A 60,670-nucleotide genomic window follows, 5' to 3' on the forward strand; every position below is an offset into this window, starting at 1 on the left:
TGTAAGGTAGTGAATATATAACAAGTCGAACTTTTTATGCCCTCCCTCATTTTTCTCACACTTTTACTTGACCCCAATACCCCTCACAAGTTGGAATGTGAATATCCTACATGTTGTCTTGTGAGTATTGCTATTGCATTGGTTTACCCTTTGTCCTTTGTCTCGCATTTTGTTGTTCCTCTTCCCTTGCCAACTTAAGATAAATGTGTATATAATACACAGGATACTGAAATCAAATACAGCAGGGAATAAAGCATGGGGGAAAACACAAAAGAAGAAATAAATCACATAGTACAGTAACAACAACAACCACAAAAAAAACCTCTGTTTCCATGTCTAGGAGTTCATTTTGCTCTGCAACCTCTTATATTGTTATATATACATAGCTATTGAGCCATTCTCCTCATCCACTAGGACTATCTTAGACATTACCTAATTAGTACACATGAGGAAAACCATGGAATCTGTTTCTTTGTGTCTTGCTTATTTTTCTTAGTAGGATTTTTCCAAGTCTTTCCATTTCCTTATGAATTGGAAGCATAAAATTCCACCGTGTGTGTTTAATGGATTCGTTCATCTTCTGAGTGGCATATTGGTTTAAATTATGATTGCATGTAAGTATCATAAGGGTCATTCAAAAATGACAGATGCCACTTCGCCAGATATACTAACATCACGATTTCTAAGTAAGATAGTTTTTTATGGTGGTACAAGTGTTGAGATACCTGGATAAGTCTAATGTATTTCTTGCACTGAGTTAGGCAGGAAGACATCATATAGGATAAAACTGGTATTGACAAAACAAAATATTCCCTTGAGAAAGATTTAGGAGGCTTCCAGAAATATGAAGAAATTCAGATAATTTTGAAGAATTTAGAAATGCAAGCTCAAGTATGTCTCTTTAAATAAAAATTATGTAAGTGGAAATTCAAAAGAAGAGGAAGAGAAGAAATAACTGACAGCAGATCATTGTTCCATGTTAGAGTATAAAAAGACATAATCTATAATTTCCCAGTTAAAAAGAGACCAATATACTACTTCTCACTTAATTTAGGTACATGCAAAATATTTACTTGGCTTTTTCCTACTTTAATGCTCCAAAATAAATGAAAACTTATAAGAAAAGTTATGTAATGGCCATTATTCAACCAGAACACTAACTGTGATGAGCCCTCTTTTTCGCACTTTGAACTTGGAAAATAGTCCCTAAGTTGATGATGTTGTGGGTGAGTAGTCAGAGTTAGGGGCTTCTACTTGTAGAATTATCCCAAAATAGTTTAAAGCAGTTTTTCCCCCAAGATATCCAACTTCATTGTCTGAAGCTGTACTTTGAACACACCCTCAAACATGAGTATGTAATTTGAAATTATACTTCAGCATTTCCTTGACACATTCTACTTTGTGCCTTTGTCTTTTTTGCACATTCCTTTTGAGTTCATAGTTGCTCTATTTCCATTTCATCTTTATAAACTTCTAACAACTTTGTTCAACTACCACTTGTTTGCACACACCCAGTGTATGTATCAAGATACTTTGTCTATGTTAAACAATAGGGTAGTACTCACTCTCTGAGGAGAAATATTCCACAGTATAACCCTATGTCCATATTACAGGGTGTAGATTTTAAAGCATCTTGAGACAAACAGTGATATTAGAAGTGAAAGCCTCCCTAGGGACATTTGCTTGGAGCTCATTAGTTTTCCCTGGAGAAATATAAATATCCACAAAATTTGGAGCTAATTAGTAAGAAACCAAATTAACACTAGATATTAGAAGTTGTGTTAATTCCAGTCACCATTGTATTATCGTTATATCAGAATTCTTCCCTATTTAACAATGTGTATGAGAAAATGAAAGATTTGGATTAAATGGTGAGGGAAATGTCTGAACTCTTCCATTCAATAAAAGCTTGATGTTTATTATGTAGCACTTCTTCAATATAAGAATTTGTGGCATATTGATTGACAGGGTTATTTAAGCATGGAGATATCCCTAACAAGAATTAGATTTCAATAGAGTATATGACAGTTATGGTTTGTTAATGTCTATTGAGGCATTTTCTGTTCTAAACAAGAATCAATTCAAGGAGTCTTCAGTCACATCAGTAAAGCTGTATGTTTAACCTAATACTTGGTGTTACTTGTCTGACAATTGTGATGATTAGGCTGCTAAGATATCCAAACAAATCTAAAGATATTTCAATAAAATCACAAGCTGATGAGGATACAAGAGTCACTCATTGGAACTGTAGGACAAATTACACTTGTCTGTGCTGTAGTTCAATTTCTAATCTCCTGTCTAAACAGTCTTGAAAAATATTCACAAAATACTTCTAAGGAAAGTTCATGAGTTATATCTGTATAATTCTTCTAAGGTCAGGATAAAATCATTTGTTCCCAGCATTTAAAATCAACAGGATCTGTTGAATTCATAGATCAATAATTTTTTTTTTTTTTTTTGTCGGTAATGGGGCTTGAACTCTGGGCCTGGGCGCTGTCCCTCAGCTCTTCAGCTCAAGGCGAGCGCTCTACCACTTGAGCTACAGCACCACTTACGGTTTTCTGGTGGTTTATTGGAGATAGGAGTCTCACGGTATCTCCTGCTCGGGCTGGCTTTGAAAAGCAATCCTCAGATCTCAGCCTCCTGAGTAGCTAGGATTACAGGCGTGAGCCACCAGCGTCCGGCTATGGATCCATAATTTTATAGCTTCACATTTATATCACAAAATTTTATCAATATGACTTTCACCAAAACACTGTTCTTTTTTTTAATTTAATTTAATTTTATTTGTGAACATACTGTACAGAGGAGTTAAAATTAGATGGGCAGGATAATGCATTCATTTATTACCAAACATTGCACCCTCCTACTTTGTTTACCCTTCACATCCCTTCCCAGCCTCCCCCCTCCCCCCAATCCCAATCCTTCTCCTTCCCCCACCTTCCCCCCTTCCGTCCCCCCCCCCCGCCGCACCGACGTTGTAAAGCTCATTTTGGACATGACAACTTGTACTTCTCATTGTTGCAACAGGTCCACCTGTATCCTTAAACAACTGGTTTTTCCCCATCTCCTCCACAAGTTATACTGACATCAAATATAGTGAAAGCACGGGTTATAATGTGGGGGAAGGACATACAAAGCAACAAAGAGATAATCTTATAAATGCGTTAGAAACACATGCATGAAAGAAAAAAACATTAAAATACACATCTAAGGGTTCATTTTCCTGACATCACACTATCTGAACTTTTCCACTTGACTCATACATATACTAGATATTACAAATCAGGGAAACCATGGGACCTATGTTTCTTTGGGCCTGGCTTACTTCACTTAATATAATTTTTTCCAAATTTTTTCCATTTCCTAACAAATGGTGCAATGTCATTCTTTCTGATGGAGGCATAGAATTCCATTGTGTATATATACCACATTTTCTTGATCCATTCATCTACTGAGAGGCATCTGCCTTGGTTCCATATCTTAGCTATGGTAAATAATGCTGCAATAAACATGGTTGTGCTGGTAGCTTTAGTGTGGTCTTGTTTGTAAACATTTGGGTAAATGCCAAAAAGCGGGATTGCTGAGTCATAGGGGAGTTCTATGTGAAGTCTTTTGAGGAACTTCCATACTGCTTTCCAAAGTGGTTGAACAAGTTTACATTCCCACCAACAATGAAGTAAGGTTCTTTTCTGTCCACATCCCCTCCAGCATCTGTTGTTGTTAGAGTTCTTGATTTTTGCCGTTCTAACTGGAGTGAGGTGATATCTCAATGTTGTTTTGATTTTCATTTCTTTTATGACTAGGGATGTTGAACATTTCTTCATGTGTCTATTGGCCATCCTTCTTTCTGCTTCAGAGAAGTTTCTCTTTAAGTCTTTCGCCCACTTACTTATTGTGCAGTTATTTCTTTGACGATTTGTTGTTTGGAGGTTTAATTTTTTGAGTTCCAAGTATATTTTAGATATGAGAACCTTATCCGTTGTATGGCTAGTAAAGATCTTCTCCCAATCCGTGGGCTTTCTATTGATCTTGCTAGCTATGTCATTTGCCCTGCAGAAGCTCTGAACTTTATGGAATCCCATTTGTCCAACCTTTCTTTGATTTGTTGTGTTTCCGGATCTCTATTGAGAAAATTTTTGCCTGAGCCAAGGAGACCTAGTGTTTCTCTTATTCCATCCTGTAATGTTTTCAGAGTGTCTGCTTTGAGTTCAAGGTCTTTGATCCATTTGGAGTTGATTCTGTTGCAGGGTGATATATAAGGATCTAGCTTAAGTTTTCTACATGTAGTTAACCAATTTTGCCACCACCATTTACTGAAGAGGTTGTCTTTCTTCCATTCTATTGTTTTAGCTCCCTTATCGAAGATTAGATGGCTATAGGTCTGTAGATTCATTTCTGGGTTTTCAATTCTATTCCATTGGTCCTGAGGTCTGTTCTTATGCCAATACCAAGCTGTTTTGATTACTATGGCTTTATAATAGAATTTGAAATTTGGTATTGATATTCCTCCAGCAGTATTCTTTCCATTGAGGAGCGTTTTTTGCTATTCAGGGTCTTTTATTGTTCCATATGAATTTTTGGATTGCCTCTTCTATTTCATTGAAGAATGAGGTTGGAATTTTCATAGGTATTGCGTTGAATTTGTAGATAGCCTTGGGAAATATTGATATTTTCACAATGTTAATCTTTCCAATTCAGGAGCATGGGAGGTTTTGCCATTTTTTAAGTTCTATGTTGATTTTCTTTTTTAAGATTTTAAAGTTTTCATCATAGAGGTCCTTCACTTCTTTAGTTATGTTAATTCCAAGGTATTTTATTTTTTTGGGGCTATTACAAATGGAGTTGCTTTCCTAATTTCAGCCACACTTTTCTCATTGTTGGCATACAGAAAAGCCATTGATTTTGGGGGGTTAATTTTATAACCTGCTACTTTGCCAAAGCTTTGTATTAGCTTGAGTAATTTGGGAGTGGAGTCTATGGGATTCTTTAAATACAAGATCATGTCATCTGCAAAAAGGGAGGTTTTTATTTCTTCTTTCCCTATTTGGATCCACTTTATGTCTGCATCTTGTCTTATTGCTGTAGCTAGGCATTCTAAAACTAGATTGAAGAGAAGTGGAGAGAGTGGGAATCCTTGTCTTGTTCCCGAGTTTAGAGGAAATGGCTTCAGTTTTTCACCATTGAGTATAATGCTGGCTGTAGGTTTGTCATATACAGCCTTTATTGTATTGAGGAATGTTCCATGGATTCCTAATTTTTCTAAAACCTTCATCATAAAGGGGTGTTGGATCTTGTCGAATGCTTTTTCTGCATCTATTGAGATAACCATGTGGTTCTTATTCTTTCTCCTGTTGATGTGATGAATAATATTAATTGATTTGCGAATATTGAACCAGCTTTGCATCCCAGAAATAAATCCTTTTTGATCATGATGTATGATTTTTTGGATGAATTGTTGAAGTCGATTGGCCAAAATTTTGTTGAGAAGTTTTGCATCAATGTTCATCCATGAAATGGGTCTATAGTTCTCTTTCTTTGATGAGTCCCTGCCTGGTTTTGGGATGAGAGTTATGATGGCTTCATAGAATGTGTTCGGTAGTGAGCTTTCTCTTTCAATTTCATTGAAGAGTTGGAGGAGAATTGGTGTGGGCTCTGATTTGAAGGCCTTGTAAAATTCTGCTGTAAAACCATCTGGTCCTGGACTTTTCTTAGCTGGGAGGTCTCTTATTGCTGTTTCTATTTCAATGCTTGATATGGGCCTGTTAAGCTGGTTTAACTCATCTTGGTTTAGTTTTGGCATGTCAATATTTTCTAGGAAAAGGTCCATTTCTGTCAAGTTCTCAAACTTATTAGCATAAAATTTTGAGAAGTATTCCCTTATAATGTTCTGAATCTTGGTTGTTTCCGTGGTGATGTTTCCATTCTCATCTCTGAATTTATTAACTTGGGTGTGTTCTCTTCTTTTTCTGATAAGATTTGCTAAGGGTCTGTCAATTTTGTTAAGTTTTTCGAAAAACTAACTTTTTGTTTTGTTGATTCTTTCTATAGTTTTTTTGGATTCTAATTCATTTAATTCTGATTTAATTTTGATTATTTCTTTCCGTCTACTTGATTGGGGTTTATCTTGCTGCTCTTTTTCAAGGAGGTTTAGATGTGTCATTAAAATGCTAATTTCAGAGCTATAAACTTGCCTCTGAGTACTGCCTTTGCTGGGTCCCAGAGGAGCTGGTAATTTGTGTGTTCATTTTTGTTGAACAGCATGAACATTTGAATTTCCTTTCTAATCTCTTCCATGACCCACTCATGATTCAGCAGTGTGTTGTTCAGCCTCCATGTGATACCGGATTTTCTTTGGTGGCTTTTGGTGTTGAGTTCTAATTTTATTCCCTTGTGGTCAGAGAGAATGCAAGGTATAACTTCAATGTTTCTGAATTTAGACAAGTTTGCTTTGTGTTCTAAAATGTGGTCTATTTTCGAAAATGTTCCATGAGCTGCTGAGAAAAACTTATATTCTGATGCTGCTGGTTGAAATGTTCGGTAGATGTCTGTTAAGTCTAGTTGATCTATGCAGCTGTTTAGATCTTCGGTTTCTCTGTTGAGTTTTTGCCGAGTTGATCTATCTAGTGGGGAGAGTGGTGTGTTAAAATCCCCAACAATTAATGTCTTTGGATTTACATGGGATTTGAGGGAAAGTTGTGTTTCTTTGATAAATTTGGGTGCTCCATTGTTAGGCGAATAGATATTTAGAATTGTAATATCCTCCTGAGGGAGAGATCCTTTAATTAATATGTAGCGCCCTTCTTTATCTGTTCTCACGAATTTTAATTTGACGTCTATTTTATCTGATATTAGGATTGCAACTCCTGCCTGTTTATGGGGGCTGTTTGCTTGATAGATTTTGTTCCAGCCTTTAACATTGAAAATGTGTTTGTTTTTATGGGCAAGATGTGACTTCTGCAGCCAGCAGATAGAAGGGTCTTGTTTTTTAATCCAACTAGACAGTCTATGTTGCTTAATTGGAGAGTTCAGTCCATGAACGTTAAGATATAGGATTGAGAGGTATTTGGGAGTTCCTGCCATGTTATCCACCTTCTTGGGGGCTGTAAAATCTGCGTTCTTCCTATGGTTCTTGAGTTCTCAGTTTGGGTGCAGTTGCTTGGCCTTTATTGCGGTCTTGTTGGTTTTCTATGTGTAGGACATCTTTAAGAAACTTTTGTAGGGCTGGTTTGGTGGAGATGTATTGTTTCAATTTTTCTTTGCTATGGAAGGGTTTTATTTGGCCTTCAGTTTTGAAGGTGAGTTTAGCTGGCTACAGTATTCTTGGTTGATTCTTGTTTGTTTTTATGGCATGGCATACATCATTGCAGGCTCTTCTTGCTTTGATTGTCTCTGCTGAGAAATCTGAGGTGATTCTAATTGGTTTCCCTTTATAGGTGATTACCCTTTTCTCCTTGACAGTTTTAAGGATCTTTTCCTTGGTCTGAGTTGATTCTCTGTGGATTATAATGTGTTGGTGGGATGTCCTATTCTTGTCTGGTCTATTTGGGGTTCTAAAAGCTTCTTGTATCTGAATAGGCCTACCTTTTTATGTTTGGGAAGTTCTCTGCTAGGATCCTGTTAAACAAATTTCCTAGACCATTAACTTCTGTTTCTAGGTGCTCCTCTACACCCATTATCCTTAGATTAAGCCTTCTGATGGTGTCTTCCAGGTGTTGGATACATCTATCATATTTCTTGGACTTGTCTTGGATGGTTGTATGTTCTTTCTCTATAATATCTAGGCTGTCTTCAATCCCTGAGATTCGATCTTCTGCATGGTGTAGCCTGCTGTCAAGACTCTGTACTTTGTTTTTTATCTCTTTTCCTTCTAATTGGTCAGCTTTGATGGCTTCAAGTTCTTTGTTGAAGCTCTGTTTTAGGTCTTGTATGAATTTCTTTACTTACTTAATTTGGTGTTCAGTGTTTGTTCTGAAATCACTTAGTTGATTGGTTATGGTTTCTTTGGACTCCCATTCCTTCTGTTGCATTCCATTCAGCATTCCCTTTGTGGTCTCCCTGACTTCCTTCAGCTCTTTGTTAATGGATTCCATGAATGTCTTTAGTGATCTTTGTGTATTCACTACCTGGTCTCTCCATTCCTGAATTACTCTTCGCTTAGCTACCTCCAGTTCATGGGATTCCTGTATTTCTCTCTCCTCCCATTCGTGGGATTCCTGCAGTTCTCTTTGAGTGTTCTCATCCTGCTCACGCCACTCCTCCCTTTCTCTTTGAGTATTTTCAAGTTGTTCACGCAAATCCTGTATCAGTTTTTGAGTAGCTTCCTCACGCTTATGATATTCCTGTATAAACTTTTCGGATGCCTCCTCTCTCTCCCTATCATGCTCATACAGAGTCCTTTGTAAGCTGTCAAACTTCTCATTTATCATGTTTGCCACCAGTGTTTGTAGAGCTATTTGGGAACTCTCCTCTGGATTGTTCATTATCTGATCTGACACCTCATTATCAAGATTGGGAATTGAGATACCCGGATTTGCCATTTTTCTAGTGTTTTTTCGGCTTACTCTGCGCATTTGAGATGCAAATAGCACCAGTTTTGTGCTAGAACACTATCTTAAGGCAACCATCAATCAAAGTTTGCATTTCTATAGTCAATAGTCTACAGATACAATCTAGTTCAACAGATAAATCTATTCAACATCAAACAACTGTATGTTAATCGGCTTTGAACTGCAGAGAAGAATTTAGAAAACCAGAAGTTTTTAGGGTTAAGGAGAGATGTGGGTAAAAAATAGGAATAGGTTGGTGTGGGGAGGCACAGGGAGAGTTAACTATGTCCTAATCTCAATTCAGGAAATAGGTTGGGTAGGATGCAAGTAGAGAGAGTGAGAAAAAGAAGAAACGTAAAGGGAAATGAAAAGAGACCAGAAAAAAAAAATAGAAACGTAAAAATTAATATAGTTATGGAGTTTGAAAGACCATCTATTTAGAGAGTATTGTGAATATATTCAGAAAATAGGAGGGCGATAGAGGAGATGTGAAAAACTTTAAAAAAATGATTAAAGAGGTAGTACTGCTATTAAGGAATTTGGATTAAGTGTGTACACAGTGGGGGATAGGGTCTACTAGTTAACTATGGGTTTATCTGAGGATGTGCAGGACAAGAGTTAAGTCACATACAGAAGAACAAAAGAAAGGAAAAGGTGAGAAGGATAAGAAAGGGAGAAAAAAAGATCAGAAGTTCAGTAGAGCTAGACAAAAAACAAAAAGATAATTAAGAAAGAAAGAAAAAGAGAAAGAAGACAAGAAAAGAAAGGAAAACGCTCATTCACATATTCCTAAAATAAAAATTATAAGAGGGAAAAAAAAGTTACTGGAAAACAATTCTTTTTTCAAAAAAGGCGAAAATTAAAAATTAATAAAAGTTTTAGAAAAGTAAAAAAAAAATATTATATATATTAAGTACCAAAAAAGAAAAAAGAAAAGAAGAAGAAAAAAAAAAAAAGTTCTTTGATTTTTTGTTTTTTTTGGGAGGGGTGGGAAGAATCCTGTATCTCCCTTTTTGTCTGTAACCAGCCTCTTGTTGGAGTCTCTGGTAAGGTTGAGGTACTGTGGCTTCATTGGTTTCTTAAGTCAGTTTGTTCGAACAGGCAGAAAAATGCTCTGCTTTACCCAAGATTTTGAGATCCCTCTCCCAGGATAGTTTAATGGGAGGGTGATCTGCTTTGAGAATCACAAAAGAGGGGTGATGAGGCTAGGTTCTGTTAGAGTTGAGGCCTTTCAACAAACAGTAGCTTTTCCCAGAGGCTATTTTGTGAAAAACTCACAGAGCCCAGCCTGTAGCCATTCTCAGGTTTTCTGTTTTTCAATTGATTGTGGAGGCTGCTAGAAGGAGGGGAAGCCTCTGGCTCTGGTTACACAGTGAGGAAAGCCACTCCAATGGCTGGTGCCTGAGCTGGGTGACTTTTCCAGGGATGGAGCTGAGTCTGGCAGGTCCCTTTGCCGTTAAGTTCTTGTGACCTGCTAAATGACTCGTTTTATTCCAAGGCCTGAGCTGGAGCTAGCACCTCCTCCGAGCTTTTTCAGTATGCAAGATGGAGATCACCGGTGCTGGGGGGGGAGGGGTGGCCTTCCCTCCTCTGCTCCCTGAGAAGGAGTGAGGACGTCGGGCTTGTACTCACGCTGAGTCTTGGATCCTGGCTTGTCTCTGGTCTGTAAACTGCAGGATGAAGGTGTCCGCTCCTTGTCCGTTCTTGCTGGTGTTGAGTAGAATCCTCTCGCCCGCTGCGTCTGGCTCCTTTGTCTCGGACTCTCTGTGTGAGTGCTCAGGTATGGCCGCGGCTGTGGTCGCCGCTGCGACCCTGCTGCCGCCATGGCGGTGGCTGGCAGGCACTCGGATGTGTCTCCTTGTCTTGGCTTCCCCTCTCTTGTCTAACTCTCTGTCCTGTGGTGGCACACTTGGTGTGATTCTCTGGCTTAGAACTGTTCACTGGAACTCTAAGACTGCTTTCTATGAGAGAGCTTGTTCAGATTCCAGCTTCTCCTCCGCCATCTTCCCGGAACTCCCAAAACACTGTTCTTATTGAACTTGTCTATGTCCTTTTACATTTCAAATCCAAATAGCATATTTCCTTCAATGTATTCCCATAAAAACTTTCCTTCCTTTACTTCTGTAAATCTGTGTTTATTACTTGTTTGTTTCCTTATTTATCTCTTTCTTCCAATCTTGTCCCCACGGGTGCTCACATTGGTCACACTTGTGTCAGAATTTTCCTTTTCCTCCTCCCTTTAATAATGTCCCTGATTTTATTATTCTTTTGCATATTCAAGGTCGTGGATATTTAGATGATGTCTAAACAGATCTATATGTGCATCTCTTTAACATAAACCTTAGAACTGAGAATTTTTTCCTCTAAGTCCATATTTTCCACCTGTAGTCCTTTTCACCAAGAATTTAACTAACAGTTGCCAGCCAGAGATGTGGATGCATTTTCGATTTCTTCTTACCTTTCTTCTTAGCTTTCTTCTTACCTTTCTTACCCTCCCCTTAGATAAGATGAATGATTAAGATTTTCTCAGGTTCTTTCACTAATACAATTTCTATGTACTCTTTTTATGCCCATAACACCAGCCTGTTTCAAGTATTCATCACTGGTAACCTGATCCTAAAAAAACCGTTTACAAAGTATGCTTTTTTCCCCATAGTCTTTTCATATTTGTCCTCTCCTTCACCAAATTACTCTCTTTGTAAGCACACAGAGTGAAGAGCTCAGACAAAAATTCTAGTATCATTATTTACTCACTACGTTGACTGTTGGCCTTACATTTCTCTTCTATAAATGGATGTAATCTACCAGAAATATTGAAGAATATTTGTTGACTTCTAGATCAAGGAAAAAAAGTGAAGAGTCCTTACATTTTCCACTTTAGCTTACAAATAAGGAAGGAGTCAAATTCCGTTTGTTGGTATAAAGTTACAAGTTGTTTCTTGCAGAAATAAACATAAATTTTAACTCCTAGCTCTATGATCTGTGTCTTTTTATGGTAACTACAGATATGTAAGTGGTATTATGTAAATTGTGTCATTGGTTATTGAATACTAAGTGGTATTATGTAAATTGTGTAAATTGTGTCATTGGTTATTGAATACTAACTATAAGAGAATGTTATTTGAATTAATCACACTGAGTTTAAAACTATATCTTAGTCCATCAAAATGTGCAAGTAAACGATTTTATTTATAAGAACACAATACCACCAAGAAAAGTGAGTATACATTAGAGAGACTGTAGGAATAACATTAGGGTTTTTACTGTCTCTACCTATTAATGTAATTTTATTTCTTGGTATTGAAACTCTCCTCTTGTTATTATTGTATGTAATCTAATTCAGTTTATAACTATGTATTCAATGTGGGAAATATAGCTTCAAAGAAGTGTAAAGTTTTTTTCCTTTTCAATCACCTTATCATTGTCAGGCTACACTGTGGTCATCATCATCATCTTCATCAAAATTATTATTAGCATCATAAGTGCTAATTAATGAAAGTCTTATATGTGCCTATTATTTTGCTATTATTTGTCTTTTGATTAATATTTTTAATGTTAACACTGTGCATGCATCCATATTAAAATTTTGAACAAATAAAATAAAAAACTAAACCATATCAGGTAGCTTGACTATGTGCTTATAACAAATTATGGAATAGATTTTTGAAACATTGCTAATTCCTAATCAGTATGGATTAACTTCCTCTTTCTCCCTCACTACACACAAATACTTAAGAGTTTGGACAGAACTTTTTCAAGTAATATACTGTAAATGTTACTACAATGTCATATGTATATCCAAAATTCCCTTGAATGTAAAAGCTCTAATATCTATTGAAATATTAGTTATTTTATTTTATGAGACTTTTAGAAAAATAGACTGTATATCTTTGAAATATAAAAGGTCAAAAAGAGTAGCAAAAATTTTTAGAGGGAATCTGTCTTCAGAAATATATCTATATATATATATTAATGTTATGTGTAGAATGACATATATTTTAGAGATTGTCATCAGAAATATATACATATATCTAAATTTATCTGTAGAATGATGTACACTATAGAGAAACAAAAATCTTAAAACATAATTAAAATAAAAAAAATACATCAAACCAAGTGTCAGTGACTCACTCTGATAATTCGACCTATTCCGGGTAATGAGATCTTAGAAGTGTGTTTGAAAGTGGCCCAGACAGAAAAGTACTTGTTAGATTCTTATCTCCAATTAACCACTAAAAACATGAATTAGCTCTGTGCCTCAAGTTGTAGATTGCTGTCCTTGAGCATAAAAATGATTAGGGATAATGCCCAGGCCTTTCAAACAACAACAACAACAACAACAAAATATATCACTTTAATTTCACAAAAGCATCTTTTAACTGCTGTGAACATTTCATAGAAACATGTATACATGAAAATATTAAGTAAAAGTATAGAATATTTACGTTTATGTTAAAGACATGACTATTTAGACTGTTTAAGATATTTATGAATAATTAATAATTAGGAAATAAGAATAATGATGGGTAGGTAATATATTGGGACTGGTTTGTTATTCTATTTTACGATAGTAATAGAATGATATTTATAATGATTATATAAAATTACTCTTGCTTCATATTTGAATTCTAATAAATGATAAATATTTTAAATGTTTCCAATGGAAAGTAATATCAATTCTTATGTATTTTCAAAGCAATTGAGAAAATTATTCCAAGCTGGTTTGCTCTAAGACTTTATTTTTTCTTGTTCTAGTTTTCATAGGTTCATAGAAATTAAAATTCCATAAATTCAATGGATGTTGGCATTCAGGAACATCTTCATAGATACTAATATCGGAGTCTCTTAAGTGGAATTGTTTTAATTCATTTGTTACTTTCAAAAATAAATCAAGATGATAGTCTATTTTGTTTCTTTTCACTGATATTGTCTCTTATCTTGAGAATACTTTTTCCCAAGCAAAATAGAGAAAAACAATTGGATTGACCAAGTAACATATGGCTTTCATAAGATACAGATGCATAGATTTGTGTCTTCTGTCATTTGCCAAAAGTTTCTTCCAAAAAGGTTAACAATTATTTATAAGTGTTGCTTAATTCCTAGGTATTCCAGTTATCACAAACACTTTTTGATTGAGTTATCTCTGAATAAACTCAAAATAAACAGACAAAAATCCTCAAAATGAACAGAAATCATATTATTCTTTTAAATGTTTGCATTTTACAAAGTTTTTAAGCAAAAACAGAAAATATCTTTTTAGGTATTCTGCATTTTGTGTGAAGTATTTAACAATAGTTTTTTTTGATGACGTGTAATTCACTTGAAATATATTATCTCCTTTTATTGTATGCATTTTAGTGCTTTGGAAGTGAATTGTACAATCATAGGTTTTCCAAGCCTATGATTTTCACAAATTTGCTTTTCTTCAAATAGAAATGCTGTAAATTTGAGAACAGACATTAAAGTAGATATAAAATTCATTTATAGGAATTTGTCCAGCATACATCCTCTATAGTGAGCCTTTTCAAAATTTGATTTTGGGGATTGTTTCCAGGGTCTCACACAAAGTATTCAAGTGCACTCTCAGTGAACTACATTCCCTGTCCAAACAAGTTTTTTACTTCTCTTTAATACATACATAGAGGTGTAATGGATAGAACCTATTCAATTCTCTTTGACCTTTTGAAAACTTGCTTTCTTTAATGATTGAAGTATTATACAAATTGATTTTCTATGTGGAGTATATCAATTTCTCCACAAGTGCATTACTATATTTTGTGTCATCTTTTTATATTATGGTCCTACTAGTGAGTTTTCTCTTTATTTAATTTTGGATACGAAAGAGGCACTTATTTCATATGCTCCTACTGTTTACACATGTTCTTTAAAGAAATATCCTATTTGGGAAAAAGTTATAAAGAATTAGAAGATATAAAAATACTTAGACTCAGAATCATTGTAGCATTAACATTGTAGCATTAACAAATATGTGTCCTCTATCTGTTAGATATGTTTTCACTTCTGATATATGGTCCTTTGAATTATGAAAGATTATAAGTTGATATTATCCAGTTTATTCTTGCTTTTCTTTACCCACTAATGCTTTCCACGTCATAATTTAGAAACCTTTACTGATCCAATGCTGTGAATTTTTATGTTTATGTTTTAAATGATTTTACCTCTCACATTTAGTTTGATAATCATTTTTTATTTAAAATTTTTAAATTTTTGTATAAGGATTGAAGTAGTAGTCTAAGAACTTTTTTAAATCTAGGGAGGCAATAGTGCCACTACACCCATTTAAGATTCTATTTTTATTTCATAAAGTCATGGCATCCTTTTCAAAATCTATTTGCCATAAAGCTGAGATTTTTTTTTATTGTGAAAATACCATATGGAGGGTTTACAATTACACAACAGTATTAACCAAAGTATGCTATTTGCAAAGGAGTATTTAAAAGGTGTAATTTCTTTTAAAATTCAACTTTTAATCCAACAAAATGAATACTAGGAATCTATCACTTGGAATATGTGAGCGGAAGTCAAAGAGAAGGAATAAAGAGAGTTATGGAGGAAGAGAGAGAAGGCATAATATTCAATGCAGATAGTATGAAACTAGAAAACATGAAAGTGGGGTGAGGTTTGGAAGGGTATAGGAAAGTTATGTAAAGATCCATTGTACTTATAAACTGATTTGTGGAATGGAAATTCTTTTGAACAACTATTTAATGAAAATATAATTAAAAACAATGGAGATATCTGATCTTAAACTTCATTCTCTTAAACCATAAATCTATGTAATAGTTTCCTCCTCAGAATTTTTTTTTGCAGGTATTTTCTTCATAATGTTAGAAAATTGACCAAAGCCTGGCGCTGGTGGCTTACGCCTGTAATCCTAGCTACTCAGGAGGCTGAGATCTGAAGATCGCGGTTCAAAGCCAGCCGGGCAGGAGAGACCGTGAGACTCGATCTCCAATAAACCATCAGAAAACTGGAAGTGGCAGTGTAGCTCAAGTGGTAGAGTGCTCACCTTGAGCTGAAGAGCTGTGGGACAGCGCCCAGGCCCACAGTTCAAGCCTCACGGCTGACAAAAAAGAAAAAAAAAAGAAAAAAAAAAAGGAAATTGACCAATGCAATGAATATCAATATATCATATTGCATATTGTAAATAGACACAATATAAAAATCACAGTAAAAATGTTAGAATTCATGACATGATAAAAACAGGTATAAAATATCAAATGCTGAATAATAGTTTTTCCAAGTACTTTACCTAAGGTATCTAACTTAATCCTCACAATAATCCCATAAAGTGTAACTACTTCCATTTTTAATTCTCAGATGATGTTATTGAAGTCCTCAGAATTGGAATTACTAGTACAGCATTGCACACATGGTAAGTGTTAGGCTGAGGCCAATCTCCCACTGTATCAAATAACCTCATTTTATTTTATGACTAAAATACCAGCACTTAAGACTACTAATTCTAAGAAAATTTCCCAGAATTATTGTGTGCACTCTAATAATATTTGACTTTATCTTTGTTAGAAAATAGGTAGCTGTAATAGGAAAACTCCAAGTTCTTAATCAATTTATACATCCATGGTGAAAGGAACTGCTAAAGTATAACATATTTTATTTTTAGCACAAAATAGTGGAAATCATATTCTATCCCTTCACTCAACACTGCACTGCCTGGGGACCCCATCTCTGTTTAACACAGTCATACCGAAAGAGTGTCCTGCCCAGTTCCTGATGGAAACAGACTGCAGGTGTTATGGACCAATCATTTCCACATTGTAGCTCACCTAGGTTGTTTACCAATAGAAGTATTTTCATTGCTTTTTATACCCAACATTCTGAGAGAAATGTATTACTTTAAAATGTTATTAAAGCAAGACTGATATAAAAATCACATTTGACCCCAGATAAATATTTTACCTTTCATATACCCAAAATGCAGTCTGAACAATCATTAATCTTAGGAACAAGAGGTTAAAAATCATAGATACCAAGACCTAAGCATGAATTAAAGACTCCACCTTGTCAATACAATTGGTTTAAAAAGTTATCAATACTACTGCATTTTAAAATTTTTCTTATGATATGAAGATTCAATTATAAACTATTAACACTTGAAAATAACTCATTTTCTTGGGAGTAGGACACAAAGCACAAGATTAATCCTAATCATTTTAAAGGACCTTTATTTATACTACAAATTCACTCCCATAACTACAATGATACGAAAAATAACTGAAGTACAGAAACACAAAGGAATTAATTTAACTGCATCATCTACATTCAAAGGACTATGTTAATAGAAAACAAAGTTAAACTAATAATTATCTTACCAAATTCACTTACATTCTTTTATTCTATTTCATTTAGTTTCAGAGAAACTGGATTTTCATAAGATGATGCATAAAAAAACCTATATACCCACTTACATTTTCAGATCTTAAAAATATTTATTTCAGAAATGTCTTTAGCTCTATTGTCAATGAACTGAAATAATACTAAAATATTCAAAGGGTTTTCAGAAATTGCAAGACTCGCTCTTGGATGTTATTTATATTGGAAAAGATATTAGAAAAGCCTTATTTGTTAAGTTTCGATAGTTTCTCCCACAAAAGAGCCTTAGCCCTTTGCATGTACAAAACAACTTCAGATAGATTCACTATCTGTAGATGACACATGCTTTTTGTTTGTTTGTTTTTGAAAGGAGAATCTAACAAGCATATCAACAATACTGATTTTCAGTCAATATGATGACATTTTCAAACTTGATAAATATTGGGTTGATTACCTCTTAGTGTGAATATATATGATCTTACAAAGAAAGTTATTTTCAACAGAAAACCAGAAAAAGTTTATTCACTTTGTGTTTCATGGGAATAACCAGAGAGCAATACCTATTTGGTCCAGTTCGTCAAACTCACTCCATGAGCATATGTGAAAACTATAACAAATTTAAGAGGTCAAATACATATTTTGTACCGACAGTCATCTTACAGCACTAATTTACACCTAAATATGTGTGAATCTTCTCACCTAACATGTAATAAGAGCTGAAAACAGTCTCTTTTATCTAACTTAATATTGTAAATCCTTTGATTCTGATATTATTTGACAAATAAAATGTACAAAAGGGTGGTCGAACTGAAATGACATGACAGAATATTGATAAATAAATACATTGCAACAAAGTTACCTTTTTCAGCCTCACCTTGTCAACATTGGCAAGCAACATTGCAACAGCGCATGCACACATATACACATACACACATATGCACACATGTACACACACCTATACATGCATGCTAAATTCAGGGTTTATTGTACAAAAAAGTTCAAATAAAAAATTAATGATTAGTACAAATGATAATTTGCCTTACTACACAATAATACACAATACAGTCACCTCGGATGTTATATTTTACCTGCCTATCCACATGTGACCACATAATTTATATTTAATTACTTACTTACTTAATTAATTCAATCATTTGTTTGGTGCTAATACTAAGGCTTAAATTCAGGGCCTGTTTCTGTCGCAGAATTTGTACTTTTTTGTTTTAGTTTTCTCAAGGATATCATTTTACTGCTTGTACCACAGCTCCAGCTCTAGCTTTTCTTGGTTTCTTTCAAGTCAGAATATAATGGACTTTTTTTTTGTTTGGTCTGGTTTCAAACCACAATCCTCATAGAAGCAAAATGTACAGTGATGATACTGTCCTGTCAGAAATTCAAGTGAGTAATGTAAATTTCTTCTTAAGAACATACACAAAAAATAGTATAAGAGAACTCACAATTGGACATATGAGCTTTAAGAGCTGTCTAATAGATCAATTATGTATTGGTACCAACCATTAGAAAAAAAATGTATTATGTAGTACTAAAATAGAAGTCCTTTACATGACTACTTAAATTCTTTGTTTTTTTAAAGACACTTGTTTTCATCTAAAAAAGTAGGTGTGTCTATTGTCTTCATGTGGCCGCCCAGTTTTCCCAACACCAGTGGTTGAAGAGGCTGTGTTTCTTCCATTGTCTGTCTTTGGTTCCTTTGTCAAATATCAGCTGACTGTAGGCATGTGGATTTATTTCTGGATCTTCTATTCTATCCTATTGGTCTTCGGGTCTGTTTTTGTGCCAGTACCATGCTGTCTTTGTTATGATGGCTCTATAATAGAGTTTGAAGTGCAACATGGATATTCCTCCCTTGTTGTCTTTATTCACTAGAATTGTTTTGGCTATTCTAGGTCTTTTGTGGCTCCATATAAATTTTTGGGATGTTTTCTGTATTTCAGAAATGTACATCATTGGGATTTTAATAGGAATTGCATTGAATTTGTATATTAATTTGGGCAGTATTGCCATTTTCACTATATTGTCTGCCTATCCAAGAGCATGGGAGGTCTTTCCATTTCCTATTGTCTTCTGTAATTTTTTTCTTTAACTTTTTATAGCTTTCTCTTTTTTTGGGGGGGGGGTCCACTCATGGGGCCTGAACTCGGCCTGGGCGTTGTCCCTCAGCTCTTCAGCTTAAGGCTAACGCTCTACCACTTGAGCCACAGCACCAACTACAGCTTTTTTCTTTTTGCTTATATGGTGCTGAGGAATCGAACCCAGGGCCTCATGCATGCAAGGCAAGCACTCTAACCCTGAGCCACCTTCACCGCCCACTATAGTTTTCATTAAATAGTTCTTTTACATCTTTGGTTAGGTTAATTCCTAAATATTTTATTTTGGGGGAGGTTGTTGTGAATGGGGTTGCTTCCTTTATTTCCCTCTCTGCTTGTACATTGTCAGTGTACAGGAAGGCAACTAATTTTATTGGATTGATTTTTCTATCCTGCTACTTTGCTGAAGTGATTTTTGATTTGTAAGAGTTTGGGGATGGAGTTTTTGGGATCGTGAAGGTATAGTATCATGTCATCTAAAAAAAGGGATAGTTTAATTTCTTCTTTCCCTATGCGGACCCTTTTAATGTCTTTTTCTTGCCTTATTGACCTGGCTAAGGACTTCAGGGCTATATTGAACAGAAGTAGAGCCAGTGGGCATCTTTGTCTGTTCCGGATTTTAAGAGAATTCGTTATAGTTTTTCCCCATTAAGTATAGTATTAGTTATTGGTCTGTCGTAAATGGCTTTTAATGTTTTAAGAAATGTTCCTTCTATTCCTATTGTCTCTAGAGCTTTTAGCATGAATGAATGTTGAATTTTATCAAAAACCTTTTCTGCATCTATGGAGATAATCAAGTGATTCTTGACCTTGGCTCTGTTGATGTGTTGGATTATATTTATTGATTTATGTATGTTAAACCATCCCTGCATCTCTGGGATGAAGCCTACTTGGTTTTAGTGTATGTATTTTTATGTGTTTCTGGATTCTGTTAGCTAGAATTTTGTTAACGATCTTTGCATCTGTGTTCATCAAGGAAATTGGCCTGCAATTCTTTTTTGGTTGGGTCTTTGCCTGGTTTGGGGATGAGTGTAGTATTGGGATCATAGAATGAGTTTGGGATAACTCCCTTTCTCTGAAGCGCTTGAGGATTATAGGTATTAGTTCTTCTTTAAATGTCTTATAGAATTCTGTTGTGAATCCATCTGGCCCTGGACTTTTTTTTTGTTGGAAGACTTCTGATTGTTTCCAGTATCTCGTTGTAGGATATCGGCTTATTTAATTGATTTACTTCTACTTTGCTCAATTTGGGAAACTTGTATTTCTCTGAAAATGCATCCATTTCTGCCAGGTTTCCTTTCTTTAGAGAGTAAAGCTTTTGAAAGTAGTCCGTTAAAATTGTTTGCTCATCTTGGGTACATGTTGTGATTTATCCCGTGGCATCCTTCATTCTGTTAATATGGGTTTCCTCTCTTCTTTTTTAATTAATCTTGCCAAATGTCTATCAATTTTATTTATTTTTTCAACCAGCTTTTTGTTTGGTTAATTTTGGCTATGAATCTCCAATTCTCTATTTCAATAATCTCGGCACTTAGTTTGGTTTTCTGGCTCTGTCTAGAAACTTTAGGTTCCATTTTTTCATGTTTTTCTAGCTGTTTTAATTGCAACATGAGATTTTTTTCTTCGTCTGTGTCTATTTTCTTGATGTGGGCACTGAGGGTACTAAATTTCCCCTCAGGACTGCTTTTGCTGTGTCCCACAAGTTTCTTTGCGAGTTATTTTCATTTTCATTGAGTTGTAGGAATTTTTAAATTTCTTTTTTAATCTCTTCCATTACCCATGCATTGCTTAGAAGTGTGCTGTTCAATTTCCATGTATTAGAGTAATTTCTGCAGTATGCTTTGTTATTGAGAACTATCTTGATTCCACTGTGTTCAGATAGGATACAAGGGATTATGTCAATCTCCTTGAATTTTGCTTAAGTTCCTTCCATGAACTATGATATGGTCTATTTTGGAGATAGTACCATGAGCTGCTGAGAAGAATGTGTACTGTGTTGTTTTTAGGGTGAAATACTTGGTAAATGTCAGTTCTGCTTGAAGTATGGCCTCACTTAATTCAGTAGTTTCTTTTCCAGTCCTCTGGTCGGTAGACTTGTCCTTTGGTGAGAGTGGGGGTGTTAAAGTCTCCTAGTATTATCCTATTGGACTATTTTATTCCGTAAGTTTTCGAGTATTTGCTTAACATATTTGGGTGCACCAATGTTTGGGGAATGTAAGTAGATGATGGTAATATCCTCTTTATATGTTGTTTCCTGTATTAATATGTAGTGTCAATCCTTGTCTTTTTGTATTAATTTTAATGACAAGTTTATTTTGTCAGATATCACAATTGCTACACCTGCTTTCTTACTAGGGATATTTGATTGTTAGATCCTTTTCCAACCCTTCACTCTGAGTTTGTTTGCATGTATGGCTTAGAGGTGGGTCTCCTGAAGGCAACTGATGGATGGGTCATGTTTTAGGATCCAATCTGCAGTTCTTTTTCTTTTGATTGGTGAATTAAGCCCGTTAATCTTAAGAGATAGTATAGAGAGATGCATTATGGTCACTGTTTTTCTTCTTTCCTTTCCTCATGTGCTTGCTTAGATAGACTTCAATTAATGCCTGTCTGGGTGCAGGTCCCTGTTCCTGGTTGCTATTCTCAGGTTGTGTTCCACCTCTTAGTAGTCTTCGTAATGCTGGCTTAATGTTTATGTATTAATTTAGTTTTTCCTCGCTATTAAAAATTTTCAGTTCTCCATCGAAAATGAATGCTACCTTTGCCAAGTATATCAGACTGGGTTGACAGTTATTGGCTCTCAGGCAAATATCTTACTTTCCCAGGCCTTTCTTGCATTCAGTGTTTGTGTGGAGAGATCTGTAGTGATTCTAATATTTTTCCTGTTGTAGTATAGCTCCTTCTTCATTTTTGCTGCATGCAAGATTGTTTCCTTGTCATTCAGATCTCTCATTTATACTATAAGGTTTCTAGAAGTGTTTCTCCTGGGATCCTGCTTGTTAGGTGTTCTATATGCTTCTGTTATGTAAGTAAGATGTTCTTTTTTGAGATGGGGAAATTTTTCACTGATTATCTTGTGGAATAGGTGTTGCATTCCCTTGCTTTGATATTCCTCACCTTCGCATATGAAGGTTAAATTTCTTGGCACTATCTGCTTGCTCTTGAATTTCCCTTTGGCATAATTTAAGTGATTTTCCCATATCTGTCATTTTTTGGTCCAGTTGATGTATTCTGTCTTCTGTATCTGACATTCTACTTTCCATATTATTCACTCTATTAACTGTGGCTTCCATTGTGGTTCTCATGGAGGAAATCGACTCATTTATGGATTCGATGTTGGTTTTCAAAATACTAACCTTACTTCTTAATGAATTGTGTACTGCCTCTATTTTGTCACTTATCTCAGGGCTTACTGAGGTCTGTGCTGCCTCTATTTTTGCATGCATCTCCTGTTTGATGTCCAGCATCTCTTTCGATATTTCGATCCTGTGTTCCTTCAATTTCTGGTCTATTTCTCGCTTTATTTCTTGAGTAATTGCCTCCAGCACCTCTTGGATGTAGTGTTTGTCTTCCATTCCGGCTTTGCTCCCACTGGGAATCTCCCCTGGGTGGCTGCTGGCTTTTAGAGATACCTTGCTATCCTAGGTGTTGATAAACCTTGTAATTTTTCTCTGTGATTTTCTCATGGGGATTCAGGGATTATTGCAGACTAATCTGAAATTTTGTTTTGGTCAATAGATGTCTGTCTTTGCTTGGTTACTGTTTCTGTGCAGGTAGAGAGAATCTGTACCTGATCTCAGTTGTTGGGGGCCAACCTCTAGCTGCTGGTCTGACCCACACAGAGTTATCGGCTCTCTGCTGTAGATCACTGGCAGTTCCCGCCTTTAGAAGGGTTGAGCAGCCTAGACTGCTCCTGTTTGTTCCTACAGGTGCTCTTGGCGAGTTCGAATGTGCTGGATGTACTCTCCCAGATGTTGGAGTCTGTTATGGGCTCCTGATGTTTTGTTTTATTTTACTTTTTTGGCTAGTTTGGGCTTCAACTCTGGGCTTGGGTGCTGTACCTGAGCTCTTCAGCTGAAGGCTGGCACCCTACCATTTGTCCCACAGCAACAGACCTGGTTCTTTCTGCTTATGTGTTGCTGAGGAATCAGATCCAGGGCCTCCTGCACCTAAGAAAGCACTGTACTGCTTAGCCACCTTACCAGCCTGAGCTCCTGACTCTTATCAGGTGCTGGCAGCCTGTGTTGTCCAATTCCTAGCCTAGAATATATGCGTCGGGTTCTTGTGGGGTTTGGGTTTCTCTTGTCCTGAACTCCCCGGATCTTTTGGTGTCACAGGCATGATTCCGAGGGGGTGCAGTTCCCTGTTTTTCTCCCCTCTGCTGAGGCGTATGCTCAGCTTCTGATTTCAGTTGGAAGACGTTGGTTATGTTGCTCAGGCACCATGTCCCCAGGCCTGGTCCCGGCCCCCAGCCTGGGGCACACCGGTTGGACCTGTGCTGCTGTGTATCCCACCTAGATTATGCAGCCTGGAGTACACAGTTCAAATTTCTTCCACCATTGGGTGTCTAGACACAGGGGCGCTGTTCATGGCTTGGGCGTTTAATCTCCCTTCCAGGGTCTCTCTTGTTCTAGCCTGGCCAGCTTAGTGTGCTCCATGGGCTGGTGGAGCTCTTGAACATTTTCTAGTTTTAGTGGGTCCTGTGGTGCAGGTTTTGGGGTAGGGGGACTGGCGATTTCCACCAGCTCTGGTCTCCCTTGAGGAATATACTCTCCCCTGCAGGGTACTCACCCTGTAGCTAGTTGTTGTTTTTGTGTTGTGTTGTGTTGCTGGTTGCCCTTGCAGTCAGAGTTCAATTGAGGTGGTTGTGGGCTGGCCTGAGAGGTGGTGGCTCTGTGTGTTTCTCTTCTGTCACTGCCTCCATTGATGCTATTCCGGTCCACTCCACGGGATGGGCCTCTGGCCTCCACCGGAGGGGTGGGGGAGGTGCCTCTGTGCAGGTTCTGGGCTCTGGGGTTTGTCTCTGCACTCTCCAGATCAGCACCAGTTCCTTTCAGTTCTTCTGCTCTGGTGTTCTGTGGGCATCTAGTGTATCTCTGGGGTTCCTGCAATGGGGCCAAATGGCTTTGGCGGAATGGAGCCTTTCTGCTCAGAGAGTGAGGGATGGGGTGGGATCTTTGTGTAAGCTCCCTGCTTGGAGGTTTCTTCATTCGTCACAATCAGCGGGTCTGACACTGGTACCTCAGGGGGCTTTGGTGCGGGTGATCTGCAGAGAGCCCTCTGTGTCTCTGGGACACAGGCAGCTCCCACCGGGCTGGGCTGGCCATGACTTGGCACACTGCTGTGTGGCCAATAGACATTGGGGAAGGGGTCTTCACACCTCTCTGTTGTGAAATTCTTCTTTTTAACTTTATTTTTTTGTTTTTTCTGTGCTTCCTGTTTTTCTCTGGATGTTGGTCTTTTTGTTGTTGTTGGTCTCTTGGGGAGATTAAACATTGGAACTCCAACTCTCTTTTTGGTTGGGGTGAGCTGTGGCATTCCTCTACTTCCCCGTCGCCATCTTGGTCCCCCTCGAGTTTTTGCTTTTTTTAAATCAGAAATAATTTTAATTTATCTGTTGAAATGAGTACTAAAACAACTAAAGATATTTCTGGTGTTTATATGAAAAATTATACTTTAAAATATTCTGTATTCTGTTTGTATAATGCCCATAATCTATTTTATTCTTTCCTAGATATAAGACTTTGAATACTACATTGTTTTATAATATATAGGTTCATTAATAAATGGATCCTTTTAGATTGCATTCCATACAGAAACAGTTTAAGATTCCTTTTTTACTAGGTCCTTATAGTATATTACTTTGGAATAAAATGGCAATGTTGTCTAATTTTAAAAATTTTATAAAGATTATGTTATGTAAAGGGTTTTCTAAGGCGAAGATTTAATACACTGATATCAAACTAACTTTTATTTATATGAATTACATGTATTGTTACACTGTTAATTTGTAATCAACTTTTTAATAATTGTTTTTCATTTCTAGCATCTGAAGAATGAAAAATAAGGAATAATTCACAGATTTTCATATCATCCTGTGCAATTGCCATGTTAATCTCTGTATTGTTGTAATTTGGGTATATGTGCTTCTGAAGAATGTAATGTTCTCTAGTTAATGATGCAATCTTTTACAGGATTATATCCTTGGGTGCCTATTTGTAACAAAAAAACCTTAATGTTCCTAACAATGCTACTGATCTTATTTCCTTAAAATTCTGTGTATAATGGAAAATAATTATATTGTTCAGTCGAATGCTCACGTTTGTAATTCTTTTGTCAATGATTATTTTAAGTCTTTTTCATTTTAGTTTTAATCATACTTTGAAGCATTTTTAGCTAGGTCCAAAGAGGATGGCTTTTTAAAGGACTTATTTATCCAACTGAGTTAACTCTGTAGAGCTAATGGATTCAAAGAAATCCTTGCTTAAGAGCTCCTTCTAAAATTCTGCAGCTGAAAATTTCCCAAATGAGGTATTATTGGCACCAATGTCTACTTGACACTGTATCCTTCTTCCATGTAGGTTCAGACCAACCAGAATATCTTACCTTGACAGCGTAAATTGTCTTACTTGAACAAAACAAATCTTAGTTACAAGGGATCATAAAAAGATGAACATTTCAGACAGAACTGTTCAGAGTAGAAGGTTTTTTTATCAAAATATAATTGTTCATTATACCTACCATTTCAAAAGTAGCTAAATCTAAGAAGGTGAAAAAATTGTTCATATGCATGATTACTTAATTTCCTGGCCTGTCTACCTTCCAACCAGGCAGGAACTTACACTACTGCCTTTCTATCACCAAATATTTTCATAGCTCCAGGAGAAGTCCATATGTTTCTCCTTGTTAATAGTCCTTAAATTGGTAATGTTTCCTCTTGCCTCCAGTCTGTAAATCTACAAAAGGTAAAGGTTTAAGTCTAACTCTACCAAACACTGAGGTAGAGATAATGGAATAATACTTTAAAACAGAGCTGCTTTTGATACCCTAACGACAATAGAACAATGTAAAACATGTTCCCTTTTTATTATATTATATATAGTTATATATTTTATATTTGTATGTGCTGATTTTATATTTCACACAGTGAAAATTAATAGAATCAATTGATAATTTGACAAATAAATTGATATTTATTTATCCCAATAAATAGTATTGGAATATAAATAATTAGGTTTAGAATATATATTAGAATATAAAGAGTATCATTGCAATGTCTTCGGTATAAATTTGTGATACCTTCTAAGTGTTCATGGTCTTCTGAATTCACATTGTTAAAAATCAATGTTGTTTTCCTCCAATGTATAAGAGATTTTTCTCTGATGCCCTGTTTATTGTTTTAACTCGCTGCCCCAAACTGTTTTTCTCCATATTTCTGAAGCATTCCTACAGATTATACTCCAATTGTGCTGATATGATATCTAAAAGACATTATTCTTCTATAGATCCATGGGTCCTAGTATCTTATGGCCGAATTACCTGCATCATCAGATAACAGGAGCTAGACTTCTCACCTAGTCCTATGCAACATGCCAGCAGAAAGTAACTGAAAATCCATCTCAATTTCTCATTTCTTATAATATTTCAGGGCCCCAATTCCTTGAGATACAAGAATTAGCAGCAAGAAATTGTGTAATGCAAGGCAACTTAAAATGAAAGATGAGGTCACAAAATCGAGAGAAAGTACTGTATTTCAAACTCAGTTTATAGATGACCAGCCCATATGAGTGAACAAGATCATAAGGTTTCACAAGATTATTTTTAATACCCCTCCCGTAATGATTAATGTAATATTTAAGTCCAGCATATGTGAGCCCAAAAAATAGTTCCTGGAAGGATAGATCCATGATTGATCTACCAAGCCAGGAAAACTTGAATTAGAGGTCAAATATAATTCAGCAAAACATTAATTGAGAAGATCGCTTGTGCTTCAAAACACTGGTACTTTAGTACATCTTGGTTCTGTGGTACAACAATGTTGTCATTCTCAAACCAATGATAACCTACATTTAATCTCCTGAAAGTGTATTCCTTTTCAAATAAACTTTTTGAAATAACACTTACCAAAATAACATTTGATAAGTATATGACACTTAGTGACATTACAAGTTTTTCAAGTGTAGGGAGCAAGTCACAATAGAGTTGATTTATTTACCCAGCACTAATGCCAAACAGGTTCAACCATTCATTAAAGTGTAGAAACAGTACCATGCACCATTTGTGTTGTTCAGTAGGTGCCTTCCAGAAATTTGTTAAATAGACCAGCCTCCCATATTTCAACCCCAAACGTTAGCTAATAAAGTAAATTACATCACTTAATAAGGGACATTTTAAAAAGTCACAAATACTTGCCTTATCATATGTTGTTTTGTTTACACTCTGTCTAACATAGTAAGAAATATGTCTTTAAGTCTTGAATATGGGTACTCATCTGAGATGTGACAAAATCTATCTTCTATTTCTATCATATTTCTCTATAGTAGTGTTAATTTTCTTCTTTTTCCAAAACTTAGTCTTATCCCATGTAAAATAAAATAATCACACACCATTGTACAAAGCCATTTATAAAAATTGGTAGTTAAGAATACATTCAAAGCCATTTTTAAACTTTCTTGTTGACTAAAGATTAATCTTCAAATGGATGAGAATGTAACCATGTCTAGGTGTTTCAAGTCTCCAGTCTTGCAAATTTTTATTGCAGATGAATGACTTATGGAAATATAAGCTTACATCAGTTCAAGTATATGCAAGACTGAAACTCCATGGAATGTATATAAACCTTTCAAAGTATTAACAGAAAGTTTAACAGAATGACTATCAGGAAGTTGAAAAGAGAGAGGAATAATAGTAAAGACATAGAATGAATGAAAAATGGAACAAGGTGCAAGTACAGCTAGAATACTCAATGTACATATTTGAGAAAGGAAATGGTAAATCGGAAATAAATCTTGTAGAAGGGGTTGGGTGAGAATGATAGAAGGAGTCACTGTGATCCAGGAGCAATGGCTAATTAGGTGGACATATTTAATTGTAAGACACTTGCACAACCTTTGGAAATTCATTTAAAAAATAAAAACAAACAAAAAGACACAAAAATCACAACCAAACAGAAATTTCTATAGAGTATGAATATGACCTCTCAAAAATTTTAAGAAGTTAATGGAGGGAAATCTTGATAAAAGCAAACAAAACTGGTCAAAGTAGCAGTTTGGCCTAGGGGAGGATTCTGAACAGATTTAAATAGATTATCTAAGGTTATAAATCACCTATATCTGCTGCAAATATTATCTTTCTTGTATGAGTTCTCTTTGGCTGAACTGGATACTCCAGTCCTGAGCCACAATTGATAGCTTGTGAGGATGGAATGGAAGAAGCAAGATGAAGAACCCATTACTCCACTGTAGAGAAAACAATCCTCTATTTTTTCTCTCATCTCTCTTCACTACTTTTTATTCATATTTTTAGGTCAATTCATTTTGAATTACATTTTCCTTCTTTATTCTGGCAAATAATTCGTCAAATAATTCACTAAATATTATTTGCCATTTTTTGATTATGCAGTTTAATTGACTAAGCGAGTCCATTCAACTTTCCTCTTGCATTTGGTTGCCATGAAACAATATCTATAGTGATGAGGACAAATCTAAGTAAAATTTGTCTCCAGAAAACCAGTCCAAGAAGCTGGGAGCACAAATACTTGGCTATATTTTTTTTTCTTTTTTCTTTTACCTTGAAAGTCTACTTGTGTCTAAATTGCCCAGAAAAATAAGTACTCCATCACTTTTTGTTTCAATCAATTCTAACCTCAAGGATATATTTTGCTAACAAGATGCATAGAGGAAACCAAAAAGTACTCCCTTTTTATCTTCTCTCTTAAGACTGTCCTTAGATAACATATCAGGAACAGTGAAGTTATTCTTTGCAAAATTATTTGAATTTATTATTTTCTCTTGTTCTTGCATTTGCTCACCAAGATGTATGGAGAAGAATAGAGTTAAATCACCCATACCTTGGAAGACAGGTCTATAACAAAAGGACAACACTTCTGTGTCCTACTTCTATGTCCTCCTCTTAGCTATTTCCTGATTTGCAATTAATCACAGCTTCTTGGCTTCAAGTATAGTGAAGCCTCAGCCACTGTACATCTTCATAGTTTCTCTTTTAATACTCTTTTAAGTTGCCTCATTTGGATGTGGAATTTATTTTCATGTCTTCATTCAATCAGTTCTGCATTCTCGTGAGTCAAATAGGCTCTGTAAAATCACTTTAGGTAGCAAAAATATTAAGACAATCTGTATCAAAAAGTTTTGGCCTCCCTCTAATGCTGAAGACAATACACTTAGCTAGGGCTTCTAAGAACACTATTTTCTAAACTTTCCCATATGCTAAATTCTTTTCTGAAACCAAAACTTTTTTTTGGGGGGGGGTCCAGTCATGGGGCCTGAAACTCTAGGCCTGGGCACTGTCCCTCAGATCTTCAGCTCAAGGCTAGCGCTCTACCACTTGAGCCACAGTGCCACTTCCAGCTTTGTTCTTTTGCTTATGTGGTGCTGACGAATCAAACCCAGGGCCTCATGTATGCAAGGTAAGCCCTCTACCACTGAGCCACCTTCCCAGTCCTTGAACCCGAAACTTTTTGGCTTATGTAGAGAATTCTTCACTATCTCATGTCAATAAAGGTATTATATATTGTGAGCCACTTAGAAATATGAAATCATTGGTTTGACGTACCCAATCAGATTTTTTTCTGTATGTCACTTCTTCATGTGCAAAGACATTGTGGAAAGTATTACAAACAGAAAAGTGTAAACCCAATACCCTCTTTCATTGTAGAGGGCATTTTCTCCATAAATATTTTGACCCCAATTATCTTTTTTTTTTTATTGGGGGGGGAGGGGGTCCGGCCTTGGGGCCTGAACTATGGGCCTGAGCGCTGTCCTTCAGCTCTTCAGCTCAAGGTTAGCACTCTACCACTTGAGCCACAGCACCACTGCCGGCTTTTTTCTTTTTGCTTATGTGGTGCTGACGAATCAAACCCAGGGCCTCAGGCATGCAAGGCAAGAGCTCTACCACTGAGCCACCTTCCCAGCCCGACCCAAATTATCTGTTTGATAATTAAAGGTTAATTCACAAATTTTGATGTCTTTTTTTTAAAGAATTTGAATTTAAATTGTACTACAACCTTGTTGCACACAGTGAGAGTATATTTCCTGGGTAATGACAATTCTCAAGGGAACCTACAGGATTAAAGCAAGTTTTCTGAGGTTTGTTTGTTTAGTGTGAAAAAGAACCATCTTTAGTCACATTGCTTCCTCTCTACTAAGTCTCCATGGATTTCTTTGAATGAAAGCCTATTTTCCCAGGCAATTTTAAATTTTCTGAATAGGCTAAGGTGTTAAAAATTTTGAACAATTAAATTTTACCTATCATAACTTTAAAACTCTTTTGAAATTCCTTTATCAGAATCACGAATTCACCAATCCTAATACCACCTTAACCACCAAAAAGTTAACATGTTGTTTTCATGATTTAGTGTTTATGCAACTATTATTTTCCAGTGGCATTGTTATGTGTGTATATGACCATATAAGCTGATGCTGAGAAAAATGAACTCCAAGATATGGAAACAGATTTTTATTTGTGGTGTTTTTTTGATGTACTATGTAATTGCTATTTCTTTTAGGATTTTCCCTATGCTTTCTCCCTGCTGTATTTGATTTTGTTACCCTGTGTATTGTGTATACATTTACCTTAACTAGGGAAGGGAAGAGAAACAACAAAATGGTGAGAGAAAGCAGAAAGGCAAACCAATGCAATAGCAATACTCACAAGACGATATGTTGGAAATGTACATTACAACTTGTGAGGGGGAAAGGGGGGAAGAAAACTATGAGAAAAATGAGGGAGAGGTAAAAAGTTTGAAAAATTATGCATTCACTACCTTACAATTACAGTAACCACACTGTACATCACTGTGATAATAAAATTTTTAAATAAGCTGCATAAAATATAATTTCACTGTATTGGTATAGTAAATATTATTCTTTACGTATTAACTTTTTAAAAATCAAAACTATTTGACATATAATTTGAATTAACTACCCTTTCTTTATCAGAGGAACATCTACTTGAATATTATCCATCTAGACAATATTTTCACAATATACTTGCCAATATTTTGAAAAAAGAATAAATTTAGTACTTTCTTATACTAAAACTGAAAAGAGATTAATTAAATGGAAACCCGTAACTTTTAAAAGTAAATAAGTTGTTAAAAGAACAGAAAATATGTGTTATTCAAAATTCCTATGACACATTTTCATTTTAAAATTCTCAACATTCCATACCTCAGAGATTCAAAACAGTACCTGTTTGCATGTTATAAAATTCTGCAGTAAATACAGTTTCCAATTGGGTGTTACAGATTGAGAATTCAACAGAAAAATAGCCACATTCTTATAGAGGATAAGACTATGAAGCATCTGTAACAATTAATTCTTCAAGAGAAAGCAATTGTTTATCAGAGAAAGCTTTATTTCTATGACCATCAATCCCAAGATTTATGTCATAAAGTCATCCTAGACCAACAGTTTCCATCTTGTAAGGTGCACCTTAAAATTCCTTAATTCACATCATGAATAGCTTAACTCTATTGTGAAAAAATACTACACCTCTGCTAATGTGATGCCCTCCTTGTTCTGGAAAGAACGACACAATAAACTGAGCTGCATCATTTTTCCCCCAGTGGTATTCTTGAGATCAGGAAACTTGCAAATATTATTTATATTTTACTTTTTAACTATTATAGATATTCAGGATGCTAAGATCAGAAAATTATGGTTCAAAGCCAACTCATGCAGGAAGGTTTTTTAGATTCTTATCTCCAATAAACTATTCAGAAAAAGCCAGACACAAGTGGCACTGAGGTTGAAGTAGGGCACGAACATTGAGCATAAACAGGCTTAGGGACAGTGTCCAGGCCCAGAATTCAAGCTTTAGGAGAAGCCAATAAAACAAAAACGAAAATGAAAACAAACCCCAAACCTAGCATTTTTCTCAATGTTTAAAGAGGCACATAATTAAGGAAATGGCTTCCTGTGTTACATATAGGAAGAAGAAAGAAGATGTCACACAATTCCTCTCTTCAAACCATAGTATAGCACACCCTCAAAAAATTGCTCTTTTTCCAAATTTATAAATTACTGTCATCCATTTGTTGGCAACTATGTCTAGATTATTCACAATATCATATTATGCATGAACTGTTGGTATTATTTATTAACTAAGTTCTAATTATAACTCTCTTGAAAATATATTCTAGGAAAATAAGAATGCCAGTATCATTTGTGAATTTGTCAATTAAACCTTCTACTTAAAAAGACTTTTGTAGTAGCGTATAAAATACGAAATTACCAACAAAACCAAAATATTCATTTTAAATCTCAATTCTAGTTTAGCAAGGTCTACAAAGTTCTATGTTAGACATACTTTGCTCTTTCTACAGGCTTAAGCTTTTATAATCCTTCATCAGTTCTTTAAAATCTAACAGAATGATACTTACTTTTGCAATTTTGGGGGAGGGAATCATGAGCCATTTTGCATCTAGGAATGTTCTGTAATGAAGAGAGCATTTAAAACACGTGAGGATAATGCATGTGTTGCATTTCAATAAGAAACTTGACTTCTCAAAACATAGTGACAAAATTAGCCCGAACTTCCAACTGTGTATTCCTTTTTTGTTGTTTGTTGGTTGGTTTGCTTTATTGAGACAAAAGTACACTACCTGGTCAAGGGAAGGTATCACTATGTAATTCCACTCCTTAATCTCCTGTCTTAGTCTCCAGGCTTGTACCACATTGCCCTGCCATATTTTGTTGGTTTATTTCATCTAGATAAAGACTAGCAATTCTGAACTTCTCCTATGATCTTATCCACTCGACTGACTGCTCAGACTGTTTAAGTACTATTTTCAAAGATGTTCTAACATTTGACACAGGATATGAACATCTTCAGATGTATATGCAGAGGTCTCTGATTCATTCCTCCATGGATCTGATCCCATTAATAATGATTACTTGAATCTCTTACTGTCTCTGATCCCTAGCTATGTAATATTCTCAACTTCTTTAAAGAAAGTTCACTTGAGGGCTTTCTAATACTAAAAATTATCACTTGATTGTAGTCTTACTCAGGACATATTTTCTATTGTTTTCTAACTTTTCTACATATACTGAGAATTGTTTCATTTTGTATTTGTGTGTGCACATATAAGTGTCTTTCTGTATATGTGTATGTTTTTATGTATTTATGCAAAAGCCTCAAGCTCTTATTCAGTAATCTTGCTCATGACTGGGATTCCAGGTTTTGCTGATTAATTATAGGTAGTGTCTCAAATCCTGTTCTGCCAAGACTGGATGCAAACTGAACTTCCCAGAATCTTTTACATCCTTAGGTTTTATTTTTCCAGGAGTATCAACTTTTAAGCTACAAACATTTTTTTTGAGTGTAAAGCCTAACCGGTAGCCTAGATTTTTAACTCAAGAATTCATATAAAGATAGATTAACATACACATTACATATCCTGAGTGTACACTGTTAGAAAGGTGATCGCAAGCCTAGTGGTGGTTGGATCTGAGGATTGGGGTTCAAAGCCAGCCCGGGTAGGAAAGTCCTGGAGACTCTTTTCTGCAATAACTACCAGAAAACTGGAAGTGGCACTGTGGTTCAAGTGGTAGAGCAGTAGCCTTCAGCTGAATAGCAAAGGGACAGCAGCCAGTCGCAGAGGTGAATTGCCATGACCAACAACAGCAAAAAAGAATATAAGAAAATGAAAGAAATTTAATCTGATCTTAGCCACCAGTTTCATTGCTAGTATATTCCCTGTTCTCTCAATACGGACTCCTTTTTTCCAGTTAAGTCCATGATCGTATATCTGACTTGCACTGGAAACAGGATCATTCTTCCATTCTACTTTTTACAAATTTACGTGATTAGCAAGCAAGATTTAGAAAGGGAGTGGCCTCATGCTTCATATTCCACTTACGAGTAATGTTTTTTCTATATCACTCTCATAACTCTACATGCTGGACTTGACTTTATAGTTTCAATGCTGTCTTATTTGTAGAGTCTTCTCTATTGTATTGAACCCTAATACATAAACACAGAACTTCTCTTTCTCATATTATTGCTATTGTGTCTCCTACTGTTAACTCATGTACATTTGGGAAATTAATGCACAGCACATACACTCACAAAAAATGATCTGAAAATCCTCTTCCCATTTAAAATTCTCCTTAATTTACAGAGCACTTAAGAAGTTTTTACTCAATATACTCATGGATAATGTATTTATAAGCAATTTAAATTTCACATTTTCTCTTTATTAAGTAGTCTCTGAAACACGTGTTACCACATGTCCAAAGGTGTCCTTGTGCTATTTCAATGAAGCCAGAAAACATTCATTTTATCTGGAGCAGCACCATAGATTGTTACTGGAAGTAAGTGGAAGTAACTGTAACTGGAAGTGTAAAGCAATACCAGGAGAGGAATTGAACATAGAGGAATGACAAAGTTCAAGTTCACTTTTGTTTTCCTTTTTACTATACAAGAAAAGAATCCAAGGCTTGAAAGAAATTCTGTCCCTGACTTTTTTGAGTGTGTCCTTTACTCATATAAAACTTGTCTATAAACTTCTAGTTGAGAATATTACAAAAGGAGACAATATGCCTTTTGAAGGCCAGCATAAAACAAAGGAAATAACTTAGTTTTAAAAGTGTTCTCCTGCAAAGGAACAAAGGCATGGAGGTTTTAAAGTGTCTTAAGGGTAGATGTTTCACTCCTGAGATGATTCTTTTGTTGCAGGAGTCAGTTATCAATTCCTTTAGTCTGGTCCTGAGTTTCCCATAGCAATAAGGATTTCAAAAAAGCAGGAGCCAGTGAGTATGATCAGTAAAAGGAGCCTCTTCCCAGACCAGTACTCCTATAAGGAGGGTCCCAAAGAAATACCTGGGGTTTCTTTTGTTTGCTTGTTTGTTTAGTTTGTGCTGGTTCTGGGTCTTGAACTCAGAGGTTGGACCCTGTCCCTGTACAGTTGTCTTTCCTGCCCACCTGTCCCCAAAGCTAGTACTCTACTGACTGAGCCAATACTCCACTTTTGCCTTTTATGGTGTTTAATTACAGATAAGAGTTTGACTGACTTTGTGCCCTGGGTTGGCTTTGAACTGAGATAGTAATAAATCCAAGTGACATCAACTTATGGACTTCTCTTTTGAAATAAGAAATATTAGATGAAGTTTATAATAAAGCTAATATTTGACAATTTTTAAAAGAAGAGAATATGTTCAGCAAAGAATCTATAATTTACATAACTCAGCAAAAGTAGGTGCACTGAATCATTTTGGAATTATTTTCTCTGATTGAGAAGAGACTTTGTCGTTCCTTTTGGGGAAACTTAAAGTCATTTTTGCACTTTTTCTGTTGGTCATGGGGCTTGAACTCTGATCCTGGGCATTGTCCCTCAGCTCTTCAGCTCAAGTCCAGTGCTCTACCACTTTAGCTGCATCACCACTTCCGGATTACTGTTGGTTAATTGAAGGTAAGTGTTTCATGGACTTCCCTGACCAGGCTGGCTGTGACCCACAATCCTCTGGTCTGAACCTCCTGAGTAGCTAGGATTACAGGCATGAGCCACCAGCACCCGGCTCCTATTTGTGTTTAGTGCAGTTAATGACACTAAGTAGACAAGAATGGAAATCTGAATCAAGTGATGTGACATTGCAGTTTTTAGAATAATTGAGGTCGCAATAAATATGTCTTCCTTTGCCAATTTGTTACATTAATGACTCAGGAACTGTGGGACCCTTACATTAGCAGCCTCTTCCATCTGTGTAGGTATACTTATTATCAGGAAATATTCATAGAAAAATTGAGAAGGACATAATTTTAGAAAGCACAGGATTTTCACAATAAAAATAATAAAAAAAAGAAAGCAAAGGAGATCGCGTATGAACGAACAGCATAGAAAGAGATATATTTATCACACAGAGATGAAGAACTAGCCTAAGACATTTAGAATGCTAAAGGCAATGAAGAATATGCCTAGTTGATAACTAGTTCTTCAATAACCAAAAACGGTTCCCTAGAATGGTTTCTGCTACACCTTAGTTACTATCATTTATTCCTTCCATCTGGAGTCATTCCTTCTCTTCTGTCACAACTGTTAATTAGCCTCTGCCATTTTGGTGACATGACTGGCCAAAAAGGTTTCCAAATATCATGTAGACTACTCTTCTCATTGTGATTAACAGTGAACACTCAAAAGCCTGAAATCTTTGAATTTCCTGAATTAATCTTGACTTGACATCTAAGCACATTCCTGGCATTAATTGCCGTGACCTTATGAACAAAACTTTTTTTTTTCAACACAGTATCCTAATATTGCTAAAGTGCATGAATTAGGGACTATTGTCAGGTATCAGTATGGAACGAGCAATTAAATATTCCTAGTATGAGTTCTTTATTTTCATTTACTAAATGTTTGTTGTTGTTGTTGTTTTGCCAGTCCTGGGCTTAAACTCAGAGATAGAGAATTATTCCTCAGCTTTTTTCCCCCTCAAGGCCAACATTATACGACATGAGGCACAGCACCATTTCCAGTGTTTCTTTTTCTGTTTATGTGGTAATGAGGAATTGAACCCAGGGTTTCATGCATGCTAGGGAATCACCATACCATGAAGCCACTTTCCCATAGCCCTATATGACTTTCTTAAGATGGCATTACATTTTCATTCTTTAACTATGTATCATAATTTTGGCCAAAATTTTTGCTAGAAAAGGACATTGAGCACAATGCTGAGACCAGTAAGGCTAGAAGGACAATGAAAAACTGTCTTGGTCTAGACAGACACAGAAGGACTTACCTCATAGAGCTGGTACAACAGACTGAGCAAGACATCTCCTGACCCACATCACACCTCCAGAATGAGAGGGCCACCTTGGTTCCAGCCACATGGGGCCGCTGGGCCACCTCCTCCAGCACCCATTCAACAAGTTCCTGTGTGTGTGAGAGAGAGATTGAAAGAATGTCAGAATTACACTTAAGCCTGGTGCAGGTGGCTCAGACCTATAATCTTAAGTACACAGGAGGCTGAGATATGAGGATCACGGTTCATAGCCAACCCGGGCATGAGTGACTATGAGTCTGTTATCTCCAAAGAACCACCAGAAAACCGGAAGTGGTGCTGTGACTCAAGTGGTTGAGCCCTAACCTTGAGCTGAGAAGCTCTGGGACAGTGCCCAGGCCCAGAGTTCAAGCCCCACGACTGACAAGATGTGGACTGCCCACCACAAGAAGTGGACTGAATAGCACACATTGTACTAGGGACCATGGCAGAGAAGTCAGGCCGAGGTTCTTCTCAGCTGGGATTCATGAATAGGTCACTCGGATACTCTGTGCCTCAGTTTCCCCAGCTGCAAAAATGAACAAAGTGAAGGATCCCCTTCCTCATGAGGATAGGGTAATAATGAAAGAAAGCCATGTTTTGTTTCATAATCCCATGCCTGTTGCACCATTAATAACACACACCATCTGATCTCTTTCTGGGAATCTTCCTGTCATATGCTCACAGAATTGCTGAGAACTGCATCTGAAGGCCCCTCCCTTTGTGCCTGGCCTTGCTCCAGACATCTCTCTGTATTAATCCCTAGTTTCCTAACAACTGTCACTTGAAGAGATTGAAGTCCAATGGTCGAGGCCCACCCCAGAGCTTCACCTGTGGTCAAGAATCATCTGCCATAGACTGAGTTTGGGACAATCCATCTAAACCAATGACTGAGCATGGCACCACATGTCTACCATTCCAACTACAGAGGACAAGGCCTGGTGGCTCACACCTGCCACAGATAGGTGGATCATGATCCAGCCCAGCCTGAGCATATATTAAGTCTCCATCTCAGAAATGCCCAAGACATAAAAGCTTGTCTCGCATGTTAGAAGACCTGACTGAAAAGCCAAAGGCCTTGAGGTCAAACCCTAATATACAAAAAATAACCAGAGGCCCAGTGCTGAAGTCTCACTCCTATAATCCTAGCTACTCATGAGGCTGAGATCTGAAGATCACAGCTCAAGATTTAAATTAGGGTTGGCCTCGCCCATCAGACATCATGATGAGAAGACCTGGAGTCTGAGCTATGCTGTTGTACTCCATACTAGCAGGGCTCATATCCTTACTAAGTGTTGGCCATGCTCTCTTTCCCCCTGGGAAGCCACCCCTTTCGGGCCACACTCCCAGGTCCTCCCCAGCTCCCACTGCCACCCACCAGGCCCATGAGAGTACACAGATCCAGGGAACAGAGATCCCTTGTTCTTGTCATTTAACAATGCTGAGTCCCCTTCAAGCCTCTCACCCTTCCAGGTCCCCAGACCTCAGCTATGAAGCCCATGCACCTCCCAAAGATAGCAGGTAGAAGTTACCAAAGCATCCAGCCTCCTTTTTACAACCCACTTCTACATACACACACACACACACACACACACACACACACACACACACACACACACACACACACACACACTCAGCCTGGTGACAGAACACTCTTCCTTGCAGCACCTGCAAGTTGCCAACAGATCACTCACCTTAGTACAGTCAGGATGTACAAAGAGAAAGATGACCTCTCTTTCTCTGTCTCTCTATGTATGTCTCTCTGTCTCTCTTTGTCTCTCTGTCTCTCTCTGTCTTTCTTTGTCTCTTCCTGTCTCTGTCTCTGTGTCTCTGTCTCTGACTCTCTCTTTCTCAGCCTCTGTCTCTCTATCTGTCTGTCTCTGTCTGTCTGTCTGTCTGTCTGCCTCTCTCTCTCTCTCTCTCTCTCTCTCTCTCTCTCTCTCTCTCTCTCACACACACACACACACACACAAACACACTCAGAGCTGTGTATCTCCTGAGTTTGTTGGAGACCAGATGGACCGGGAGCACCAGCAGAAGCTGGTAGAGCTGGGAAATGTGATCAACTTGTGAGAACTTTGACAGTTGCGGGCGGGGAATAGGCCAATTGTATGTGTGTGTGGGGGGTGTCTTCCCAGATATTCACCTTCTGTTTTGACCCCCAGCATCCTCACCTCCATACTGAGTTTTCTGGGATTCTGTTCAGTTGAAAATGGTGACCAAGCACAGAAGACAAGGTCTCACACAGCAAGAGGGGTCTATCTACTGCATCCAACACCCTCACCCCCAGGAAAAAGGAAAAGACCCCAGAAGTCAGGTGTGGAATGCTGATCCCCACCTCTCACCAGAGAGAAGGGTGTACAAGTGTCCCTTTGTAGCTCCCACTGCTCCAGGCATGGGGCATTTTGGTGCCTACTCCTCACCCAAGCCTGCATCTCCCTGTTTCCTGGGACACTGGCCAGTAGAGATGGGGGTGGGATCCTCAGGTCAACACCCACCCCCACCCTTGGGGCACATTTGTGGCAGGGCCTGGGCCAGATTGTGGGGCACAGGAGAGGTGTGGGTCTGGGTCAGGAGGGGGGAAGGGGGAATATGGGGTGTGGCCTCCATCCTTGTATCCCATTGGTCAGAAAGAACCATGAAAGAATGGGGGTGTGGCTGGAATCCTGTGATGCAGGCAGAATAGGCAGAGTCAAAGGACAGCAGAACCTTTCCCAGGAAACTCTGTCCAATCCAGTTGGGAACAAGTGGGTGACCTGTTTTAGCTGGATGGCTGCACAGATTGTTGTATATGGCTGTTTATTGCTAGTCCTGGACCTAGAACTCAGCATCTAGTCACAGTCCGTGAGCTGCTTTTGCTCAAGGCTGCTCTCTACAATTGGAGCCACACAGCTCTACTTCTTGATTTGTTGCCACAAGTTGGACAGGAGTTTCAAGGACTTTCCTGCCTAGGGTGACATTGACCATGATACTCCTATCACAGCCTTGTAAGTATCAAGGACGACTGGTGAGAGCCACTGGTGCCTGGCTAATCATGGGCCTTACTGATGTTCTTGGACAGAACAGTGAGTTCCCTATCCTCAGGTTGAAGTAGTAGGAGATGGAGCCCACAATTCAATTCCTGGTCCTGCCACCTCCAAATGTCAGGAGATCCTAAGAAACTCATTTTTATCCATATGATTACCAATGGAATGTGATGTATGTCATGATTGAATGGGTAGTTCTTGAATGATTATAGGACAAAATTATACGCAATTATATTATGGTACACTGATCAATTTTAATTAATACTGTATGAAGCATTTAAACAATCACATTCATTTAAATGGAGGCATAACGAAATACCTAAGAATTGGGCATCACATGGTATAAAGGTGCCATTTTTTCTGCCAGGACTGGGAATTGAACTCATAGTCTGGGTAATGATGTTTCACTGTGTGGGAAGGCGAAGCTTGCCTCCTTGATGTCAAGAAATTCAAGTCTGTTCCTTAGGCAGGAAATCGATCTCCATCACTAGAAAACATACTGTTTGTATACATTTTAAATATATGATTTATATTTATCTACATATTTTGACTCCATATTACATACAGTGTAGTTATTCACTTTAATTTTTGAATTATTCATGTATTGACTGTTCATTTTATTGACTATGATGACACATAGAATAGTGATTACATTGATTACATAGGATATAGGTCTGCATATGTATTCCACTTCATACCTGACACACAGGACTTTCACAGAAAAGGAAAACATGTGTTACTATCTGCTTCTTACTCCACGATTCATTTTTTGGGAGTTCTGGCATATCAACTCATGGCCTACAAAGCCCAATTCATGAATGGGTAAGTGTCAACACGCCATCCTGGGCAAACTGAGCTGACAGGCAGTTCCCAGGACCTGAAAACAAGTCCCATCAGTTGACAAAATAAGAACAGATTGACACGCAGATGGTAGTATGCTAATAAATGTATATCTTTATAGAGTGCCAGAGGTGTCTATACATTATTCAGTTATATGCACTACATTCCTACCAATTCTTGGGTATTTATTATGCCTCCATGTAATTAATGTTATTGTTTTCATCATTAACAAACTATTAAGTAAATTAATCAGTGTCCTGAAATTATTGCATTCCTGTAATAATATTCTTTTAATGATTCATACATATTAAATAAAATCAGTCTCCTGAAATGATGCTGTCTAATTTTATAGGAGCATCATTCATGATCAATTCATTCAACCATGACATTGATAACATTCCATTGTTATTCCTATGTATGGGAACTAGTCTCTTAGTATCTCCTGCCATTGGTTGGTGCCATGACGGGGATTCGAAATCAGGGCCTACCTTGCCATGTGGGCCTATGGCTTCCCCAATAGTCTGCCAACCTTCAGAAATGCAAGAAGTACCCTTTGCAACAGTGTCATTCAGACCCAGGAGGGTCACCAGGAAATGAAAGAAAACGTAAAAAGGCCATCACACCACACTTTTTCTGTGCATTTTTTCCACACAAGGCCTGGGGTCTAGGATCCCGGGATCAGCTGTGGGTCTAGTGGTTGCACCCCAGCATAGGGTGATTGAAGCTGTGGCAGAGTTGCCACGACCTGAGCTCAAGCCCCCTGCTGAGGAAAAAAATTAAAAGAAATTAGCTCCCTGGCTTGCAATTCACCCTGTTTATTCTGCCAGGCTTTGGATTTGAACTCACGGTCTGGTAAATCTGCAGCACTGTGGAAGAAGGGGAAGCTCACCATATTTAAAGATAAGGAAGTCAGGCAGACCTGTACTCTAGGCCTGAATTCAAGCCTCAGCCCTGGAGAACATACTATTTATATACATTGCAAAAACAGTATTTGTACTTACCTATGGATGTTCAGTCCATACACATTTGGTGTGGTTGTTCCTTGTACTTTTTGTTTTATTCATTTGTTTACCGTTGATTTTACTATGATGACACCCATTCCGTTTATTCCATTGATGACATCCTATCACATGGCATCTAGATTTGTAGACATGTACTCCAGCATGCCTGACACCCTGGACTCTCAGAAAAAATAAAAAAATTTGCACACTTGGCTTCATACTCCATGATCAAATTGTTGGGAGTGTTGGGATCTGAACTCAGGGATTAGCAGGACCAATTGGTGAATAGTTCACAGTGAACACACCAGCCTGTGAGCAAATAAGGAGTTAGGCCATTCCCAGGATTTGACATTGATCCCCAGGATGGGCTACTGTAGTCATAAATTCATTATTTAAACAAAGGATCTATATTTACTTGTGTGGACAGCATCTTGTATTTGGTGTACTTCTCATTATTTTCTGTCTTATCCATGGAAGTATTGTGTGTTTTCCTGAGCATGGTTACAGATATAACCGTGTTTACATTGATGACAACCTATTGCTATGGCTATAGGACTTCCTATGCATTCTCCATCCTCGCTGAGACCCAGGACTTTCACAGGACAGGAAAAGAGGTGAATTGATGGGCTTCTCACATCAGGATTCACTTTTTATCAGTGTTGGGATGTGAACTCAGAGCCTAGCAGTTCTAATTGGGGAAAGGGTCAAAGTGAGGACACCAGCCTGTGAGCAACCAAGGAGATAGGCCATTCCCAGAACCTGACATCCAGTCCCAGGGAGGGCTAGATAGGCATAAATTCATAATTTCAACATAGGATCTATATTTACATACCTGTAAGGACAGTAGCTTGCATTTGGTGCACTTCTCCTTATTTTGTGTCTAATTCCTGAAGGTATTGTGTATTTTGTTGAGTATGGTGACAGTAATAACTGTGCTGACATGGATGACAACCTGTTCCCATGGTTATAGGGTTGGTTATGCATTCTCCATCCTAGTTGAGTTCCGGTACTTTTACAAGAGAGGAAAACATGTGCAACAACTGGCTTCTGACAACAGAATGAAAATTTTGTCAGTACTGGGATGTAAACTGAGGAATTGGTAGCTCTGTTGCACTTTGGGGGAAGGAGAAGCTCACAATCCTTGAAGACTAGAATGTCAGGCCTGACCCAGAGCCTGATTTGAAGCCCCAACACTGGAAAAATAACAAGCCCACCTTTTTTAAACATAGGATTTCTCTTTACCTGCAGGTATGGTATGCTCCTTGCATTCAGTGTAGTTATTCTTTTAATTGTGTCTTATTCATGGATGTATTATGTATTTTATTGAGTATGGTGATAGATATAACTGTGCTGACATGGATGACAACCTATTCCCATGGCTATAGAGTTGCCTATATAGCATTTTGCATCCTCGCTGAGACCCAGGACATTCACAGGATAGGAAAACAGGTCGATCAATTGGCTTCTCACATTTAGGTGAACCTTTTGGCAGTGCTGGTATTTGAACTCAAGACCCAATTGGTGAAAGCGTCCTAGTGAGCACACCAGCCTGTGAGCCACTAAGGGGCTAGGCCATTCCCATGACCCGAGATGGAGCCCTGGTGGGGGCCAATATCGTCATAAATTCATCATTTAAACAGAGGATCTATATTTCCATACATGGATGGGCAGCCTCTTGCATTCGGTGTAGTCATTGTCTTTGTTTTGTGTCTTATTCATTGATGTATTTTGTATAGGATGACAGATATAACTGTGGTGACCTGGATCACAACCTATTGCCATGAGTATAGAGTTGCCTATACATTCTCCATCCTAGCTGAAACCCAGTAATTGCACAGCACAGGAAAACTGGTGCAATAGCTGGCTTCTCACATCAGGGTGAATTTTTGGCAGTGTTGGGATTTGAACTTTGGGCCTAGGAGGCCCAACTGCCCAATGGGCCCTAGTGATCACACCAGACTGTAAGCCACTAAGGAGATGGACTGTTCCCAGGAACAGAGATCTAGCACCAGGGAGGCCACAATTGTCCTGAATGCATCATTTAAACATGGGATGTATGTTCAAATCCGTGTGTGGACTGCATTGTGAATTTAGTGTAGTTATTCTATTTTGTATGCTATTCACGGATGTAATTTGTATTTTCTTCAGTATATGATGACAGGTATAACTGGGCTCACATGGTAACAACCTATTCCCATGGCCCCCGCGTGGCCCATGCATTCTCCATCCTAGTTGAGACACAGGACTCGCATAGGAAAGGAACACAAGTGCAACAATTGGCTTTTGACATATGGATGAATCTTTTGGCACTGCTGGGATCTGAATTTGGGGACCAGCAGACCCAATTGACGAACGGGTCCATGTATGCACACCAGTCTGTGAGCCACTAAGGAGTAAGGCCATTCCCAGGACCTGAGATGGACCCACAGGTGGGGATATGGGGGGAAGGCACACCACAGTCCTCCATTCATAAGTTGAAGGTAGTATGCAAATAAGTACACATTTGTATAGAGTAGGAGAGATGATAACCTGTGATGGAATCCAATCTACCATGTGTCTACTGATTCTTGGATCTTTCCAGATGCCTTCATTTCATGACTGTGATGATTATTGTCACACTTAATCTACACTGCTGTACAACTAAGCGATATCCCATGAGTCTTGCCTATCATTTCCTAGTCACATCATGCATGAACTACTCATTCAAGGATGAGATCGATCGCATTCCATGACTTTTCCTGGTCCAGAAACCAGTATCTCGGGATTTCCCACCATTGCTTTCTCATGGGGGTTGGCTGAGTTCAAGCCTCACGCATGGAAAACATACTCCTTATTTACATTTTAAAGATAGGATTTATGCTTCCATACATATGTCCAGTAGATACCGTGTTTGGTGTGGTAGGATTTATACTTCCATACAGATGTTCAGTCCGTATCCTGTTTTGTGTGGTTATTCATTTTATTTCTCGTTTTATTCATTTATTTACGATTTATTTTATTGACTTTGATGACACCTATACCATTTATTACAATGTTTACATCCTATCACATACCATCTTGATTTGTAGATGTGTTCTTCATCATGCCTGACACCCTGGACTATCCCAGAAAAGGAAAACATGTGTCACACTTGGCTTCTTACTCAAAGATTAAATTTTTGGCAGTGCGGGGATCTGAACTCAGGGCCTAGCAGGCCCATTCATGATTGGGTGAATGGGAGCACAGAAGCCTCTAGTCAATAAAGCTGTCAGGTGGTTCCCAGGCACTGAGATCAAGCCCCAAGTTTGGCTAAAACAGCAATACATGCATAGGCAGAGGGTGGTTTACAAATAAATATATATTGTTAAAGAGTTCCAGAGCTGTCTATCTATGAGTGAGTGACGTCTACTACGTTCCTACCAACTCTTAGGTATTTATTATATCGCCATTGAAATAATATTCTTTTCATGCTTAATAAACTATTAATTAAGATCAATCCTAGGATTATTGCATCCAATTTTAGACTAGACAAATGCATGAACTACTCTTTCAATGTGTATTATTTTTCATAGGAACGACTCTTTTGTGATCTCCTGCCATTGGAAGGTGTTAGGATTAGGATCTGAAACCAGGGCCTATGTTGACATGTTGGCTTATGGCTTCCCTGATAGCCTGCCAAGCCATCAGCAATGGCCGGCCAGGTCCACTTTGTAACCATGTCATTCAGACCCAGGATGGTCACCATGCAAAAAAAATTATAAAACCCTGAGCCCTCTACAGCTCACCACTTTTTGTGCTGTTCTGCTTTTTTTTCTTCCTGCAAGCCCTCTGGGCCTAGGGTCCCAGGATAGGCTGTGGGTCCCGAGGCTGCACCCCATCCTAGGGAGAGTGAAGCTCAGTCAGAGTTGCCATGACCTGAATTCAAGCCCCGGGGTTGGCAAAATTAATGAACTAATTAATTAATTAATTAACTTACTAACTAACTAAATTGAAATAATAAAGCTCCCTGGTTTGGAATTTCTACCGGTTTTCTTTCCTATCCTGGGATTTGAATTCAGAGTCTTGATGAAAGTGTAGCAATATGACAGAAGGTGCAGCATTGCCACTACTTGAGTTCAAACCCCATGCCAAGCCAAAAATAAATAATTAAGTCACTGACCTCGACAGGGAAAGTTAGTTGTGAAGATTGGAGGGAAGGGATGGTAGGGTGAAAATAAATGAGGAGGCAACAATGCTCAATAGGAAATGTACTCATTACTTTGCTCATCTAACTGTGACCCCTCTGTACAACATTTTTACAGTAAAAAATGTACAAAAATTATGTAGTGCTCAAAAAGCACTTTGGGGGTAAGGGAAGGATGTCTGAGTAGCTGTACAAAATTCTACACTGATATTTTTTAAGGTTCAGTATGGAACTGAATAAACATAACTGCTTCTGTTACATATATTAAGTCACTGTCTTGTAACTGGGGCCGGTATTTCTGCCATTGCTGGGATTTGAGCTCACTGTCTAAGTAACACTTTTGCACCATGGTTGAAGGCTAAGTGCACTCTTCTTGAGGAAATGATTTTCAAGCTAGATTTTCCAGGACCTGAATTAAGGCCCTGCAATAGAAAAAATACTTGTATACATGTGTAATATATGATATATAGGTACATATGTATGTTTATTTGATATTATGATTATTATTATTGATGTATTTAATATTATTTTATTCATTTTATTGTTTATTGTATTTAGTATTATTATACACATAATATTAATTATGTTTTGTACATCTATTATAAAATTATACAAAATAATTTAGTACATTGACTCATTTTTCATTAATACTTTATTAAGTGTTGAAACATGATACATAATTAAATGGAGGCATTTGTCAAGTCATCACATCATTAGAGTCTGTCCCCAGTATGAGCTTTGTCTTATTTATCTTTGGACAACTTCCTATAGGGATTTATTTATATGACTTATACGCAGAAGCCTTTTCTTGTGGACAGGCAAGTTGAGGGATAAAATCATGAGGTTGGGGCTGGGAATGTGGCTAAGTGGTACAGAGCTTTCTCAGCATGCATGAATGCCAGGGTTTCAATCCTCAGTCCCACATACTCAGAAAAATCCAGAAGCTATGGTGTGGCTCAAGTGGTAGAGGGCAAACCTTGAGAAAAAGAAGCTCAGAAACAGTACCCAGTCCCTAATTTCAAGCCTAGGTCTGGCAAAAACAATACGCCAGATTCCAGTGGCTCTGGAAACCTACTTTCTTAGAAGGCTGTGATCTGAAGATCACAGTTTGAAGATAGCCTAGGGAAGGAAAGCCTGTTAGACTCTTACCTCCAATGAACCATCAAAAAACCCAATGTGGCACTGTGGGTTAAGTGGTAGAGTGTTTGCCTTGAGCTGAGTGGCTCTGCGGTTGTACACCAGAATTGGAGTCAGACCTCAAGGTTCAAGTGTAACACATCCATTAGCCCAGCCTCTCAGACTCTAGCATTATCAACTTTTGTCCTACAGGGTTCTGAAAGGCCCACTGTTGCAAGTCTTAATATGATTGCCAAGACCCTTTGTGATAATCAGTTGACTTGTATTTTCAATGTCATTACAGTTCTGACCCTAGCAGAGAACCAATAGCTCATGCCCATCACCCTAGCTCAGGAGGCTGAAGTCTCTATCACAGGGTGAAACCAGCCAGGGCAGGGAAGTCTAGGACACTCTGACTTCCAGTTCTGAAAGGTCAGATGCTCAAGAGATTCCTGTGTTTCCCTTGGTGAGGAGAAGTTACTTGCACTCTAAATGTTCTTGGAGTTCTTGAGCTACAAATGGAAAGAAATATTATTGATCCATCCTGGGTTCAAATGAAGTTCTCAAGATCCAAGACCTACCCCTGTTAGCAGGAAGAACTGCAGTGTAACAATGTATTTGAAGGACAGAAAACAGTTTCAAAAGCTAGGCTAGTTGCAGAGACCTAGGCCTGCAGGATTAGGAGGCAGAATGTACACACTCTACAGGGAAGTGAGCTGCAAAACCACTTCATTCATTCCAGGCACAACCAGTAACGGGGGAAACCTGAAACATTTGTTAGAGTTCCAGCAGGGTCAGGCTTTTCTCAGCCTCTTCAAACGATGACTAATTAACCTTTCTCCCTCAGGTGAAAGGAGCCTCGGGCTATCTTTAGGTTACCAATAGAGAGCCAGTTTAGTAGGGGAGAGGGGCGGAACAGAGTAGAAAAACCCTGCTCTCTGGTCTTAGGGAGTGGGTTTTTGACTCTCTATCAGTCTGGTTTGAAGACCCTTCTATCTCTGTCAGTCCATTCTCCTTCCTTCATTCTCTACATCATTAATGCAAATCCCCAGTCCAAGGAGGGGCAGGGCCATTTCTCTTCTGGACCCAAGAAGCTGAGGTAGGACCTGGCTCTGCCCTCTTGATTCTGGGGCTCTTGGCTGCCTGAGAATTGGGACAGAGACAATCATCCTGTTCTGCATTTGTGTGAATGTGATGCTGGTGTCCTGGCACACTGCAGAAAGCCTCATGACTGGGAATTGTTCCCTTCCTTAATTCTGAGGTGAAAAACAGCTTCATCTATCAACTTTCTTTCTTTTCTTTTCTCTCTCTCTCTTTCTTTCTTTCTTTATTTCTCTCTCTTTCTTTCTTTCTTTCTTCCTTCCTTCCTTTCTTCCTTTCTTCCTTCCTTCCTTCCTTCCTTCCTTCCTTCCTTCCTTCCTTCCTTCCTTCCTTCCTTCCTTCCTTCCTTCCTTCCTTTCTTTCTTTCTTTCTTTCTTTCTTTCTTTCTTTCTTTCTTTCTTTCTTTCTTTCTTTCTTTCTGTCTTTTTTCTGTCTTTCTTTCTGTCTTTCTTTCTTTCTTTCTTTCTCTTTCTTTCTTCCTTTCTTTCTTTCTTTCTTTCTTCCTTCCTTCCTTTCTTTCTTTCTTTCTTCCTTCCTTCCTTCCTTCCTTCCTTCCTTCCTTCCTTCCTTCCTTCCTTCCTTCCTTTCTTTCTTCTTTCTTTCTTTCTTTCTTCTTTCTTTCTTTCTTTCTTTCTTTCTTTCTTTCTTTCTTTCTTTCTTGGTAGCTATCTCTTTGTCAGTTGTTGGGTTGAACTCAGGCCTGGGCACTGTCTCTAGCACTCTGCTACTTGAGCAAAAGCACATATTCTGGCTTTGTCTGTGTACGGGTGCCTGAGGAATCAAACCCAGGGCTTCTTGCATGCTAGGCAAGCACTCTCTCAATAATCCATATTCCAGCCCTTTCATTTTTTCTTAATGATAGGTTTTACATAAGTATGCTACCATTTTATGTTCTCAAGTTTAATTTTCTGAATACCGGTTACTTCTAAGAAACCTGATCTGCTCTTCCCTGCCTAATTTGTGACTGGTTCCTGCATTGGCCTCATAATAAATTTGTAAATAAAGGCTGCTGAGAGCTTCAGTGTGCATAATATAAAGACAGAGGCCTAGAACCCTGGAAGAGAAAAGCAATGGACCTGAAATGAAGAGAATGATGCAGTATGCACAGCTAGCATATCTGAAAAATAAACCACTAAATAAAAGCAGAAGCATTGCATAGGTCTGTTTGCACTATGGGAGGTAATATACATACACACATAAGTAGGTAGGGCACTGATACATAAACTTGGCCTTCTCTTTTTGAATTTTTTGTGGCCATCTCAGGGTTTAAACTCAGGGCCCCATGTGTTCCTGAGCTGCTTTGCTCAAGGCTGAGACCCTACCACAACCACAGCTCCACTTATCACCATCTCATAGTTAATTGGACATAAGCAATTCCCAGGCTTTCCTGTCTGGTCTGGATTGTATCTCCTGCTCAGTTTTTTCTCTGAAAGCAGGAGCTCAATCCTCTGGGCAACTGCTCCACTTCTGGTTCTCTGGTGGTTTTTTTGGAGAAAATTGTCTCAGAGACTCTACTGCTCGGCTGGCTTGAATGGCGATATTCTGAGGAGGCTTCAAGTCGTTTCCTCAGGGATTCACTGAGGAGCCTCTCCACATAAAACCTTAGTCGAAATATCGAGGGCTGCTAGAGAAAAATGGAAACATTGTTATACCCAAGTCGCAGGACCCCCACCAGAAAGACCACAAAGAGTCAGACATTACAGCTGTTTTAAGGTTTTACTTAAACGAGCTGCAGCTCGGGCCTCATCCTACACTCCGACACAGCATAGCCTAGGCGGAAAGCATCAAGCTGAAGATTTGCAGGGTTTATAAAGGCACACAACCAATCAGGTGTTTGGATTACCACCACATGTTGCTCTGCTGGAAACAAGCAACAAATGGTCACTGCCTCAAAACTTTAACCCTTCATTCCTCCCCTTGAATTATGGTCCTGAGACACCATCTTGTGGCTCTGGCCCAAAACTAAACTCCAACAGCTCTTGATTTTGAATGGGTAGGGTCCCTCTCTGACCTTAGCCATTCTATTAAACAACAATACCAATAACAATCAGTTCATTTTTCTTTTCTTGAGGCGTATGCGGAGTGGTTGGGTAGGATGCTTGGAGACTTCCCCATGTTTCCCACGGTTGTCCACGGCAAAGCGGTCAGCTGTTCTGGTTTGGGAGCAGTGGATCCAAGCAGCAATGCCATCCACCTTAAGGGCAGTAGGTGTAGCCAGTAGTACCATGTAAGGTCCCTTCCATCAAGGTTCCAGAGATCTCACGTTGTGCCTTCAAACAAACACCCAGTCCCCTGGTTTAAACAAATTGGGGGTAGGAATAGAAGCAGAATCATATAATGCTCTAAGCTGGGGCCCCATCTTCTTATGCACCAGCTGTAAATAGTCAAGCTTACACAGAAATTCAGTATCATCCAAATCAGCAAGCAATTCAGTCTGGAGGCTAGGTTGGAAGGTGTCCATACATTATTTCAGAAGGTGTAAAGCCAAGCTGATAGGGTAAATTTCTTACTCTAAACAGGGCAAAAGGAAGCAGCGATACCCAGTCTGCACCAGTCTCCAAGGCCAATTTAGTTAAGGTCTCTTTTAGAGTCCTATTCATTCTTTCTACCTGCCCTGAACTCTCGGGTCTATAAGCACAGTGCAATTTCCAATCCATCTCCAGTGCAGCGGCTATTCCCTGACTTACTTTTGAGACCAGGCCAGTCCATTGTCCTGCCAGATGGTGGATGGGAAGCCATACATGTGTAGGATTTCTTCCAGGATCTTCTTAGACATGATCTTCTTAGTCTCATGCTTTGTTGGGTAGGCTTTGACCCATCCTGAAAAGGTGTCTACAAAAAGTAGCAAGTATTTATATCCAAATTTTCCAGTTATAATTTCTGTGGTCTACTTCCCAATACACACCTGGCCTGTCTCCATGGAGGTGAGCTCCTTTTGTAACCAGTTGATTGGGGCAATTGGTGAGCTGACAGGCTTTAAAATTTTTAACAATGTCCTCAATGAGTTGATTTCCTTGCCTGATTTTTACTTCTGAGTGTCAGCAAGTCCTGCATTCTTCGGGTTCCTATGTGAGACACCCGATAGATTCTCATAAGAATTCCCTTGCCCAATCTTTGTGTCAAGATAAGTTTCCCCTCACCAGTTTTCCATCAGTCTTCATTTCTTTCTCTGTTCGGGGGTTTATAGGCCATGAAAATTTTCTTTATTCACTCCAAGACTTCTTGTGAGTACTGAGGCTCAAGAGGCATAGCTCGTGGCCCTGGGTCTACTTCCACTCTGGGCTTGAGGGCCGCCTCTTTAGCTGCCTGATCGGCCAAGTTATTTCCTTTGGTTATTGAATCAGTTATCTTTTGATGGCCAGGAGAGTGCATAATGGCAATCTTTGCTGGTTCCCATAAGGCCTGGATGAGGCTTAAAATTTCTTGTTTGTTTTTAATAGCCTTTCCCTCAGTAGTCAACAGCCCCCTCTCTTGGTAAATGGTTCCATGGACATGCACAGTGGCAAAAGCATACTGACTGTGTGTAAATGTTTAGTCTCTTCCCTTTTTCCATCTGTAGGGCTTTTGTTAGTGCCACTAGTTCTGCTCTTTGTGCAGACGTTTCCTGGGGGAGTGCTTCTGCCCACACTATCTCAGTGTCCGTGGTGACTGCTGCACCGGCGTACCTTTTTCCATCTCAAATGAAACTGCTGCTGTCTGTGAACCAGGTATGCTCGGCATGCGATAGTGGCCAGTCCAACAAGTCTGGCCTCTTTTCCTTGGACTGGTTGCTCTTTTCATGCTCAATTTCATGTTCTCTGTCCTTCCTTTCCTGTCTTTGCTACTCTGTCTCTCTCTTATTGTAAACCTTTTCTGCCGCAGCTACTAGATCCCTAATAGACTTTTCACCAAGACTGTCTAGAGCCTGCAACTTTCACTCTATGTATGGTGCAGCTTGACTTATATAGGCAAACAATCATCTGAGCTGACTCCTGGGTCTCGAGATCATATGGGGTATATTGACTACAAGCTTCTATGAGCCGTTCAAGATATGCTGCCGGACTTTCACTTCCTCCCTGTCTAAGATAATAAACTTTGGCCATATTAGTAGGTTGGCAAGCTGCCGCCTTGAAACCTGCCAACAGAGCCTCGCGATAGATGAGGAGTCGCTCCCTACCTTGAACCATATTGTAGTCCCATGTTGGTTGGATCACAGGAAAATAGGCAGGGATCATGGCAGGATCCATGACAGGTGCTCCTGTGGGGCCAGGTATATGTTTCTGGGCCACCTCTTGGATACAGTCTCTCTCTTTGGTGGTAAAAAAAAGACTTGGAAAAGCTGACTACAATCATCCCAAGTGGGCTGATGAGTAAAGTGAATAGTTTCAAGCAAACTAATTAAATCCTGGTGTTTCTCAGAAAAGGGGGCATTTTGTGTGTGCCAATTGTATAGGGCACTGGTAGAAAATGACCAATATTGGAGTTGCTGTTGACCATCTACATACACAGGACCTACAGTGCATAAGGGAAAAACAGCTGCATTAGAAGGGGGATTGATCCCATGGCACCGTGGAGTGACTGGCCCCTCAGAAAGTTTAAGCGCAGGTGCCGAGGATTCTATAGCTCCCTCCTCCTCTTGACCATTCTCAGATTCTGCAAAAAGAACCTGGAAAGGAGATTATGGGGGTTGATACATTTCTTCTTCCAAGTTATCTCCCTGAAAAACTGGAGGTTACCTCTTCTTTACCTCTCCCAGTTTCTTTTTGTAAGTCTAGGGGGCTAGATTGAGTGGTGCTCATGGTTTCTAGTCCCATCAGTTGTACAGTCCAAAAATCAATAAACAGTACAAACAAAACACACGCAGGCCTGACAGTTATCAAAAAAAGCTTACGAAGTGGAGATTTCCCAAATTGGTACACTGAGTCCTGTCATGGCGGGGTTCCACACCCATACCCCACAGCAGAAGGAGCAGAGCCAGAGGGGCAAGTTAGGCCTCGGTTAGGAGGCCCTCTTGGTCAGTTCAGGCCCAACACAGAAACAACCCCCTTCCCAAAATTCACACGGCGGTGTTTCAAGAACCAAGCCCCCAGCTTGCCTGCCCCACTCAGTGGGGTTCCAACTCCCTCCCCACATGGCAGGGTTCCAAGGACCCCCTCCCCACAAGAGGATCTGGGACTTCTCCCAGTTCCTTCAGGGTTGTTGTGCAAGCGCGTCTGCTTGGACAACCCTTTACTAATCGGAGCGGCCATCCTCACAAAGGAAAATGAAAGTAAAACAGACAAATGACAGGACAAGACAAATGAACAAAGATAGCGCTGTTTTACTTTTGGAGTCTGAGATCTCGGGGGTCTTTGGGGGGATCCCGGAGGGCCCCCACTAATGTTATACCCAGGTTGCAGGATCCCCACCAAGAAGACCATCGAGAGTCATACTTTACAGTTGTTTTAAAGTTTTATTTTAACGGGCTGCAGCTTGGGTCTAGTCCTACACTCCAACACAGCAGAGCCTAGGAGGAGAACCCTGAGCTAAAGATTTGCAGGGTTTATAAAGGCACACAACCAACCAGGTGTTTGGATTACCACCACATGTTGCTCTGCTAGAAACAAGCAACAAAACTTTAACCCTTCACATGAAGATGCTACTAGTATTTTCTAGACACTTAAGGTGGAGACACAAAACACTCAAAATTATTAAATCATTTTATAGGTAAAAGGAGAGATTCAGACTCTATGAGGATTGCTCCTCATATCCTGAGGCAATAAATTCACAGAGCTCAATACTAAGTGACAGAACTGGCATGTACTGTGGATATTTGCTCCCAAATCCTGTGACACTCATTTCTCACTTTTGGCCTCAAACCTGGGACCAGAGGTTAAGATGAGGAGAGAAAATCCTTCTCAGAGAAAGCACCTATAAAGAACATTGGGTAGATTACTTATAAATTCAAACCATGGGAATGACCCTGTTATGAAGACAGATTGTCCAGATTAAAAACGTGAAGATGAGAAGAAATAAGGTGCCAGTGGCTGCTGTCTGTAATCCCAGGTCCTCAGGAGGCTGAGATGTAGAGAAACTTAGTTTGAATCCAGCCAGTGAAGGAAAGTCTATGACACAGTTATTTCAAAGAGATCATAGAAATACCCAGAAGTGAGTCTGTGACTCAAGCTTAATGCACTATCCTTGAGCAAAAGGAGCTCAGGGACCACGCATAGGCTCATATTTCCACCCCAGGACCTGCCCCCTCAAAAAGAGCTTGTATTTCCATGTCTTTGTCTATCCTATAGGTGAAATTCCCGAGTAGCTATGATGAATGGCACCAACCTAGGAAATTTTATTCAATACAATGAGTTCATAACAGAGAGACTTCTTTCAAGACAATGCATGTTCCGAGGCTCCATTCACTGTTCACAGTGTAACCTGAGAGTTTCTCTGCATCCCAGGCCTGCTGGAGGGAGTCTCTCCTTGTCTGGACAGGCACACAAAAGACCTCACTCCTGTACAGCTGGGTAACAAACAACTCCATCTGGGCCAGTTAGTGAGGATTAGTGTGGGTGGACTCTGAAGATCAGGGAAAAAAAGCCTGTTTGTAACCTTAGCTATCTCTCTCCCCAGTGCTCTGTTTTAACAGGAGGCCTTCATTTTTGCCACCTCCCATGGAAGGCCAAGTTCTGTGCACTTATCATGCCTTTATGAGACTATATTCCGCTGTTCAGTTACAGTGCTCAATAAAATTCAGGAGTGCTTTAGGCAGACAACTAGGGCACTGAACATAATGAAACGTTTTATTGTAGGCAATGTTGGGCCTATGATGCCTATCCTATGTTTCTGGAAGCTTGGGAAATCCAAGCACATGTTGGATATCACAAAGCTTCCTGTCTTCTAGGACTGGTGAAGCTCATCAGGTTTTGAAACCTTTGACTTCTCCTAGTTGGGCCCTGGGCTAGATTTGGGGGTTGAACACAGGGCCTGGGTGATGACCATGAGCTCAGTGCAGAAGCCCAGTGCTTTACCATTTTGTGTAACAACATCACTTCTGGTCTGTGAATGTGTGTGTATGTGTGTGTGTGTGTGTGTTGGTCTGTGAATGTGTGTGTATGTGTGTGTGTGTGTGTGTGTGTGTATGTGTGTGTGCACCATGGTGGGTGTGTGAGCGGGTGTGTGTTTGCATGCACACACATACATTAGTCCTGAAGCTTGACCTCAGGACCTGAGCACTGTACCTAGTTTCTCTTGTATAATGATATCCCTCTCCCACTTGAGCCACAGAGCCACTTCAGGCTTTGTCCTAGTGATGTGGTCCTGAGAAATGAAGCCCAGGATTTCATATACAGAAAGAACTCTACCACTAAAGCACATTCCCAGCCTTCTACTTCAGCTTTGTTAGTTTATTTCTGTATTTTTTATTGTTGATGTTGTCAGTTGAAGGAGTTTAAGTCTTGGCCTGGGTGCTGTCCCTGACCTCTTCAGCTCAAATCTTGTGCTCTACCACTTGAGCCACAGAGCTACTTCTGTTTTTCTGGTGGTTCACTGGAGCTAAGTTTCTCAAAGACTTTCCTGCCTAGGCTAGCTTTGAAGCATGATCCTCAGATCTCATCCTCCTGAGTAGCTAGGATGAGAGACATGAGCCAACTTCCCCTTCAGGTACTTAGTAGTAAATTGGAGATAATAGTCTCATGGTACCTTTTGTGTCTGAGACAGTTTGGAACCCAGATCTTTAGCACTCAGCTTCCCGAGAAGGCAGAATGACAGATTTCAGCTACTGACCCTTTGGCTGTGTCCTCTTCTGCAAGGGGGTCCATGGCTCCACGTGGTGGAGTGCTAGCCATGAGCCCAAGAGGTAAGGGTCAGTGCCTCAGCCCCGAGTTCAAGGTTCATAACCAAGAAAAAACCAAAGCAAACCATTGTCTGCTGTAGACAACTCACGAGTCTTCAGTAATACATAATTTTGTCCCTGACATGGGGACCTATCTGAGCCTCAATATTCTTGTCTGCATAATCATCTAAGTTGTGGAGTTTTTACATAGACAAGATGTAAGAATGCACCTGGTTAAAGACAAAGCACATGGCACTCTGCACCACTCGGCACACAAGATCCTGTTAAAGACTCAGCACCCAGCACCCAATGCAGGACTCAGCACACTGCATCCTATGAAAGACTCAGCACATAGCATCCTGTGCGGGACTCAGAACGGAGCACCCTATGGAGTACTCAGCACATAGCTCCCACAAGCTGTCATTAGAATTAGGGTGCTTTCATCAGTATCTCCATTCTTTGAGGAAAATTTTACAAACCATACAAGGTCACATCTAATGGTTTAGTGGGGTATTTTGGGGGACAGGGGGTGTTAGCCATGGGGCTTGAAGTCAAAGCATGGGGATACTGTTCTAATAACATTTGCTCAGGACTAGAGCTCTACCTCTTGGAGCCACATTTTGAGGTGTCTCTCAGACTTCCTGCAAGGACTGGGTTATAAAGCCCCTGAGCAGCTAGGATGACGGGCATAAGCCAGGATGACATGGGTAACCCATGGAGCTGGGTTGCAGCGGTTTACATGTGGCTAAGTCAGGTTAGGTGGCAGCTGTCAGCACAAGACTCCTAGCTTGATCTGTAATGAGGTATTTGAAGTTCTGTCCTTCTATAATTGTAGTTAGAACATTCTACCTTTTTTTGGCATCAGACCTGGGGCTTGACTAAGAGCTTAGACATTGTCCTTAAACGTTTGTGCTCAAGGCTAGCACTCAATTGACTGAAAGACAGCAGAACTTCTGGGTTTTCTGTTTTGTGGCACTGAGGAATCGAACCCAGGGCTTTGTGCTTATTAGGGGAGCACTCAACCACTGAGCCCCAAGAGTGAACGAGGTACAAATAGATAGAGATTGCTGTATATAAATATTATATACACAAAAAGAGATTTCTGCATATTATTAAATTGTAGATAATATTACTACCAATTATTAGGTATTAAATTATGTCTCCATTTAATGATGTGTCCCAGTTAACAATTAATAAAGCATTAATTAATAATTACTCAATATCCTATAATTGTTTATCATATATGTACATATATCCATACATATAATTAGATATTTCATAGAATGACACCAATGTCTATATATTATTAAATTATGCATCATGTGTTACTACCAATTATTAGTTATTTAATTGTCTACATGTAATTTTTATCCTGTTAATGCTTAATAAAATATTAATTAAACTTAGTGCACATCTTACACTTACTGCATCTAATTTTATCCTAGAATGATTCACTAATAATTCAATCTGTTTATCATTTACTGTAGTGGCAATTTTTCGACCTATGATTTTTTAACCTTTATTACATCCTATTACATAGCATATAGATTTGCATCCAAATTATACATCCTACCTGACAGCGAGCACTTTCACAGAAAAGGACAACATGTGTCACGCTCAGCTTCTCACTCCAAAATTACATTTTGGCAGTGCTGGGATCAGAACTCAGGGCAAAGAAGGCTCAATTCATGAATGGGTGACTGCCAGCACAGCAGCCACTAGCCAATTCAGCTGCCAGGCAGGCCCAGGGCCTGAGATTGAGTGCTGTATGTTGACTCCAAATTGTGCTTAATGAAGTTATTGATTTTATTTTTTTATTCATTTACCATTTGTTTTATTGACTGCTATAACACATGGAATATTTACTACATTTATTACATAGGATATAGAATTGTCTATGTATGAAACTTCACACCTGACACCCAGGAGTTTCACAGAAAAAGAAAACATGTGTCACCCTGTGTCGTACTGCACGATTCAATTTTTGTGAGTGCTGGCATCTGAATTCACAGCCTACTAGGCCCAGTTCATGAATGGGTGAGTGTCAGCACAGCAGCCTGGTGCATATTAGGCCAACAAGCAGTTCCTAGCACCTGAGATTGAGCCCCAGGGGTTGACAAAGCAAGAACAGATTGACATGCAGATGCTAGTACACAAATAAATAGGGATTCTTATAGAGTGCCAGAGATGTCTCTACATTATTCTGTTATATAGGCTACATTTCTACTAATTCTTGGGTACTTATTATGCCTCCATGTAATTAATATTACTGTTTTCATCCTTAATGAATTATTACTTATATCGACCACTGTCCTGAAACTATTGTGTCGATGTAATAAATAGCATTCTTTTGATGTGCCAAAAAGTATTCACTAAAATCCATCGGCCTACTAAAATCACTCTCTAATTTTATACTAGTATCATTCAGGAACAACTAATTCAACCTTGACATTCATAACCTTCCATCGGTATTCCTGTGAATAGGAATGAGACTCTTAGGATCTCCCTCCATTGGTAGGGGTCAGGACCCAACTTCAAACACAGAACCTATGTCGTCGTGTTGGCCCATGGCTTCCCTGGAAGCCCAACAGCCTTCAGCAATGGCAGGTTACCAACACTTTTCAGCCCTGCCATTTAGACCCAGGATGGTCACCTTGAAAAGAAAACAAATGTAAAACCGGCAGACATCTGCAAGTTACTGGGGTTTTTTCTGTGTCGTTTTATTTATTTATTTTTCCTCTCAGCCTTTGAGGCCCAGGAAACTAGGTTCACCTGTGGGTCCAGTGGCTGCAACCCAGCCTAGAGTGATCAAAGTTGAGGCAGAGCTGCCATTGAGCTTGACAAATTAAAAAACATAATACATACATGCATACATACATATATACATAGATACATTAAAAATATTTAAATAATTATGAGGCTACTTGGCGTATTCATGCCATTTTTTTCTGCCAGGCCTGGGATTTGAACTCAGGGTCTGGATAAATCTGCAGTACTGTGGGGGAAGGGAAAGCTCACAATGCTGGAAGAAAAGAAAGACAGGCCTGTTCCCAGGGGCTGAATTCAAGCCCTAGCATTCGCAAAAATAATATTCATATGCATTTAAAATACACGATTTATATTTACATACACATGTTTACTACATATTGCAGTTAGTGTAGTTATTCATTTTATTTTGTGTTTTATTTATTTATTAAATATTTTAGAGAGTATGATTACATGTATAAATTTTTTTACATCCTATTAAATAGAACATAGATTTGCCTATGTATTATACATCATTCCTGAGACCCAGGACTTTCACTGATAAGGAAAACAAGTGGGACAATTGGCTTCTTCTACCAGGATTAAGTTTTTGGCAGTTATGTGATTTGAACTCCGGGCCTAGAAAGCCCACTTCATGAATGGGTCAATGTTAGCACACCAGTTGGTCACAAGTGAAGTTGTCAGGCAAATTTGAGGACCTGAGATGAAGCCCTAGGAGTGGCCAATATATGAACAGATAGATATGTAGATTGCAGCGTGTGTATTTACATATGTATATGCATCTATAAATAAAGTTATAGAGAGACACGTAGACATTTATGTAGATTCTAGTGTATAACTCTATATAAATAGTGATGTCTATATCTTATTTTTATATATTCTAATACTATGAATTATTTGGTCTAAAATTATGTCTCCATTAATTAATCACAGTGGGAGACTTAATAATGTATTAATTAATTTAAACAATGACCTATATTTATTGTGTACAATCTTATACTCCAATGACTAGCTAATTAGTAGTTCAATTCGTACATTACAAAGATTCTATTATTGTTCCTATAGATAGGAACGAGTAGGTGGAATTCCCAGTATCAAACTCAGGGCCTTGGTTTGTGGGTTTGGCTCAAGCTTCACTGACAGCCTGACAGCCTTCAGCCATGAAAGATCATGTACAATTTTTAAGCTGAGTCATTGAGACCCAGGATGGTCACAGTGAAAAGGAAACAAAGGTAAAACTGTTGTCTAAAACTTCCTGGTTTTTCCTCCTCCATCTTAGTTGGTTTATTTTTTTGTCAGAGCTGGGAGTTGAACTCCGGTCCTAGGATACCTGGATCATCTGTGGGTGTAAAAAATGCATCCCAGCCTAGGGTAATCAAGGCTGAGGCAGAGTTGTGGCGACCAGAGTTCAAGTTCCATGCCTGCCACCCCAAAAAGTTAAGGTCCTGGCTAGGAGTTTGGGCCATTTTATTTGCCATACCTGGAATTTGAACTCAGGGACTTTGTAACTCTATTGTGCTCTAGGTGAAGTGAAAGCTAACCTCCTAGAAGAAAAAAAAAATCTGGAGCATTTCCCAATGTGTGAATTCCAGCCCTAGAACTGGCAAAAATATTTATATACATGTATAATAAATATCATATATATGTATTTACATAGATATTACATATTGTACCTAGGACACAATATTTCCATAGAAAGGAAATCAGGTCAACATTGGCTTCTTACTCCACCTATTGACTTCGGCACTGCTGGGATTTGAACTCAGGGCCTGGAATATCTAATTCATCAAGGGGTCAGTTTAAGCACAGCAGCCTCAAACAAATTCAATGCCAGGCAGTTCCCAAGACCTGAGTT

At 38.6% G+C, this 60,670-nt stretch overlaps 1 pseudogene; it reads right to left on the reverse strand.

The window, feature by feature from the left end:
- Positions 1-25,071: 25,071 nt before the first annotated feature.
- On the reverse strand, positions 25,072-25,170 carry LOC138835096 (U6 spliceosomal RNA; annotated as a pseudogene).
- Between the last annotated feature and the right edge of the window lie 35,500 nt (positions 25,171-60,670).

The sequence above is a fragment of the Dipodomys merriami genome, unplaced genomic scaffold (assembly GCF_024711535.1).
Source record: "Dipodomys merriami isolate MVZ:Mamm:240054 unplaced genomic scaffold, mDipMer1.0.p SCAF_2274, whole genome shotgun sequence".
Classification (NCBI taxonomy): domain Eukaryota; kingdom Metazoa; phylum Chordata; class Mammalia; order Rodentia; family Heteromyidae; genus Dipodomys; species Dipodomys merriami.